At 46.6% G+C, this 71,291-nt stretch overlaps 4 protein-coding genes and 1 pseudogene across 4 annotated transcripts; 4 read left to right on the forward strand and 1 right to left on the reverse strand.

Annotated features, from left to right (window-relative positions):
* The first annotated feature begins 8,677 nt into the window (after positions 1-8,677).
* Positions 8,678-9,394, forward strand: LOC124648806. The gene is made up of 2 exons (XM_047188508.1): positions 8,678-9,028; positions 9,113-9,394. The coding sequence occupies exons 1-2, from the start codon at positions 8,678-8,680 to the stop codon at positions 9,392-9,394; spliced, it is 633 nt and encodes a 210-aa protein (XP_047044464.1).
* Positions 9,395-11,587: 2,193 nt separating this feature from the next.
* Positions 11,588-24,504, reverse strand: LOC124648808 (histone-lysine N-methyltransferase, H3 lysine-9 specific SUVH4-like). Its single transcript, XM_047188509.1, has 15 exons — positions 23,749-24,504; positions 23,546-23,611; positions 20,226-20,300; positions 20,090-20,144; positions 19,855-19,964; positions 16,308-16,487; positions 15,790-15,888; positions 15,232-15,330; positions 14,531-14,580; positions 14,311-14,399; positions 13,860-14,055; positions 13,570-13,675; positions 13,299-13,481; positions 12,568-12,798; positions 11,588-11,701 (listed from the first exon to the last, which is right to left on the reverse strand). The coding sequence occupies exons 1-15, from the start codon at positions 24,502-24,504 to the stop codon at positions 11,588-11,590; spliced, it is 2,409 nt and encodes an 802-aa protein (XP_047044465.1).
* A 32,490-nt stretch (positions 24,505-56,994) lies between these two features.
* Positions 56,995-60,611, forward strand: LOC124650640 (UDP-D-xylose:L-fucose alpha-1,3-D-xylosyltransferase MGP4-like). Its single transcript, XM_047190156.1, has 4 exons — positions 56,995-57,478; positions 57,568-57,729; positions 57,803-58,018; positions 59,952-60,611. The coding sequence occupies exons 1-4, from the start codon at positions 57,008-57,010 to the stop codon at positions 60,159-60,161; spliced, it is 1,059 nt and encodes a 352-aa protein (XP_047046112.1). The 5' UTR covers positions 56,995-57,007; the 3' UTR covers positions 60,162-60,611.
* Positions 60,612-61,147: 536 nt separating this feature from the next.
* On the forward strand, positions 61,148-63,122 carry LOC124650641. Its single transcript, XM_047190157.1, has 4 exons — positions 61,148-61,238; positions 61,515-61,677; positions 62,100-62,172; positions 62,620-63,122. Exons 1-4 carry the CDS (start codon positions 61,208-61,210, stop codon positions 62,872-62,874), a joined length of 522 nt encoding a protein of 173 aa, XP_047046113.1. The 5' UTR covers positions 61,148-61,207; the 3' UTR covers positions 62,875-63,122.
* Positions 63,123-63,843: 721 nt separating this feature from the next.
* On the forward strand, positions 63,844-64,866 carry LOC124648809 (annotated as a pseudogene).
* The last annotated feature ends 6,425 nt before the right edge of the window (positions 64,867-71,291 follow it).

Raw genomic sequence — 71,291 nt, forward strand, 5'->3', positions numbered from 1 at the left:
AGCCATCTTGGAGTCTTTCCTTTCGGAAGACCTCGAGGTGTCTTCTTCTCCGTGCCTCCGCTTCCCATTCCCAGCTCATGAGGAAAGGATTGGATGAACAGATGGGTCGCCATTGGACTCTGAAAGATGTCTTCATGTATAACCTTCCTTCTTGTGAACCAAATCGCCCACATAGTAACAACCAAGGTTGTAAATTCTTCTGACTTGAGGGATTGCATCATTGAAAATAGCCAATGACGCGCCACTGGTTCCGTAGTCATACTCATGTGCTCAACTATCTCTGGGTCAGCTAGTGCCCAAACGCACCTCGATAGAGTACACTCTACCAGAGAATGCCTCCACGAATCCTCCTGGCCACAAATCGTGCATAAGCTCGATGGTGCCATATGAAGATGGTGACGAATGTCTCCGGTAGGCAAGGAACACTTCGCTAGTATCCAAAGAAACACCCGAATTTTTGAAGGAACCTTGCATTTCCACAATTTGGTCCATTATTTTCCTTCATCCGCCGCCGCCGAAGATGCTTGCGTGCCTTCCAGCCAGTCCTCCCTCGCCCATTTAATCGCCACGAGGGTTCTGTAGGCGGATCGGACGGTGAACACCCCCGACTTCTCAAAATGGCAAGCCTAGAAATCACCATGATTACACATACACAAAGGAATCCCCCTGATCACCTCCACATCTATAGGCAGAAAAAACTCCTTGAGCTTCTCATGATCCTACGATGCCGTCGTCATATCAATAAAATCGCTCACCCTCCTGGGTGCACCTTGCTTGCGAGGTGCAATTGGTCTGAGGCGTTCATCCCTCGGAAGCCAATTATCAGTCCAAGCATAAGTATCCTTACAATCGCCTATTCTTTTGATGAGGCCAAGATCTAGCGCGCCACGGCCCTCCAGAATAGCTCGCCAAACCTGTGAAGGATGTGAGCCTAGCTCCGCATCCATAAGATCACACTCCGGGAAGTAACACGCTTTGAGAACCCGTGCACTTAATGATAGAGGTTCCTGCGGGAGGTGCCACGCTTGCCTCGCCAGCAAAGCGAGGTTGAAGAGCTCAATATCTCGAAAGCTCATTCCTCCTGCATGAAAGATCGAGATGTCGCCTAGAGGGGGGGGGGGTGAATAGGCAATTACAAACTCTTGCGGATTTGTCTTGTAAGAATGCGGAATTAAACTATCGATTAGTTTACAAGCACAAACCCTAAATATGCTAAGCTCAACTAAGTGTAACAATAGCAACTAGAGCTAAGCAAGATAGGCACAAGATATATGTAGCACAAGTGATAGCAAGATATATGTACTTCAAGCACGATGGCTATCACAAGGAAAGAGAGCTCGGGTATAGAAATAACCGAGGCACGCGGAGACGAGGATGTATTCCCGTGTTCCCTTGCTTTGCAACAAGGTACGTCACGTTTGGAGGAGTGGAGGTCCCACGAAGGATTCCCCGCGCCACGAAGGCTCACCCTATTCTCCGAACCACACCCACGAAGGATAATGGCCCTTTCCTTATGGTTAGCTTTTCCTCCGCTCCGGAGATGGCAAGCTCCACAACCACTTCACAAGCTCCACGAAGGAGAAGTCCGGGCCCCTTCAGAATCTTCCACGAAGAGATCACCGGGACACCAACCAAGCCAACTAGGAGGTCACCCTCCAAGAGTAACAAGCTCACGGTCTCTCACTCGAACAAATCGTGGTGGAGAGCTCAACACTATGCAATGATGCAAAGCAAGAACACCGGAGGTGTTCAAGTCATTCACACTCAAATCCCACCAAAGCAACGAATGCTAGGATGAGATTGGAGATGAAGAACAAGGGGAAAGTCAACCAAAGACTCCAAGATCTAGATCCCAAGAGATTCCCTCACTTAGAGAAGAAATGGTTTGGTGGAAGTGTAGATCTAGATCTCCTCTCTCAAATCCTCAAATATGAGCAAGAATGGTTGGAGGAATCAAGGGGGAGAGCAAGTTCTTCAAATAGCAACAATGGAGGTGAGAGAATAGGAAGAACTAGTTGCTCAAGGTGGAAGAAGGGCTATTTATAGTCTAGAGAGAAAAATAACCGTTGGGGAGAAAACCGGGTGAAAATCGCATTAAAAACGGCTAAAAAAGTGCCCGAGCCGGCCGACGAGGCCGGCCGAACCGGAGCCTGGGCCGGAGAGGCCGGTGGCCTGTCCGGTCGGACCGGCCCACCTACCGGGCGGGACAGAAGTGCCCTGGGCGGCGAAAATGCCACAGGCCGCGCGGGGGGGAGGAGCCTGGCCGCGAGGGCCACGGTGGCCCAGCAGCGCCGAGCGGCGCGGAGCGCAGGCCGCGCGGGGGCGCGAAGGGAGCGTGGGCCGGACGGGGTGGCGGCCCGGTTAAATGTCCGGTCGGATCGGAGGGCAAGCTGGGCTGCCCGGCTGGTGGGCCGGTGGCCGCCCGGTCGACCGGGTGGGCCGGCATGCGGTCCGGCAGGCCGGGCGGCAACCGGCCGCCTCCCCCTTTTTTTCTTTTCTTTTTCTTTTTCTCTTTTACCTTTTCTTTAATAACTATTGCTCCCGAACTCCGATTAACATGAAACCAATTTTGTTGGAAAGATAACGACGAATAGAACCCCAACAAAAACTGGAAATATGGAGACTCCTCATAGAACATTTTAGATGATTTTAGAGAGGGAGTCTCCCACCGTCAAGAAACGGTGAAGACGTCCAAACTCAAAAACGCAATAGAAGATGCATGCGGATTCCGTTTTCGATGAACTTGGGCTTGTTGTAAAGCTAGCAACAAGCTCAAGAACCTCACACAGAGAAACACCAAGAAGCAATAAGGATATGCAAAGTATGCAAAGGATTGAGCTCCCTAAGACGATGTGATCAAGTTACTTAACCGAAAGCCCCTCTTAATAGTGCGGCTATCTATCCTATAATCCGGTCTCCCAACATCCACCTTGAGACCGGTAAAAGGAAAACCTAGCAAGTCCATACCTTTGCCTTGCGCATCCCGCTTGATCTTGATGATATCTCTTCAAGCTTCACTCAAGCCGGAATGCCTCACTTGATCAATGTTGCTTCGTGAAGACTCACGAATACTCCCCATACACTATGATGGGAAAGCCCCATTGATGCACATCTTCACATGTCCATTATCACCAAATGGACGGCAAGCTTCAAGCATGTGATTCACTCAAGATGCTCATCTTGAACTTGCCCAACTCAACCTTGTATCTTCTCATACTCACATAAGATAGAGCATGGCTAATATTGAGTTCCACATAAGAACTCCATCTTCATTTCTTCTTATTGATCATATCACATATATATATATCTTCATACCGATGATCTTGATGCCAATACACAAGATATACCTTTATCTTCATGGCATCCATACTTGAATCCAACACATGGAGAGCAAGTAGTACCTATGGAATATTCCTTCATATAAACTCAATGAAAACATTAGTCCATAGGGGTTGTCATTAATTACCAAAACCACACATAGGGGCAATATACCCTTACACTGCATATTTAGGCTGTGTCATCTCCTCCCACGAGACCCAGCAGGTTCGCCTCTTGCCATCTTTGCTACCCCATCAGAACTGATGCAACATGGCATTGATATGATCACACAACCCTCTTGGTAATTTGAAACAAGACATAGAGAAAGTAGGAACAGCCTAAGCTACTGATTTGACCAAGATCTCCTTACCACCCACTGAAAGTAACTGCTCGAGCCATCCCAGAACCTTCTTCCAAACCTTATCTTTCAAGTACTTAAAGGCTCCACTCTTAGATCTGCCAACATCGGATGGCATACCAAGGTATTTATCATTAAGGGTCTCCCTATGCACTCCAAGCTCAGATTTGATCCCTTCCTTAATCACATTTGGACAACCTTTACTGAAGAAGATTGAAGACTTGTCCATATTTAGTTGTTGCCCTGATGCATTACAGTATTTCCTCAGAACCTCCTTCACCTCTGTCGCTCCTCCTATACTTGCTTCGAAAAACAGCAGCCCTGTCATCAGCAAAGAGGAGGTGGTTCACTGCCGGGGCTGTGGATGCCACCTTGACTCCATTAAGCGCTGACGACTCAACTTGGGATTTTAAAAGGCACGAAAGACCCTCTGCTGCCAACAAAAAACAATAGGGTGAGATAGGGTCTCCTTGGCGGATGCCCGGGTAGGTTTAAACTCCTCTTGCGTTACTCCATTGAAAAGCACCGAAAAGGATACTGTTGTGACTAGCCGCATGACTAGATCCACCCATGTTCTGCTAAAGCCTAGCTTCAACATAATCTCCTCCAGATATCGCCACTCAACACGATCATATGCTTTCTTCATGTCCAATTTCAGCGCACACGACCGGTGATTTTTTGCTTTTGTCCGCTTCATAAAATGTAGACATTCATATGCCGTAATATCCTTGATCAGCCGCCCAGGGACAAAAGCTGATTGCTCTTCCGAGATGATCTCAGGTAGGATAGACTTTAGCCTATTTGCCACTACCTTCGACGCGATCTTGTATATCACGTTACATAAACTGATAGGCCGAAACTGCCCCAACTCGCTCGGATTGGTGACCTTCGGTATAAGAACAATAAACGTCTTGTTGATGCTACCCGGATCATCCTGGCCCGTTAGCACCCGTAGGACTGCTGCAGTAACCTCCCCCCACACATATCCCAATTGCGCTGAAAGAATTGCACGGCAAAGCCGTCCGGCCCCAGCAGGACTTGGTAGGGTACTTCTCGAAGAGAGCCGTCTTCACCTCCTTAGCCTCAAAATCAGAGTTGAGCTTACGGTTCATCGCTGGGCAGACTCTAGTCGGTACACACCTGAGCACCTCATCCATCCATGACACTCCTTCTGATGAGTACATATTCTGGTAGAAAGAATTGGCAATACTCCCCATTTCTCCTTCATTAGTTGTAACCGTACCATCAGACTTTGAGAGTTCAGCCACTCTATTTTTCTTCTTACGTTGGCTGGCGCAAAGGTGGAAGAAGCGAGTGTTCTTATCTCCTTCTGCGAGCCACTGAATCCGTGAGCGTTGTCGCCACATAATCTCCTCCCGATGGAGTACTTCCTCCAAACGCTGAACCGTCTTGATTTCCTCATATGATGGCTCTGTGCGACCCTGTTGACTTCGCATCACACATAGCTCATTTTGCAGCGTACGGATTTGAAGTCGCACACTGCCAAACGTCTCCTTCCCCTAGCATGTCAACCTCGTCGACGCGCTGCCCAGCTTCCGACTTAACTCTTCCATGTTCTGGCTAATCCCCATGCTACTCCACGAAGTCGTCATGAGTTTCCCACATCACCTCGTACCTAAATAGGCGATCGCCCCGACGTTGCTGCCTAGGGGGGTCATACGTCAACAATATTGGGAGGTGGTCCGATGTTGCATAGCTCAGAAGGTGCTGCACTTCCGCAGCTGGAAAGCGGGAGCACCACGACGCCAAAGCTAGTGCCCGATCCAGTCGCACCCGACAGAAACATCCTCCCGCCACTTTCTTTTCAAAAGTCCAAGACACTCCTTTGAAACCAAGGTCACACAGGCCACAAACGTCAACAACATCTCGAAAGCCTGCTATTTGACTCCATCTCCATTCGTTTATGCCCACGTGCTCCTCGCACCGGAGAACCTCATTGAAGTCACCGATGCACAACCACGGTAGGTCATTGGACGACCGTATAAATTTGAGCATGTCCCACGTCTTGTGGCGCTCACTCACCTGGGCCTCACCATATATAATCGTGAGCGTCCAAGGATCTTTCCTTTGTTCTATCACCACTGCATCCAGATGGTACTGAGAATAAGGTAACAATTCGATCTTTATTGAATTATTCCAGAAAACACCAATTCCGCCGCTGCGGCCATCACTACTAATAGCAAAACTTCTATCAAAACCTAAGGAACTAGATAAATTTTCCACCCTACTCTTATGCAGCTGAGTCTCTACTACACAGAGAATGGATGGGGCATGCTTTTCCGTCAAAATACGGAGATCTCGAACTGACGCGACACCGCCTAAACCTCGACAGTTCGCACTCAAAACACTCATTGCGACAGGCGGCCCTCCGTGCCGGAGGCCGCCGAACCATTCATGGTCTTATTCTTTGGTGTTGTCTGTTTCTTCGGTCGCTTTTGTTCCCTTGCTGACGGAGGTGGTGGCGGAGTACCCTCCCGCGGGGCATAGTTCTTGCCACTCCCATCCCCAAAATCCAGTTTCTTCTTTGCTCCCTCTTCTTTCTCACATACAATCACCCCTGGTTCCTTCCACTGGAGTAGCAGAGGGCCCTCGGTAGTCGGCACATCTGTGTTTACCTTGACTGGACTCACTTCTGTCAGTCTTGCATCAGCCGATGTCCTCTTCCGATTATCCTGGACCACACCACCAGCTCCTCTTCCCCTACCTCCTTGGGTAGGTGCACCACCACCCCTGCTCATGCGGCCTGCTCCCCTGCCTCCATTCACCCCAGGGTCATGTCTTCCTCGTCCAGAAGGATGGTACCCGCGCTTCCATTGAGCTGAGCATGGTTCCATGGAGTATCAGCGAGGAGCCAAGCACCATAGGCCTCCTTTGTTGGCGAATGCTCTCCTGTCCCACATTCCTCCTTCCCATGCCCCATATATCCACACACATAGCAGAAATGAGGGATTTTTTCATACCTCACTCTCATGATCACCTGCGCTTCGCCCTCTGGTTTAAACGACACAAAACGAGTGAGTCTCTTCCGTGTGTCTAGCCAAACTCTGATGCGGACATAATCCCCTCTTTCGTATCCCGAGCTGTTCATATCCACCATTAGCACCTCACCGATGCTTGCACCCAGCTTGGTGATCAACGACTTCTTCCTGTACAACTCTGGGACATCATGAACACGCACCCACGCGTGTATGCGATGCAAATCAACCGCCGTCGCACTGCAGCTCCCATCAAATTTCTCCACTAGCAACCCCTGCTCCCTGAAGATCCACGGGCCTTGTTCAGTTATCTTCTTCCAATTGCCCAGGCAGTTTGCCTGTACCAGGAAACTTGATTCTCATCTACATCCTTGAAGGAGATTTCCTGCGCTGGAGCCCATGCAAACTGCATGGTCTTCTTCAAAGACGTCCCACTGAAAGGCTTCGATGTCAGCAACCTCGCCACCGCAAGCCACTTCATTCCTTCCTTCAGAGTTTCTACCTCGCTTTTAGCCACAACGAAACCATCGATGTCCTCCCCTTTGAGATTCAGACTGTGGAGCAGCTCCTCCAACGTCTGCTCAGGTGTCTGATCCATCTTTCTGCTCGCCTCTGATCTTCCTTTCTCACCCGCCATGCTTTGCGTCCCTAACCCTCGCAAACCCTACTGAAAACCAGCGAGAGCCACCAAGGCCGGGCAGTTACGCGAGGGCAACCCCTTGATCAGCCCGAGTGGATCACTCGTAACCTGGGAATTGAGAGGGCAGACAAACGGGAGACCCTGAACGCCGGAGACCCAAGATCGCCGGAGCAGGCAACAGAACCCTAGCCGCCTAGGTATAACTCAACTTTCGGTTGCTACTGTAGCACTTAAATCTCCAATATGATTTCAGTTCAAGAGGAATCCAGCCTCATCTTTCAAAGCGCTTTTAAAACTATTCTCGGTCGTGTCGAACAGAAATTGTCATCTAATGGCAGCCTCTAAATAAGTATTTGCTTCCGAGCGCGGCCCAATTTCCTGTACAGCGTCCCCAAGCCGTTCTAGCCCACATGGGACAGACTGGGGACACCATACACGAGCTTCAGGCGACTTGTCGCGAGGTGGACCACGCATGTCATAGAGAGACTCAAGGGAGTCGGCAGCTTTTCTTAATGACACGGCGGTTCCCGAGGCTTTTCTTAATGACCGCTAAAATATAGAGCGCTGTAAGTAGCGCTTTACCGTACGCTGTAAAATAAGACGTGTCAAACACTGTTTTTTATATACTTGCAGCAAACAGGTCTCTGGCTTTTATAAAGAAGACCCTACACAAATTTTAAGAAAAGCGATCGGGTCCCAAATTGACACAAGAGCTCGCCCGCTCCCGTTGCCGTCCCTCTCAAAGCTCGCCTACGCCGGCCCGATGGCCACCCGTCCCCGCCCTGTCGGGCTCGCCCACTCCCGCCCTCGTCCCTACCGTGCTCGCTTGCTCCGTCGCGAAGCTCTCTCTGGCCCGCCTGATGGTTGCCCACGCTAGCTAGAAAAGCTCAAGAACAGGACCATCTAGAGGAGGCGCGAGGCCATGGATGGAGAGGGTCATCTCCGATCGACATGGACGGCGCCAGAGGCGGTGGCGGCAAGCAAGATGGTACCACGGCACCGTGCAGGTGAAACTTTCGATGGCGGTTGATCCTTCACGCGTGGACAGATTTTTACAGCGCTAAGCCGCGCGCGGTAGATATAAAGCGTGTGCTGCAGCTTTATTGCGCGCTATATAATTTTTACAGCGCCCAACATCTGTTTGGAGCATCATTTTTGCTCCTCTCGCCAAAAAAAAAAAGCAGTTATTTTACACAGCGCGCAATACAGCTGATGCTCTAAGTCTAGTCGTAAGTCGCTGAGCCTAGGCGTGGCCCGGCCCACTCCAGCATCTTCCACCCATTGTCTCCCCTTCCCCATCACATTTGCGGAATTGCGGCGAAAGTCCGAAAGCCCTAGTTCTGCCAACCCATCGCGTCGCCGGCAATGCCGCCGCGGAAGCGGAAGGCCCCTGCCCCTCCGCGCCGCCCGCCGTCCCGCCTGGAGTACCAGGCGCGGCTAGACGGCGCGTGGTACAGCGTGCGCCTGGTGCTGCAGGGGGGCTCGCTGCGCGTCATGTACGAGGAGTTCCCCGAGGAGACGGACGAGTGGCACGACCCAGGCAGCGCCGACCTCGCCTCCCCGCGCGGCGTGGCCGCGCTCCGCGCCAGGTTCCGTCCCGTGAGCCGGCCCCTCGACGACGCCGGCTGCGCCGACCTCCGCCCCGGCCAGCGGCTCTGCGTCTTCTGCGACATCTCCGACCTCGAACGCAAGTACTACGACGCCGTCCTCGATTCCGTACGTCCTTCGCCTCGCGCCGCCCCTCCCCTTACTTGCGTTTCGTCGCGCGCTTTGGTATAATCGCCCGACCAAAATGTGCAGGTAAAAAGGGCGCCTCACGACACGGTGGACGGCGAGGAGCGGTGCGCGTGCCGTTTCAAGGTGCGATGGACGGAGGGGCCGCGCCGCGGTGGCTGGGCGGAGGTCGGCATCGCGGATGTCACCTGCGTGCAGGACTCCTCGCCGGTCCACGACCCGGTGCTGACCGAGTTCCTGGACTCTGTCACAAAGTCCTTCGGCAGCGGGGACGCGACGGCGGCGTCTCAGGGGACCGGGGTCACGTCGGCGCCGGGCGGCGGCGAGGGCAGACCTGCGCCGTTATAGGTAGCTCCTGTGCCGCATTTCTGTTTCGATGTAGGCATGTACTCTGCTCAAGAATCGGCGAATTTGGGGAATTTCAGTCTTTGTGTCGCTTCAGTTTTTCCCTGGCCTCGTCTTCTATGTTCAGTGTCTTGCTTTGATTCGGACCCGAAATGGACACAAGCATCGGTACAGTTCTGAAAATCTATGTTTGTTGTTGTGGTTGCTCATCAAGCGTGCCGCTCGATCTGAAATCTATGTTCCTGTTGCCAATCTTTCCCTGGAACGATCATGAACCGCACAACAGGAACCAAAATAGCATCCACTGACCTGACAAGAATCCCTTTTTGTGTTGTGCACATTTTTTCCCCAAGGACCCAAAGGTGATCGACAATATATCTGAGGTATGTGGTGTACTTCACTTGCCACCATGAAGATAACTAAAACATCAAATATCATAGGCTTCTCTTGCAGTTGCAGGACAAATGTAGTGAGCATCAGAACCATGCCACATACTGCTTCCGAAACATAGAAGAGTAGTACATCTATGAGTTTCAACAACTCCAAATTTACTAGTGAGGGCAAGTTTGGATGAATCAAAATACCCAGTCCGTTGGGATTGGAAGGAAACCTGATGTCTAAAGAATGAATTGTTCACCTATGCGGCACTGATATGGGTATGGGTATGGGTATCGGGACAAATGCGGCATTTTGAAAGAGCGCCGATACAGAGTATGTTTCAATACCCTAATGGTTTCAACAAATGGGCTTGCACTCTCGAGTAGCTAGAGGTGCCAACATGATCATAGAAACTGCATTTCCATTTGGTATTGCCCTCAATAGTAACATAATACCATAGTGAAGGTTCAAGGTTTGTAGGTTGGTGTGCCATTAGGTAGCAATCTACAAAAAAAATAGCTAGAGAGAGGAAGAGGGAGCTGCAACTAGATGTCAATCCAGAAAGATAGATAGGAGTGCACCGGAGAGGACGAACTGAGAAAGGACTGTATCTTGCTAGCCTACAGGTGAGGTGCTGCATGGGCTTTCACAGCCCACCACCCCCGGCTGCTTGATCTGGCTGGCCGCTCAAGAGGAAGCCAGCGGCTATGTTAGGGACGGTCTTGGGGTAAGTGAGAGCGGGAGGGAGGGGAAGTAGGGTAATGTATGCCTACCTGTGGTGGATGGTATTTTTTTTCTGCGAAAAAGGACCCCCTCCAGACCGTGTCGACAGCGCGCCACCGCTGCTGCTCATACCTTAGTCTGCCTGACGTCGAACGTGTCAAGAAGGCCGCATCTGTCCCAGAGACGAGGAAGAAGGAATAACCGCCGATGAAGCTCCATGACGATCCAAAGATCCTCCCAGCCAGAAGAGGTCCCCGAGAAACACACCACTCCCACAAGCTTCTCGATGTCGCCGCGGAGATGGGGGCTGAAGCTAGGAAACTTTATTGGAGAAGACGACACCGCCACCACCCGAGGGCCGCTCCACCAAACCTTCAACCTAAAACCAGAAAAACAGAGCCCTCCCGCCAACGATCCACCCTCCTCCATGGCCCGAAGGCCACATAATTGGGCAGATCTGGGGCACCGACGGAAGGCAGGTAGGGAACTACAAGCGCCTCGTCGCCGTGGTGGGTGTATTTGATAGGCGCCAATACGTATCAAAAAGGTATCGCTGATTGTTTTACATGGCCTATTTACCGATACATCGCCAATTCGTATCAAAGGGGTATCAGGGATGAATCGGTATCTGATACGGTATCCGACACGGACACAAGCTTCAGGTATCTGTGTTGCATGATATTGCTCCAAGTATACATGCTAATCGCCCCCAATCACATTTTTAAACGTGCCTAGCAATGAAAACTACATAAGAGGAAATACAAAGTATACAGTTTTCAAAAGTAATAAAAATCCATAGGAAAACGAAACTCTATACTGTATAAATTTAGTCATGCTATGGACTAAATGTCACTAAATATCTCAGCAAGAATGTCATCTACACAGAATTAAAATGTTTCACCAGGTTCACTTCCCTTATGCCACGACTAAATGTCAGCTAAATATCTCAGCAAGCATGTCATCTATGCTGTGAAGAGTATGTTAAGAGTTTCCTTAGAAACCCATGACAAGTCAAAAAACCTTATACAGCTGCTCTCAGAAGTCAGAGGTGCCACTTGGAGTTTCCAAAAAAGCACTATGGCATGGTCTAAGAACCTAATAGAGCCACTTTCGACAGTCAGAGGCACCACAGTGGCATGCTAACTTGACAACATTGCCATCTGCACCAATGATACTGTCCAGACAATACCCGTAGTCATATGAGAGTTCCTGCAACAAGTATAATCAAGTCAGCAATCCATAGGCAGGTGAAATAGCATGAGACGAAAACGTATTGTGCGGCCTCACTTGTACAATTGGTATACTAATAAATTGTGTTTCAGTACCTTCTAATATTCCACTTTTTTTTGACCGAGCCTTCTAATATTTCACTCAACGGGGGTTTGTGAAACTAGTTCATAAAAGTTTTTTGTAATATATATCGCCTTAGTATGTGTATGATCCAAATTTTCAACTTCGATCTCTAGTGATCTAAAAAATCTGGGTCTAAGTTATTCTCTCATCTAAACCGATGTCTACCCAATTCCTAGCAGCCACGCTGTCTGGCTATTTTAATCACTTATGGATCTGTCTTCACAACATATTCACCTTTTCATTGCTATTCCTAAAATGTATATCTTGTTAAACAGAGGTAACTGCTCGTTAGTACAATAAACTGCAAATACCAAATATGGGCAACAGAAGTACAGTTTTCTTATGATGATCGAGCAAAAATATGGTTGAGCAGTAAAATATAACATGGAAAATGAATGAAATACTAAATAACAAATAGGAGTATAACTATCAGAAATAACTGAATGTTAAAGCTTCAATGATTATGATTCAACTATCTCACTGGATTGGTGCCACTCTAAAACATCTAAATTTTTAACAGATATAGAAGTTCGTTAATAAAATGAGTTGCATCTATCGATTATGGGGAAGAGAACAAACTACAATTTTAACAGGTCAAATAAATGAACACTAAAGCTTCAACAGTTATGATTCAACTATCTCATCAAATATCATGGTTAACATTTACAGAGTTAACTTCTCCTTAAGAAAGAAAATTTCAATTTTTCACCACAAAGATTCACCTGAAGAGGGGGTATAGTATCAGCTGCAAAAAGCATGATTTTTGCTAGCTTGATATCTCTATGTGAGCTCAATACACACTGGATGAAAAGGTTAGGTTGGCAGCTATGATTTATGAACCTCGCAATGTTGCCAACTGAACCAGCATCAATGCAATACTCTGGGGCTTGAGAAGCCTCTGGGTCATGCTCGTCTTGAAGAGATGCCATGTGCAATTCCGAGCCAGACCTTTGCTGTAGAGAAACAAGTTAATATCACGCGATGTGTTAATAAAGCATATGTAACAATGTAGCAAGGGAAGAAAATGGCAGCTTCAGGTGGAGGACAATGTACTAGATCATTTTAAACAATATGCTGCTTCATTTGTCCCATTGAAATCTTGATTGGGTGCTGGCTTCTAGAACAATGAACAAATCAAAGCTTGGTTCATCTTTCTAGAAGCCAGTAGCAAATCTAGATATTGTTAGGACAAAGGAAAACTTCTTCTCTAGAAAAACAAATCAAATCACCAAGCAAGAAGGTAAATAACAAAATCAACATAGTAAAATGGATTTTACTAGACAAAGGTGTGTTTGTGTTTCTGCGTAGGAGAACAGCTCTTAGTCATGTCATCGATTTCACTTTGCCATTTTAACATAGAGCAATTGTCTTGCAATTGGAAGTAGTGTCTCACAGTAATACAGCAATCCAGCTCAAAAGTTGAACCAACAAACGAAATAGAAATGTCTAATACCTTCCTCCCATCCAGGCCTTTTATGGTCTGAAGACAGTCTATATCAAATATGTATTTGTTGTCCTGCAGACCTTCAGCTTCCGCATTCCTCCTCAATACCCCAGTGTATTCACAGACGAGTCCCCCAGGGAGAATAGTGTCCCACGTCCTTACTCCCCAACCTTTTAGTTCAGTCTTGAACACCTGAATTTACAGTGTGAGACCTTAATCTATATGGCAATGCAATATAAGATAGCACATAAAATAAGATAGGACAAAGCAAAGTACTAACCTCTAGGCGGTATTGCAATCCTTGCTGGGAGGTTCTGTTTACACATTTGCAGTGGCAGCTACAATTAGCACCACACTCAAACACAACTGCTTTGGGCTCCACTAACCTAAGGATTAAACAAGCGATTAAAGTATATCTGCAGCCCAAGAACAAAGAGTACAAATAGATTTTTTTTAATTCCCTGATAACTTAAAAGTACCACTGCCACCTCCCGTTTTAGGTTAAAATATTAGCATGAGCGGATTTTAAAGTATGTTAAAAAAACGATGGTCTTCAATACGAAGTGTTACCTTCCAACATTCTTATGTGTACCATGCTTAGCACTCACTTTCCTTTGTCTGGACACATAAGGTAGATCAGAACCATTGAGGTCAGCGCACAAGCAGTGTTTAGAGGTAGAACAATCTCCTTTGCAATTACAACCAATACTGTCAGTTGGCAGCTTGATATAATCTGGAACGAGCAGTGACTTAGAGTAGACAAAGCCTACAAAATGCGGAAGACATGAAGCAGATAGAATCAACCACTAAAGTGTAGGTACGAAATATTTTGTAAAAACGAAACATAAAGTAAGACGCAGAATAGACGGCAAAAAGATCAGCTAATGTGAAACATTAAAAGCAACAAGCAATCATCCGTCGTAAACAGCAGAATAGGAGTCAAAATCACATGTGATTAATACAGTTAAAACAATGGACAGGAGAGCTAATTAAAGTGGGTAAACAGAAGTTCATAGCATACCGGATGGAGGAGCAGGTGGATTATCAATTAAATTTGTAGCAGGAACTGGAAGGCTCTCCTGCCCATAAGAGATGTCCCGACAAACCAACCTATCGAGCAAACTCAAAGACCAACAGTAAGATTCAGGGAGAAATTTGGCAACCTAAACAGCTCAACACAAAAAGAGTATGTATATTGAGGATATTGAAACATATTATCGGTCAATGCTCGAGTAACACACCCAGGTAATTCAGATATTGGCATGTGAACATCTCCACGGCTAAATAGCACCTGCACATATATGTGTTTATAAGAACCTCAAAAGTAAAGAAATACTAAAGAAAAGCATCAGGGTAAAAGAAACTGATTGGAACACAGATCACTCTCTACACATACGCTTCAAAACATGAGTACAGCAAACAGTCAGCCAAGAGAGTTGATATTATGTAATTTATAGAGGGTAAGAAATTTCCTAGAGGGGGCTGTATCTTCTTATTAACAGACTCCAAACAGCATCAAGTACTAGGGAATTGGTGAATAGCTCAATTGAATGATACATGCACAGCAACAAATTCTTGCCTGAGAAAAAGAAAAAACAGTAGGGACACAAACCAAATGTGCAATCCACGATTCTGTGAACAATAGCAGTAGAAAAACAGGTATCCTCCTGAGTTCAAACTAGTTCAAAGTAGTTTCTAATCAACTCGGTTTCCCAGTTTCTTTACTTTTTTGCTTCATACGCATTTTATCAACTCTTTCAACCAAATATCTGAAAGGGGGTCAACAAAAATCCAGCCACAGCTGACATCTGATACAACCAGGATCTTGGAACCTAGTCCAGTCAATAGATAGTACTATGGTAGGTTTGTAAAAATACGGATACGGAGATAGTAAAAACTAGAAGATGAGGGGCTGGAATCAGCTTTCGGCTAGTAAAGTTACCTGGGAAGTTGTCAAAGGTGGTTGACCTTCAAGACGCTTCAATTTGAATTTGAAAACCAAATGCCCACGCACTCCTTTCTCTGACAAGCAATCCATTACCTATGCAACATCGGTAGTCATAAAACAAGTTACTCAAGATGCAACTATGAGCTGTGTTCAGTTTCAGAAGTAGTAAAGGTAAGACTTATGACAAGAGGCAAGGTCTACTTTGATTATTCGGCGATAAAATACTTCAACTTGATACAGTCTGGAGTCTACGAGTTAATGGAAGAAATCTGTCAATAGATATGCATGTACTCCTCCGTCCCATATTACTTGTCACAGATTTATCTAGATACGCATGTATCTAGACGCGTTTGTGTGTAGATAATCTAGACAAATCTGTGACAAGTAACATGAGACGAAGGGAGTACTTGATAACAAGACACTAAGCAGCGTTTTGGAAAAAAAAGTCGCACTAAGTGGCCAGTTTGGAGGGTTGTTAATTCAAAATCATCAGCCGAAATACACTTGGTGTTAGACAGAGATTCGATAGTAAGATAATTTAGGAGATAAAACCTTGTATAATCCATCATAGGTGTAAACTTTTCCAGTGTAGCTGTCCTTTTCTTTATGGCCCCGAATAACCCGTATAGGGTTGCCATTATCTTTGCTATTCTGCAGAGCATTAAACTATATTAATCGAGGGACAACAGAAAAGGTTAATCAATACGAAGATCAAAAAGTGAGAAGTAGGTTCACGAAGATAATTGGTAACTGCATTGGATGCTATAAAACCTTTAGTAGAGAGGATACAACTATCCAAATTAGGAGAACTAATTCTTGAGATGGAAAAGGAAGAAGATGAGCTACTTCTTAACAAAGTGATGCAGGAGTTCAGTAGACTTGAATAAGAAATTTCATATTCATGAGATTTAAAAGAAAAACATTTTACATGATAAAGAAAAAAAAGGATGAGAACATTGTAACTGAAGTGTGACTGTATAACAAACAAAAAACAAAGGAGAAAAGATCAAATCTGAAATAACAAAATCGGTTTGCACAAATAAAACATTAAGGGAACGACATGAGCTAACCTTCAGTGCCAAGTTTCCACGAAGCAATGTTTGATTAGTTTTCTGGTGACTGTTGCCAAGCAAATTGTTCCCTCCTTCTCCAGTGTAAATGATTTCGTCAGCTTTGTCAAAATCATCTTCGTATACACCCGACATTACAATGGAGGTGGCAAGAGGGAAAGTTAAACCCTGATGCCCTGCCTGCTTAGTCAAGTGATAACACTAACACGTAAACAAACTTTTCTTATGGAATGTATATAGAAACAAACATAACATCATTAAAGATTTATATATCACAAATGAAGCAGTGATACAAAAATAGAGCAAGATATTAACAGCTAGCCAAATTCTTGTGAAACTTAAATGAAACTTATCATTAACTTACTCAGTAAATAGAACATAATTCTAAGATCAAGACATTATTTATGTATTCTAAGCACTGCACGTTTACCACATACAAATCTAGTAAACTGCACATCTTTACTAGTCGACAGCGATGCAGGTGATAGTGATGTAGTTGGTAGTGATGCAGTTGTTTCTACTGCATTTCTTTAACTTGCCTTGTGTTTCAACTGCATTTTTTGCAGTGGTTGAACTGCATCGCGTGTTTTTAGATGCATTTTTTCAACTGTGTCACATGTTTCAACCGCATCATGTGTTTCAACTACATTGTTTCGAATGCATCGCATGTTTCTACAATTCTACTTCCCTTTTTCAATTATCACGTGTTTACTAGTCAAGAAAGTAGTTTACTGCAGAGTCATGCACACTTGTTTACTATAACCCAACATGATTACCCTCGTATGTGTATAGATATAAGCAAATCATGACAATAATATGAGTGGTCAAAATAACTACTCCCTCCGATCCATAATAAGTGTCGGAGCTTTAGTTCAATTTAGTCCAAATTTCCGTGGCTTTAGTTTAATTTAGTCCAAATTTGAACTAAATCCCTGACACTTATTATGGATAGGAGGGAGTACATATTTTTATACTTCATACTATCTACTCATAAACCGAAACTAGCAGCAACTAGTAAATACAAGAATGTTCAATTTTTGAGTAAATGAACCAAATTTACTATAATATGCAATAAGTATGGTATTTGATGGATAACAAGATTTCAGTTTTGAAAAGCCAATAATATGTCATTTGCCTCTAACAATCCAGGGGGAAATCACCAAGAAATCATGTCATTGCCTTGAAGTGCATCATAATTTTACTTACATGCCTTTTCAGATACAACTGTAACACTAGTGAGTAAATTTTATTTGTAGGTAACTTCGGTAATCCCTCCATATAACAAATATGTATTGGACATATCTTAAGTCAAACTTTTTTAACTTTTGCTATGAATATCGTTTAAAATGTTTATATTTAGAAATTGTATGTCTTATGCTTAGATTTGTCTCAAAAAGTATATTCATCATACAATAATTTCTTGTGCTTTATATATATTATAGTAAAGATTAGTGATCAAAGATAAATCTTGAAGACTGTGACGACGTCCAAAATGACATTTATTTGTGATATGGTGGGAGTACTTAACTTATTTCACTTCGGTGCTATATTAGTCATCTGCATGATAACGGCAGAAAAAATTTCGTGTTAATTTCAAATACGGGTATATTGGTACTCCCTCTGTTCCACGAAAGCTGTCTGAGATTTGTTAAAATTTGGATGTGTCTAGACACTATGTAGTATGTAGATACATCCAAATTTTGTCACATCTCAGACAAGTTTGATGAGACGGAGAGAGTACTGAATTTGACTTGGATTTCAGTTCTGGACGCAAAGTACTTCAAAACCACATTTTCGAATACCACGAGTTTTGCTCAAGACACAAAATACCACAATTTTACACACTATTATTTTGCATTATTATCAAAACTAGAGACGTGTTGGTAATCGTGGTGTTAGCATTTGGCTTTTGTATTCTAGTCTAGAAGATTTGATGCCATATAACAAGTGGATTAAAAAATTCCATGGAGCCGTTTCCACTGATAACTTATACATCCAAATGGTTGTAGTACTATTAGACCAAACACATCGAAGTATGTAGATCCGCAAAGTTGTTAAACACCACAATTTTTAAAGAATACTCAAAAATACCAAACACTTTACATCCAAATCTGTCCTGGTCTGAAAAAAGCATCTAAACAAGTCCTAATATATAGCAATGTTGAACCAAAGTTTCAATTTTCCATCTATATTCTGGAAACCATTGAAACAAACAGAAAAAAGTAACGATATGCATGGTGCTAGTTCGACTTAAATCCTAAACTATGAAACCATCTATATTCAACCTTGAAATTTCTAGAATCGTTCAACTTGTAACCTAGTCTAGCATTGCGTTTTGGAGTTCCCAAAAATTGTGAAAGATTTGGACAATGTAGGAAATGTTATAAAATCAAAGCCTTTTTCCCAAGTAAGTTGGGGTAGGCTAGATGTGAAACCCAGCAGAAATAAAAGGAAGTGAAAACAAGAACGAGATGGAAAAAGAGAGTAAATTAATATTCCGGCACATGGATCGCTGATCTCCATGCAGTCCTATCAAGAGACAAGGCTTTAGGTACGTTCCAATCCCTCAAGTCTCTTTTTACCGCCTCCGCCCAAGTCAACATTGGTCGCAAAAAATCATACAGAAACTTGACTATGTAAAAATTATAAGAGGTGGCATATTACTTGTATCTTTTTTGTATAGAACACACATTCATCGGCTACATTGGCACCGACTCCATCTTGCCCATCTTCGACGACTAGTCAGATTTGGGCGAGAGCTTTGATGGCCACTGCGCACCCACGGAGGTGCTCATGGTGAAGATCACCAGCAAGCCGGTCGACAAAGTCGCATGCACCATGGTAGCTGCAGGTCTAAGCCGACTGACCTGGCAGCACAGGAGGCGGAGGAGCAGTTTCTCCGTACTCCCATCGCGTCTAACCCGACCCTGCTCAAGCCGCCAAGTCCATGGACGAAACTCGCAAACTCATGCTGATTGAGGCAGACCACCTCGCCCGAGAGTGCGAAGAGCTCCAAGAACACATCTACTCGTATCTACTCACTAAACACATCTAAATACATGTGTATCTAGACAAAGTTAAGTCAATTAATTTGGAACGGATGAACTACGAGCAAAACTCCGTGTCTTACCCGCCATTGGGAGAAGCACGGCAGAGTTCCTCCACAAAACCTAGGCGACTCCTTCGGTGTCCCTATCCCAGACACGGCGGTTGCCAAACCCGGCGATCCCATCTTCCCCACTCCAATGGAGAACCTTTAGGCACCAACCAATAGAACCAAACTTCCAAACTGATGGAGAAGGGTGGACAATCAACGTATACTTGAACACCTCCTCTCCGTCGATTCTAATATTAAATGCCCGCCTTTAACAAATTCATCAGGTTGAATGTCGATTCTAATATTACGAACAAACCGAGGATATACTGAGGTGAATCTCAATTTGCATATTTAATGGACCAAGGTGAGATGGTCCATTATAGAACTATCCAATGTGCTACTGTATTATCAGATAACTTTAAGATTAAGTATCTGTTCCACTAGCCTTACCTTATCTTGATATTTCGGACCCATATAATCTATGCCCTTCATCCAATGGCCATGTATGCCTAGCACAACCATCTCAGCACGTGAGTAGAATTGATCCCCAATATCAACCCCTAAGAAAGAAAACAATTAGCAACTACATTCGTTAACTTCTATAAAAGTGAGTAAGAAAGTAAGCAAAGACTATTCGATAATTCAAGAACATTTTCTTCTCTTCGAGAGTTAATGAAAGACTAACCAGGAAGGTGCCCTATCCTCTTCTCTTGATAAAGTGCTGCATTAGTCGCTTGCATCTGTTTTATTTTTCAGGTTCACATAAATTTGCAATATTTTACAATATACAATTATAGTAAGTACCATTGACAAGAAGATACCTTTGTTAATGTTTTCAAATCAGGGCGCTTTGATGGCCGTTTGACTTCTGATCCCTCATCATCTTGGTTGTTAGCCTTCCATGTTCAGAATAGGCAAACAAATTTATGAAAAATGAACCGAGCATTCCATAGACAAGATGAATCAACTTGTAAACTAGAAAAGATTTCAAACATATGGTGGTTCCTTCTTATGTGGCATTTGGAGCTGGGTGGGGTGGGGGTGTGACTTCTAAATTTTTTCATGTCAACCTTCAATTTGTGGACCCTGGCATTTTTTTGCCTGATCTTGAGCTAATGCGCCCGTTAAGGCTTGGGTTTTCTCCTATTTACCCAGGATCTACTTACGTAAGTGATAAAATCAAACATATGTTTGAGGAAACAAACATAAATCATCAACAAAACTATTAAAAGTAATTCTACAAGTGAGAAAATAAACAATTCTAGCAATATCGTAATATAAACACAGTTTTAGCTTCTCAAGAAACAGAGCCAGCGTAACATATGGAAACCAAGTAACCAGCAAGCATTTTGAAGAACTATATTGGGATTTATTTTGGAAATATTATCTCTACTACTATAATGCACGAGTTTTGAACTACGTTTGAAGCATCAATTCTGACCGTTGATATCCTTATTCTAACGGATGAAATTGAAGGGATTCTTATGAACAGTATACTGCAGCTGCTTCTCATTCTGGAACTATCCTGTCCTTATTCCGTGGAAAAAAAGCCCACACATAATTCTTGGTGGGCCGTGTTGCACGGTTGTACCAGGAGTGGTAGAACCCACTGCCCCATGCCTACAGCCCTACACAGTCCACGGCGGCCGCATGCAAGCAAGTATCCCCGGGCGTGCGCCGTACAAACAAACGCTCTCCGCCGCCACGCTGAACCAAGCGCTTCTGCGCTGCTTCTCCATGCCCAGAAACGAAACAAAGCACCTGTTGTTTCCTCCCACAGGCGGGATGCAACTTGACGGATTAGCCAGAACAACGCCAAGCAGAGTGAGTATCAACTTTGATTGCTGAACCACGCACTAGCGTCTTTATTTCATTTGCAGTGTTTGGCATGCTACATGATGCAACGGTACCACATTTTATATAATCAGTATCTAATTCTCACACTCTTGACACAACGATATGAACGCCAAACTTACCGGTTCCAAATTACATCAGTTTTGAAATATTGAATCCTAAACCGTAGAAGCAATTTCAACGATTGAAGAGAGTCAGTCCTATGATCCAGATTCAAGGGATTCATGTCTACCATGCATAACGTCAGTTTATTCTGGAGAAGTCTAGACCCTCCCAAGTCTCTCCCTCTGTTTTTATTATTTAGTTTTAGTTCTAGGTTTAGTTAAAATCAAACTTTACAAAATTCAATCGAAAGTATAGGATAAAATATTAATATTATAATATCAACTAGATATAATATAAAAATAGTATATGATTATTTTACTATACTTCCTCCGTCCCGAAAAAAGGTGATCAATTTTATCTAAATACGAAGGTATATAGACACATTTCAGTTATAGATACATCCATATGTAGAAAAAGTTAAACAACTTTTTTTTCAGACGGAGAGAGTAAAAAATTTCATTTTAAATGTTAATATTTTTCCTAAGTGTATAATTAAAGTTTAGAAAATTTAACTTTAACAAAGTCCAAAACGCGAAGTACTTGTGAACAAAAAGGGTATTTTAGCCGAAGGGTGTTTGCACTTGCCCCGAAACTCCATTTCCTAAATCATGACCACACCACACCTGCTGGACATATCCATGGACATGACAACCTCACGCTCCTATTAAAGAATTATTTATGGTAGATAATTTTTTCTTACAATACACAGAAAAACAAGTGTGATTAGTTACGATAGCTTTACATAAACTCAAAAAGCTTTAAAACAAGAACAGTTGTTTTGTGTGATATTTTAAGGGAACATGTAATACTTTTTTTCCCCTCAGATTCATGAACAAATTTTCTATCCATGAAATTAACTTTAAAACGTGCTGCGCACGTGCCAGCGTACTAGTATCATATTTAGAATATCAAGAGTATGAAAGTAAATAGATGCATCTACAAAATCATTTTTGTGGAAAGACCTAGCAGCACGAATAACAGTACACAATTCGTTAAAATAGACATGGAACATTTCCGAATTAAGATATGATCAAGGTAAATAGAAAGAAGACAAGCAATTATAAGATCATTCCAAGTCCGAACATTAGGTTAGTTGGAGGGGGCCATATATGCAATTTCTATAAAATTTGAGGACCAATGTGCATACTATATTGGACGACTTTCAGAAAAAAAACCAGCATGGGGGGGGGGGGGCCATGGCCCCTACCTTGCCCCCTGCTAGCCCGTACCTGATCGCCTCATTAGATATGCATAAAGGCTACAGATTACCAATGGTGATTACGGGTTTTTATGTATAAAAATAAACGATGGTCCAAACCATTTCACCGCAAATTAGTATTGCCACTGGATGTGTGAATGGCATGTGGGTCAGTGTCCCAAACATGCAGTTGGGACACCGTGTGGAATTATTCGAGACTACAAATTTGCTGAGATTAAGCAGGCATACAATCATTCAGACAGAAAAATCTAGTAGCACAAACATTATTACAAAGTTTAGAATGAAGTATATATAAATAAGTAGAGGAAAAAAATAATCAGTAGAGCAATAAAATCAAAATGCACCCAATTGTTCCTCGCATGGACAACAGCTACTATTACTAATATATTTGGATTGAGGTGTACAAAATGTTCGAAACAAACTGAAATAGGAGTATATACAAAGACCACAACACAAACTAAAGACATATTTACATTAGATTAAGTGTGTTTCTAAATGAACAGAAGCCTGTCTAACACAGGTTAGGAAGAAACCAAATAAAAACCACAAGATCAACACAGCAATATGCTTTCAGGTGCACATGACTGCAAAATATTTCAAAGACCTTGTAGCGCAGACAACATAACACATTCAGTATGAAGGTATGCTCAATTAAAAAAGGAAACAAACAAGGAATTATAATTCCAATGACCTTGTATCCATGTATGTCCAAGAATTATGGAACGGAGGGAGTAGCTACTATGATCAGGCAACTGTAGGTGACTTAGATTTATGAAAAAATCAATCAACTGAAAATTCGGGAATGCTATGGTTGCAGGGGTTACTAACTGAATGAGGTGACAAAACTGAATGAAGTTCATATCGTGCTCCCTAACCAATACAAATCTTACATTAGCAAATAGACCTTAATTTCACAGCTCAAACTGTACACTGATCATAAAAGACACAGACAGAATGCCACACCTGACGCTTGAGAGCCCTGGACGCCTTCAGTTCTTTCTTTGCAGCCTGTTCTCTTTGTTGCTCTTCCTGCGACACATCAAACCATGTCAGGCCTTAAACACACTGGCTGGCTACAGGAACACACAGGGAACCGATCCTTTAATGAACTTCAATTCAGATAGTATATTTTCCCTACTAGTAGAAAGTAAAGGAAACAGGGCGACCTGCACAAAGTGGAGGTAGTAACTGCTGAACGTTCGCAGCGTCTCCTTGACACGCAGCCTAGCGCTCTTGCCGCCACCTTCACCGCCGCCATGCTCATCGGCCCCGCCATCCACGGGGACCACCTCCTCCTTGTCCATGGCCACGGGTACGGCGACCGTCGTGCGCCTCTTCCTCCCGTCCTGCGCCAGTGCCTCCCCGCCGCCCTGGAGAAACGGGGAAGCCGTGGTGACCGCCGTCTCCGTCGCACTGGCAGCAGCCCTACGCCTCCTCCTTTCGTAGTACAACACGGGCTTCTTCACCGGAGCGCCTCCTTCGTGCCCGCGGCGCGCGCCGGACTCTGCGTCGTCAGGCTGCCCCTTCTCGGCGCACGGTGCGCTCCGTGGGCTGCGCGGCGGCGCGGAGATGGCGCCGACGTCGGGCTCCGCGTAGTCGGGGTACCCCTTCACGGCGTACCGCGCGCTCCGCGGACGGCCCGGCGTGGAGGCGGCGGGCGGCCCTGCGTAGTTTGGGTACCCGGCCTTGTCGGTGCACGGCGCGCTCCATGGGCCGCACGGCGCCGCGGAGACGGCGCAGACGTCGGGCTCCGCGTCGTCGCGGCACGCCTTGTTCTCGGCATCCCGCGCGCTCCGCGGACGGGACGGCGTGGCGGGGCCGCGGAGGTCGGGCTCCTCCTCCGCGTAGTTCGGGTACCCCGTCTCCGCGTACCGCGCGCTCCTCGGGCGGCACGGAGAACCGGCGACGCGCAACACCTCCATGATGGCCGCCGCCCGGTCGATCGCGCGCGGCCCTCCGCTCTGCCTCCTTCGCGGTGGTGGCGGCGGCGGTGGGCGGTGGCGGCGTGGGACGAGACGGTGGAGTGGGGTTTGGGAGAGATTTTGGGTAGGCGGAGAGAAGCGAGGGGTCGTACACGACAAACACGGGACGAGAAAGGGAGGGACGGACAGCTCGACGAAGGGGCTATGGTCTTTTACCATTTCCGGCAAAGCCAGGGAGCGGGTGGGGATTTTACCGGACTACCCCTCGCGACGCTGTCTGTGCCGTTAAGCTCGCTGCGGATGTCTCAACAAAAAGGGTGACGTTCGGATCGGACGGCTGCCAGCGCTGCCGCTCGAACGGTACAGCCCTGCATCGCCGTCCAGCTCCAAATTAACAATAGTTGAGGTGTAAAATCTGTATCTTTTACAAAATGGTCCACTCATTTATTAATAATCATCAATAACAGTTTGGAGTATCTAAAAATAATAAAAGAAATCACAAATAGGTGCTTGAACCACCTAGCGACGAATAAATTATCAACATTATATACAATGGCGTACAGTGTGACAACTGACAAGATCCACTCTCAGTTGTCTCTTAGCCAACACTTGGCTAAGAGATAGACCTTTTTCGACGAGTAAGTTTTGTTCTTTATTAACATTAAATATGATGGTGTACAGCTGTAGCAGGATCCATTCTTAGTTGTCTCTCATCTAACACTTAGCTATGACTCTACCTTTTCCAATAGTAAGTTTTATTCTCTCTCATCTTCTATTTTTTCACATTCGGAATTATTCATAAAAGAGTAAGACATAAAGGGGAAATCACTATTTTGTGATTCTCTTTCCTTTGTATTAACTATTTCCTTCATTTAATGCTTAATCTTCGGATCGGATGGCCGCCAGCACTGTCGCTTGAACAGTACAACCCTGCATCGCCATCCAGCTCAAAATTACTATAGTTGAGGATATAATCTGTATTTTTACAAAATGGTCCACTGATTTATTAATAATCATCAAAAATAGTACAAAAAATCTATTAAGAAAATATAAATTGTAGATAGGTGCTTGAACCACCTATCGATGATAAATATCAACATTAAATACAATGGCCTACAGTTGTACCAAAATATACTCTTAGCTGTCTCTTAGGCGAGACTTGGCTAAGAGGTAGACCTTTTTGGATGAGTAAGGTTTGTTCCTTTTTAACATTAAATATGACGGTGTACAGCTGTAGCAAGATCTATTTTTAGTTGTATCTCAGCCAACACTTAGCTAAGACACAACCTTTTTCAACGAGTAAGTTTTATTCTCTCTCCTCTCCTATTTTTTCCACATTAGGAATTATTCAAACAAAAGTAAGACGAAATCACTCTTTCGTTATTTAAAAGACATACAAATGATAGTATGGAGGGTTGTTCTTTTTTTGTTGGAAAGTATTTTACCCTGATTTATTTTGAAGCGATGGGAGCAAGATGATATTCATAAGACATTAGTAATCGAGGAGTCACCCATCCCCAGCCGCACCTATATATTTATGGGTAAATGTAATTTAAAATGATAGATGTTTTCATTTTTTTTAAAATGATAACGTAACAAAGTAATAAAATAGTGGCATATGTCCATCAATGTACTAGAAAGTAACAAGTAGGGATCTGACAGTAATTGTAAACATGGGCACATGGGGCGTTGCATGGGTGAAACCATTCATATCCTGGTGATGAAATGAGTAAAAGTGGTCAAACATATTGGCGCTAGTTTGAAAAGAATTTGTTGGCATGTGTTCCTAAAATCACCGAGCCATCAAACAAGAGGCCAATAATCCTATTGTACCACTACTCATTCCCATAGGTTATAAAGGAATCAAGGGTGACAAAATATTTACTTTTGCAAACACATGGAGGAATGCATTAACACATTGTAAACACATTTGATCCACAAATCACAACTCTTCCCCACTTATATCCCAATCTGTCACCCTAGGGGTCGCCGATTTGGAACTATATTTTATCAAGTGATACAACAACCAGTATATAAGCCAAACTCAAATATATGACAAAACGTATGAGTTTAACATATGAGATCACTCAACACTAGTAATAAACATTCCAAATAGCAAAGTTGCATCAATAACACAATAAGAACATAATCAAACTAAATACCACAAACCCTAATGTAATTCATCATTACATGATTGAAATCATTTAACTACTCACGCATGATGGGGAAATATGAAGACATGGTTATAGAGGGTGGTTGGCAATGGCAATAATGGTAGTGAAAACGGTAGCCAAATCGCCCTCTTTGGCATGAAGAGAGGAACTAATATGGCTCCCAATTCAAGATCGGCAGAGGCCGCGACTCTTTGGTTCGTGAAAAACGGTCAAATACACGATGAAGCCTTTGTAAGGGTATATTGCCACTATGTGTGGTTTTGGTAATTAGTGACAACCCCTATGGACTAATGTTTTTCATTGAGTTTATATGAAGGAATATTCCATAGGTACTACTTGTATTCCATGTGTTGGATTCAAGTATGGATGCCATGAAGATAAAGATATACCCTGAGTATTGGCATCAAGATCATCGATTTGAAGACATATATGTGATATGATCAAGAATAAAAAAATTAAGATGGAGTTCTTATGTGGAACTCAATATTAGCCATGCTCTAGCTTATGTGATAAGCAATTAATGATCAAGATCTTGAGTGCTGGATTCCAAGTGAAGAATTCAAGTTATGGCTCTAAGTCGGTGTCATGATAGTCTCATAAGTTGAGCTATGGTTGACTAAGATTTAGAGCATGCAAACAAATGAAGAATTCTTTATACACCTCAAGATAGTATGATAGAGCATGAGAAGTGTAATGTCCCAGGTTTAGAAACGATCGAGGTGTAGATTTTAGAAAGGGATGTGCATTGCATCGTAAATTCTGGGGAAATTTCGCGCTTTTAAAAGAAAATTACATCGAAGGGGACAAGTTTCTCTCTCGACACCTTACAGGGTTAGGGTTTCGAGAGTGCGATAAACTTGCATCTCACTTAACTAAATTAGGGTTTTGAGAAGAGAGGAGAGTTAGTACATTACAACTTTAAGTTGCATGATCGAATTCAAACAAACTTGTGTTTGAATTTCAAATTCAAACATCATATGAATATCTCATAATTCAAAATTGAGGTAATTCATTAAACAAATATAATTAATCAAGAATATAAACATTACAACCATTATACAAAGCTCATTAAGGAAAATTGGAGCTTTATTGATAATCACACATGATACATTGTCATTTACAATATTCAGAAATGAATTAAGAAATATTACAACACATTACAAGAATTGAATAAATGGAAAAAGAAAAAGAAAATAAAATTACAATGAAATGAAATGATCTATCCTAAACTACATAAGATGACCATCATGGAAATCTTTCTCAAGATGGTCTTGATCTTCATCTTGATCATCTCAAAGTTCCCTGCACACAAACAAAGATCAAACAAAGGTTATGCCAAGTGGCAGGATATCATCAAACATGCCGAGCTGATCCACTCACTGGACCAAGTACCAACCAGCAAGCACACATGCTGCTCACACAGCCTTGGTGCATGCAGAACAGCAAGCCATGATGTGTGCATGCATAACAGCACACATACACGGCTAGGGAGTCACCAACATGGTGCCAGGCCTTGTTGTCGACCAGAGAAGCAGAGAGAGGTATATATAAACTTTTCACAGCCAAACCCTAGCCATTCCATCGACAAGGAGCACCAGGGTAAGAACACAACAAGAACAGCAAGAACAGGTGAACAGCAAGAGCTGCTCCACCTATTCTAGAAAACCACAGAAATTAACCAAGCAGCACCAGCTTGCAAGGAGGAGCAGGGCAAGCACAAGCACATCATAGAATCAATCCTCTACACCAACAACTAATTCTAGGAGCTGGAGTGAGGTATACCCAAATTCATGAGCAAACATCAGTTTTGCTCATAACACAAGCATGTGCATAACACACACACAAGTCAGAGGGTATGATTACCCTGTGTGCATCATCATTTGGTGTTAAACCATTTGATGCTGGCAAAATAGGGAATAAGCCAGAAGAGAATAACCCTAGGGAAGAATTGGTCAAGCCAAGTGTACCATCACTAAGGCAAACCAAAGAATCCAGCAAGGATTGATCCACAGCAAGCCTAGCCCAACTCACCTAGCACTAAATGGTTCACTGAACCATCAGACATTTAGACAAATTATTGTCTATATGAATTTCAACATCAAAAGCTAATGGCAATCCAAAAAGGGATCACCCAGAAAGCATCTAGCAACCCACAACAAGCCACAGAGAGGGGAGCTACCCAAAATCAGTATATGATTACTGCTAGGGTCACCTGAACCACAAAACCATCAAGCCAATCACTAGTATCATCACCCAGATGGGTTCAAAGAGGAGCTAGGGTCCCCAACAGCTGTTGGCATCCCTCTAGCTCAATCAAATTAACTGTAAGAGTCATCACTGCAAGCAGTTCATCTCATTTATCCAATAAACAATGACAAGCTATACAAATAAATGAAATACATAAGTCACCAGTAACTGGAACACTTGCACATGATCGAGAGGATCACTGCAAGCATCAACTGATGCTTGAGCAAGCACCAGCACACACAAGCACATGTCTGTGACACACACACATCACAGATTGAGCAGGAGAAGGGCACAGATAGAAGCACAGCAGTTAACCATCAAGCAACTGATGATCATATGATCATCAGAGTTTGTTAGAACTTGCTACAAGACTGCTAGAGCCAAGCATGGCATCAGTAATTAGCCAGTTACTGAAGAAATACACCCAAGCCATAACTGAATAAACAGAAATTGAATTAATGACTTTATAATTGTATCCAGAAGCACACCAAAGGCATGAGGTACCACTGGATCAAGTTGCACAAGAGATAGCACACCAGGAGCACTGGTTCTTGCAAATTGCAAGGATTACACACAGTAATCAAACCAGGGCAAGTAATTGAATACACTTGATCATCTAACAAGAGTAGTATCAAGCACAGAGGCACAGGGATAGTTTCAAGCACGAAATGCAAGCATAAGCAAGCACATAGCTTAGGAAAAATTGCACAGAATCATGCATAGCAAGGTAGAGCAGCACATCAGCAGTAACCAGGGCTGTAGCAAGGCAGAGCTACGCACAGCAGCAGCACAAGCACAAGCATGGCCACAGAAGCAATGGCCATGGCCAGCAGAGCGCATCCACAACAAGCACAACAGTAGAGCATATAGGGTAGCAGCAGCAGCACAGTCAGGTGGATGCCAGGGCATCCAGAGGAAGGAGAAGAGGTAGAACAGGTAGCAGAGGAGAAGGAGGAGCACATACCGGGGAGGGGTGGTCGACACGACCATGGCGGCCATGGCGGCGCACGCCGGGGCACACGGCGGCACCAGGCCTGGCCAAGCCAAGCCACGGCGACCACCCCAGCACCCCAGCGCAGCACCACGCGCCCAGGGGAGCACCTGGAGGAAGGTCCACGGCACCTCCGATGCGCGGCGGCGGACGCCAAAGGCCTGGCGCACGGGAGAGACGATGGCGAGCGAACGAGGACGCGAGCGTCAGATCGACGCGGACCACCATGTACGCCGTCGAGAGGCGGTCCAGATCCGCACCATCTCATCGCCGGCGATGGCCGGATTAAAGCGGCGACGGCGGAGGCGATTTCGGCGTCGCCAGAGCACGAGAGAGCTAGGGTTTCGCGAGAGAGAAGAGGAAGGGGCGACTGAGTCCGACCGAGCCGGTTGGTGCGGCTCGGGTTCGACCTAACCACTGGGCCACCCTGACAAGTGGGCCCAGGGGCATTTTAGACTTTTCACAAATTCATTTAACCCTGAAACTTTGAAAATGCATAGAAAATGATAAATAACTCTAAAAAAATAATTAAAAATATGAAAACTACTCAGGATAAAATTCTCTATCATAATAAAATATGAAAAGGAATTTTTGAAGACAAACAAGATTAAGTCCAAATTTGATGATTAAAATAATCATTTAAATCACACCTTATATTTTCAATAATGAAAATAAGTCCATAAATGCTTTTGGACTTTAAAAACACCTTGACAACATTTTAAGGTTGTATTTTACCCTAAACAGAGTATCCCTAAATCATTCTTAGTATTAACCTCTCACATGAAATGATAAAAACACCAGAAGGGGGGAGAACAACCCTAAAAGCTGAATCATGCATAATTGCTTCTTTAACCATTGCCCTTATCGGACAATGATGCTCTTTTTCAGCAACAGAGGACAAGGGTCAGTCCACACCATCCAAGCCGCAACACTTTGCGTTGTTCGAGCAAGTTCATCACTTGCTCATGTCATTTGAGTATTTTTACCAAATTACTTGTAAAGTACTATGTTTATCACTATTGCATAAAGAGCAAAACCACTATTTTCATAACTATGAATATGACTAAGTGGTGGGCAATGGAACCATGGATTGTGTTGATATGGTGGAGGTTCCATTGGAAGGGTTTATATCCATCTAGGATTAAACAACAAATGTCGTTCAGTGATTCTTGTGCCGTAATAACCGTGTTAACCATAAGATCTGGAGTGGGACGGAATAGTCAATTGTATTTCCACCTCTTGTACATCAACGGACGCGCTTTACCGTAGACACTTGTATTCCAAAGGTGCAAGCGGTGGCTGGGGAAGCCTAAAGTACCCACGGCATAGTCCGTAGACACTTGCAGCCCGAGGATCAAGCGGTGGCTGGGGAAGCCTAAAGTCCCCACGGTATTGCGGTCTATGAGGGGTTGCATCTACCGGCGAAGGAGTTTGGTTCGATCCCAGATTGTTGTCGTGGTCGGGGTCCATCCTTAATTGGTGTAAGAGGACCGGCGAGGACCCAGGGTCGGGGATGCAACAAAGGGTGGGTGTGCGAGGTAGCGGAGGAATATGATTGGCTATGACCTTATACCGGGCCTCACACCGTGTTGCGGTCAGAAACCCACCGGCGGGCAGCGACTGGCAACACCGTAGAGCCGGAAACAACTCAGGGCTGCGGCTGGCCCCAGTCCCTCAGAGCGACGGCCCGCAAAGCCTTCCGGTCACACGTCCGATGCTTGTCGCAAGGGCGTGCCACCCGACCTATACCCGGTCGGGAAGGTGTTGGATGATGCCTCGCTTAGTTTCCTGCATGGCATACACGTAAACATTAAATACGAGCCTCGATCGGCTCTCGAGCTGTCCGTGAATCGGCTCAAAGAGCCGATCCACCCATGATTCGTACGAGGTGTACGAATATATGGTGGTCCTGCTTGATCAAGATAAAGCTAAAGCGATCTACGACGATTTAGGGTTTTCACCGCATAATCGGATCATCCTACTCACGATTGGGCCTCGCGCTCGCGTACGGTGATCGTAAGCCGATCCTAGACGGGGCCTAAAAACCAACACGAGGTTGATCCCCGGAACATCCTGTCTAGGGCTAGCAAACTACACCCTACACGCCGCTGGATCCTCCAACCCTTTGTAAGGCCTAACTATTGCGGATATTAAACTAATCCTTGAAGAACAAGGAGCAACCGTAAAGGATCGGATCTACTAAACAATGATCAAGCGGGGTGCCGCCCTACACCTAAGATAGGTGTAAGGGCGGCTAGATGTATAAGGGTTGCACTACGACAGCATATGATACGAAGAACAATGCTAACCCTAACACATCTAAGATAACTACGTTGCTCGCCATCAAAAGGCTTCGACACGAGCAACGCATGAACAACGTAATAAGCTTGTGCTGCCTAGATCGCAAGATGCGATCTAGGCAGCATGGTGCTTACCGGAAGAAACCCTCGAGACGAAGGAGTTGGCGATGCGCCGAGATTGGTTTGTGTTGAACGTTGGTTGTTGTTTATTTCATAAACCCTAGATACATATTTATAGTCCGGGGGACTTTCTAATTCGAGCGTGCACCTAACCGTGCACGGGTAAAACTCTAACTTCTAAATTAAGATGCGATCTACTATAATACGGATACATGGGCAATTTAGCCCAACTTCTTCGTGTCGAGCCGCTTCGGAGATCCTCCACGCGTTTAACCTTCAAGCCCATCTCACCTACGGCCCATCTCCTGATTTAGCCAAAATCTGGTGATAACACATGCCCCCTCGGTTTTGGTAATGATAATTTCAAAACCACTCGTGTTTTTCCTCCGAGGGGTCATGTCGTGGCAGAGCGGAACCGTCGCAGTATTTTTCATCATGACGACTTGCCTTCCCAACTTCTCTGCACGATTTGACAGTTTTTTGGCACCACTTCCTCGAAAACTGTTCGAACATTAAATCCCCACTTCTTTTATTTAACCGCACCGAACAGTTCTCCTCCTCATCCTCCCCGCATTAGCACTCCAAAAGCCCTTCTGCGCACCATGTCTTCTTCTTCCTCCGCCTCATCGGGACTTTCCCTCGAGTCCTCTTCCTCCCACGAGCCGACGCCGAACTCGGACCCACAAGAGGTCCATGCGGCCAACACCCGCCGCGCCATAGAGGCCGGGGAGGAGCCCGGCCATGACTTCTCCATCCGGTCCGAGGACGACAAGTCCTCGACGGACGGGGAGAGCGACCTCCGCTTCCTCGCCGACGGGGAATCGGAGGAGGAGAGCGATGACGATCGCTTCTCCTGGGATGACTTCACCTCCTCCGAGGAGGTGAAGGAGGAGGAGGAGGAGGAGGAGGACGACGACAGCCCCTCCGACGAGCCGCCGGCCAAGCGCCACTGCCCCTGGCCGGGGAATCTCAGTGACTACGACAGCGACGACGACGACGACGAGGAGGAGGATGAGGACAACGAAGGTCCTGCCGGCGGCCGCTACGGCGGCCGACGACGAGCCCGCCGGGAGCAGCGCCGACAGCGGCGACGAGGGTGACGACGAGGGCAGCGACGGCCCGTAGATAGGACCCTTAGCATAGGATCAGTAGTAGTAGGCGGGGCAATGTACCCCCTTAGTACTCCCTTTTGAGAGCAATCAGCTCTTCTATGTAAGAAATCTCGTTTATCAATGAAGAAATTCCCCAATTTGATTTTGCCGATTTCCTTTATGCCAATTTAGCCGATTTCCCATCATACTGATCCCGCCGATCGTCACTTAGCCAATGCCCAATGAGCCGATGACAACGCATCGGTCTCTCATGATCCATTCTTCATCCCTTTGACGTCGGAGTGATCGTGAACTTGATCAATGCTCAAAAGCTGATGTTACCATATCAATCCTTGACGATCTATCTTTCACCTTTTTCGACCGATGACTTTGAGCTCTGGTGGACAACGAGGCAGACCAACGCCTTTAAGAGAGCCCCAGAACCGCTGCTGAAACGACTTTGATGCTGAAGCCGATACCTCTGGACATTCAGATATTCAGTGATACTCTTCAAACCTGCCCAATCCCCTTGAAAAAGGTTATGATGGAGGGCCATCCGATGAAATCTCAATCGGCTTCTTAAGAACAGAATATCTACGCAGTCAGTTGCCCCCCGAGCCTTCATCAAGGCGAGAACAGCAGTGGGCTAACCAAACGTGTCACCATCGGTTTCCAAGTCATGATGCAGAGCCAGCCGATTTCAACAAAATCGGCTCCCCGGAGCAGAGAACCTTCAGGGTGAGCTGCTGTAGGATAACGTTGCATAGAAAACAAAAAATTTCCTACCGCGAACACGCAATCCAAGCCAAGATGCAATCTAGAAGACGGTAGCAACGAGGGGGTATCGAGTCTCACCCTTGAAGAGATTCCAAAGCCTACAAGATGAGGCTCTTGTTGCTGCGGTAGACGTTCACTTGCCGCTTGCAAAAGCGCGTAGAAGATCTTGATCACGATCGGTTCCGGCGCCACGAACGGGCAGCACCTCCGTACTCGGTCACACGTTCGGTTGTTGATGAAGACGACGTCCACCTCCCCGTTCCGGCGGGCAGCGGAAGTAGTAGCTCCTCTTGAATCCGACAGCACGACGGCGTGGTGTCGGTGGTGGTGGAGAAGTCCGGCGGAGCTTCGCTAAGCGTGCGGGAAGTGGAGGAGCGGGGCGGCTAGGGTTTGGGGAGAGGGGGCGCCGGCCACTATAGGGTGCGGCCACCTTGGTGGTGTTTTAGGTGGCCGGCCCCCTCCCCTTGGCCCTCATTATATAGGTGGAACCCCAAGAGGTGGTGTCCAAGTCTTCGAATAAGACCCGAACCAAAAACCTTCCATAGGAGGGGGAAACCTAGCCAAGCTAGGACTCCCACCAAGGTGGGAGTTCCACCTCCCATGTGGGGGGTGGCCGGCCCCCTAAGGGGAGTCCACTTGGGACTCCTCCCCCACTAGGGTTGGCCGGCCATGGAGGTGGAGTCCCATGTGGACTCCACCTTCCTTGGAGGTTTCTTCCGGACTTTTCTAGAACCTTCTAGAACCTTCCATAGAACCTTCCGCGACATTTTTATTCACATAAAATGACATCCTATATATGAATCTTATTCTCCGGACCATTCCGGAACTCCTCGTGATGTCCGGGATCTCATCCGGGACTCCGAACAAATATTCGAACTCCATTCCATATTCAAGTACTACCATTTCAACATCCAACTTTAAGTGTGTCACCCTACGGTTCGAGAACTATGCGGACATGGTTGAGTACTCACTCCGACCAATAACCAATAGCGGGATCTGGAGATCCATAATGGCTCCCACAAATTCAACGATGACTTTAGTGATCGAATGAACCATTCACATATATTACCAATTCCCTTTGTCTCGCGATATTTTACTTGTCCGAGGTTTGATCTTCGGTATCACTCTATACCTTGTTCAACCTCGTCTCCCGACAAGTACTCTTTACTCGTACCGTGGTATGTGGTCTCTTATGAACTCATTCATATGCTTGCAAGACATTAGACGACATTCCACCGAGAGGGCCCGGAGTATATCTATCCGTCATCGGGATGGACAAATCCCACCGTTGATCCATATGCCTCAACTCATACTTTCCGGATACTTAATCCCACCTTTATAGCCACCCATTTACGCAGTGGTGTTTGGTGTAATCAAAGTACCTTTCCGGTATAAGTGATTTACATGATCTCATGGTCATAAGGACTAGGTAACTATGTATTGAAAGCTTATAGCAAATAACTTAATGACGAGATCTTATGCTACGCTTAATTGGGTGTGTCCATTATATCATTCATACAATGACATAACCTTGTTATTAATAACATCCAATGTTCATGATTATGAAACTAATCATCCATTAATCAACAAGCTAGTTTAAGAGGCATACTAGGGACTTCTTGTTTGTCTACATATCACACATGTACTAATGGTTCGGTTAATACAATTCTAGCATGATATATAAACATTTATCATAAACATAAAGATATAAATAATAACCACTTTATTATTGCCTCTAGGGCATATCTCCTTCGAGTCTCCCACTTGCACTAGAGTCAATAATCTAGATTACATTGTAATATACCTAACACCCATGGCATTCCGGTGTTGGTCATGCTTTGCCCTAGGGAGAGCTTTAGTCAACGGATCTGCTACATTCGGATCGGTGTGTACTTTGCAAATCTTTACTTCTCCATCTTCGATGTACTCGCGAATCGAGTGGTAACGCAGCTTGATATGCTTCAGCCTCTTGTGTGACCTTGGCTCTTGTGCATTGGCGATGGCACCCATGTTATCACAAGTAAATGATTAATGGGTCCAATGCACTAGGAACCACACCGAGCTCTACAATGAACCTCTTCATCCATACCGCTTCGATGAAGCCTCCGAAGCCGCTATGTACTCGATTCCGTTGAAGACTTCGCCACCGTGCACCGCTTTGAGCTTGCCCGAGCTTATCGCAGCACCATTCAATATAAACACGTACCCGCATTGTGACTTAGAGTCATCGGGATCGGTGTTCCAACTTGCATCGGTGTAACTTGTTACAACGAGCTCTTGGTCACCTCCATAACAAAGAAACATATCCTTAGTTCTTTTCAAGTACTTCAGGATATTCTTGACCGCTGTCCAGATGTTCCATTCCTGGATCACTTTGATATCTCGCTAGTCAAACTAACGAGCATGCGCTATATCCGGTCTTGTACATAGCATGGCATACATAATAGAGCCTCATCGCCGAAGCATAGGGGATCTGATTCATCCTTTCTCTTTCTTCTGCCGTAGCCGGTCCTTGAGTCTTACTCAAGACCTTGCCCGGTAACATAGGTAAAAACCCTTTCTTACTTTCGTCCATTCTAAACTTCTTTAGAATCTTGTCCAGGTATGTACTCTGTGATAGCCCTATTAGGCGTCTTGATCTATCTCTATAAATCTTGATGCCTAATATATACGATGCTTCACCAAGGTCTTTCATTGAAAAACTCGTTATTCAAATAACCTTTTACACTGCTTAATAGTTCTATATCATTCCCGATCAATAATATGTCATCTACATATAATATCGGGAATGCTACGGAGCTCCCACTCACTTTCTTGTAAATACAGGCCTCTCCATGACACTCGTATAAACCCGAAGTCTTTGATCACCTTATCAAAGCGTCGGTTCCAACTTCTCGATGCTTGCTTCAGTCCATAGATTGAACGCTGAAGTTTGCATACTTTGTCAGCATTTTTAGGATCAACAAAACCTTTGGGTTGTACCATATACAACTCTTCCTCAATGTCTCCATTAAGGAACGCCGTTTTGACATCCATCTGTCAAATCTCATAATCGAAAAATGCAGCTATTGCTAACAAAATCCTCACAGATTTTAGCTTCGCTACGGGTGAGAAAGTCTCATCGTAGTCAACTCCTTGAATTTGTCGGAAACCCTTTGCGACAAGTCGAGCTTTATAGACAGATGAATATTACCATCGAGCATCTGTTTTTCTCTTGAAGATCCATTTATTCTCGACAGCCTTTCGGCTATCAGGTAAGTCTACCAAAGTCCATACTTTGTTATCATACATGGATCCCATTTCGGATTTCATGGCTTCTTGCCATTTGTTGGAATCTGGGCTCATCATCGCTTCTTCATACGTCACAGGGTCCTCATCATTGTTATCCACAATCATGACATTTAGACAAGGATCATACCAATCAGGAGTGGCACGTTCCCTTGTCGATCTGCGAGGTTCAGTAGTTTCCTCGTTCGAAGTTTCATGATCATTATCATTAGCTTCCTCTCGTTGCCGGTGTAGGCGGTACGTGTACATCTTCCGGCATCGCGCTACTCGATCAACGAGTATAGATTCATTAATCTCATCGAGTTCTACTTTTCTTCCAGTCACTTCTTTAGTGAGAAATTCTTTCTCAAGAAAGGTTCCGTTCTTAGCAACAAAGATTTTGCCTTCGGATCCGTGATAGAAAGTGTACCCTATAGTTTCCTTAGGGTATCCTATGAAGACGCATTTCTCCGCTTTGGGTTCTAGCTTGTCCGGTTGTAACTTTTTTACATAGGCTTCGCAACCCCAAACTTTAAGGAACGACAGCTTAGGTTTCTTATTAAACCATAATTCATACGGTGTCGTTTCTACGGATTTTGATGGTGCTCTATTTAAAGTGAATGCGGTCTGTCTCTAATGCATAACTCCAAAATGATAACGGCAAATCAGTAAGAGACATCATACTACGAACCATATCTAAGAGAGTTCGATTACGACGTTCGGACACACCGTTTCGTTGTGGTGTTCCCGGCGGTGTCAATTGTGAAAGTATTCCGCATTTCTTTAAATGCATGCCAAACTCATAACTCAGATATTCACCTCCGCGATCGGATCGTAGAAATTTAATCTTCTTGTTACGTTGATTTTCTACTTCACTTTGGAATTCCTTAAACTTCTCAAAAGTTTCGGATTTATGTTTCATGAAATAGATATACCCATATCTACTCGGATCATCTCGTGAAGGTTAGAACATAACGATAACCACCGCGCGATGCCACACTCATTGGTCCGCACACATCGGTATGTATGATTTCCAATAAGTCAGTAGCTCGCTCCATCATACCAGAAAAATGGAGTCTTAGTCATTTTTCCCATTAGACATGCTTCGCATCTATCAAGTGACTCAAAGTCAAGTGATTCAAGTAATCCATCAGTATGGAGTTTCTTCATGCGTTTCACTCCAATATGACCAAGACGACAGTGCCACATATAAGTAGAATTATCATTTAATTTAATTCGCTTAGCATCAATGTTATGTATATGCGTATCACTACTATCGAGATCTAATAGAAATAAGCCATTCTTTTGTGGTGCTCGACCATAAAAGATATTATTCATAAAAATAGAACAACCATTATTCTCGGACTTGAATGAATAACCGTCTTGCATTAAACAAGATCCGGATATAATGTTCATGCTCAACGCAGTACATAATAACAATTATTTAGGCTTAAAACTAATCCCGAAGGTAGATGTAGAGGAAGTGTGCCGACTGCGATCACATTGACCTTGGATCCGTTTCCAACGCGCATCGTCACTTCATCTTTCAGCGAGTTGTCGTTTATTCTTTAGTTCCCGTTTCGAGTTACAAATATGAGCAACCGAACCAGTATCAAATACCCAGGTACTAGAACGAGAACTAGTGAGATAAACATCTATAACATGTATATCAGATATACCTTCTTTCTTCTTCTTGACAAGGCCGCTCTTCAGATCTGCCAAATACTTGGAGCAATTACGCTTCCAGTGTCCCTTCTCCTTGCAGTAATAGCACTCAACATCGTGCTTAGGGCCATTCTTAGGTTTCATAGGAGGCGTGGCAGCTTTCTTGCCACCCTTCTTGAATTTTCCCTTAGACTTGCCCTCGTTTCTTGAAACTGGTGGTCTTGTTGACCATCAACACTTGGTGCTCTTTCTTGATCTCAATCTCAGCAGCTTTTAGCATGCCAAAGAGTTCAGGTAACTCCTTGTTCATGTTCTGCATATTGTAGTTCATCACAAAGTTCTTATAACTTGGTGGCAGTGATTGAAGGACACGATTAATCCCCGATCCGTTAGGAATCACTATTCCCAAGTCATCGAGTTTCTTCGCATGCCCGGTCATGGCGAGCATGTGCTCACTAATGGAGCTGCCTTCTTCCATCATACAGCTGAAGAAATGTTTCGATGCTTCATAGCATTTCACGGCCGCATGAGTCTCAAAAATAGCTTTCAGCTCATTCATCAACTCATGAGGATCGTGGTGCTCAAAACGTTTTTGAAGATCGGATTCTAGACTGCACATGATGGCACACTGAACTTGAGAGTACCGAGTTTTCCGAGTCTCGTAAACAGCTTTTACTTCATCGGTTTCAGTTTCTGCAGGAGGGTCACCTAGCGGTGCATCAAGCACATATTGCAGATTTCCGCCGAGAGGAAGATCCTCACATGACGGAACCAGTCGGTGAAGTTGCTACCGTTGCTCTTAAGCTTTTCTTTCTCTAGGAACTGGTTAAAATTGATTGAGGACGCCATCTCTACAACATATATTTGCAATAGTTTAGACTAAGTTTATGACAAATTGAGTTCAAATTTTAATTCAACATAATTAAAAATCTAGGTGAACTCCCACTCAAAACAATATCCCTCGCATTGTCTTAGTGATCACACGAACCAAATCCACCACACCTCAAATCGATCATCACGAGAAAATGTGTAATTTCAATGGCGAACACTCAAAGTGTTCATCATATCAATCATATGATTCATGCTCTACCTTTCGGTATCACGTGTTCCGAGACCATGTCTGTACATGCTAGGCTCGTCAAGGCCACCTTAGTATCCGCATGTGCAAAACTGTCTTGCACCCGTTGTATGTACTTATCGAATCTATCACACCCGATCATCACGAGATGCTTCGAAACGATAAGACTTGATAACGGTGCTACTAAGGATGAACACTTTATTATCTTGAGATTTTAGTGAGGGATCATCTTATAATGCTACCGTCGCGATCTAAGCAAAATAAGATGCATAAAAGGATTAACATCACATGCAGTTCATATGTGATATGATATGGCCCTTTTGTCTTTGCGCCTTTGATCTTCATCTCCAAAGCACGGACATGATCTCCATCATCTTCGGGCATGATCTCCATCATCGTCGGCGAAGCACCAAGGTCAATGGCGCCGTCTTCATGATTGTCCTCCATGTAGCAACTATTACAACTACTTTGAAATACTACTCAACATGAAATTTAAAGACAACCATAAGGCTCCTGCCGGTTGCCACAATACAATAATGATCATCTCATACATATTCATCATCACATTATGGCCATATCACATCACCAAACCCTGCAAAAACAAGTTAGACGCTCTCTAATTTGGTTTGCATATTTTACGTGGTTTAGGGTTTTCGATATAGATCTAATCTACCTACGAACATGAACCACAACGTTGATACTAATGTTGTCAATAGAAGAGTAAATTGAATCTTTACTATAGTAGGAGAGACAGACACCCGCAAAGCCTCTTATGCAATACAAGTTGCATGTCGAACGAGGAACAAGTCTCATGAACGCGGTCATGTAAAGTTAGTCCGAGCCGCTTCATCCCACTATGCCATAAAGATGCAAAGTACTCAACTAAAGATAACAAGAGCATCAACGCCCACAAACCATTGTGTTCTACTCGTGCAACCATCTATGCATAGACACGGCTCGATACCACCGTAGGATAACGTTGCATAGAAAACAAAAATTTTCCTACCGCGAACACGCAATCCAAGCCAAGATGCAATCTAGAAGACGGTAGCAACGAGGGGTATCGAGTCTCACCCTTGAAGAGATTCCAAAGCCTACAAGATGAGGCTCTTGTTGCTGCGGTAGACGTTCACTTGCCGCTTGCAAAAGCGCGTAGAAGATCTTGATCACGATCGGTTCCGGCGCCACGAACGGGCAGCACCTCCGTACTCGGTCACACGTTCGGTTGTTGATGAAGACGACGTCCACCTCCCCGTTCCAGCGGGCAGCGGAAGTAGTAGCTCCTCTTGAATCCGACAGCGACGACGGCGTGGTGTCGGTGGTGGTGGAGAAGTCCGGCGGAGCTTCGCTAAGCGTGCGGGAAGTGGAGGAGCGGGGCGGCTAGGGTTTGGGGAGAGGGGGGCGCCGGCCACTATAGGGGTGCGGCCACCTTGGTGGTGTTTTAGGTGGCCGGCCCCCTCCCCTTGGTCCCTCATTATATAGGTGGAACCCCAAGAGGTGGTGTCCAAGTCTTCGAATAAGACCCGAACCAAAAACCTTCCATAGGAGGGGGGAAACCTAGCCAAGCTAGGACTCCCACCAAGGTGGGAGTTCCACCTCCCATGTGGGGGTGGCCGGCCCCCTAGGGGGAGTCCACTTGGGACTCCTCCCCCACTAGGGTTGGCCGGCCATGGAGGTGGAGTCCCATGTGGACTCCACCTTCCTTGGAGGTTTCTTCCGGACTTTTCTAGAACCTTCTAGAACCTTCCATAGAACCTTCCGCGACATTTTTATTCACATAAAATGACATCCTATATATGAATCTTATTCTCCGGACCATTCCGGAACTCCTCGTGATGTCCGGGATCTCATCCGGGACTCCGAACAAATATTCGAACTCCATTCCATATTCAAGTACTACCATTTCAACATCCAACTTTAAGTGTGTCACCCTACGGTTCGAGAACTATGCGGACATGGTTGAGTACTCACTCCGACCAATAACCAATAGCGGGATCCGGAGATCCATAATGGCTCCCACAAATTCAACGATGACTTTAGTGATCGAATGAACCATTCACATATATTACCAATTCCCTTTGTCTCGCGATATTTTACTTGTCCGAGGTTTGATCTTCGGTATCACTCTATACCTTGTTCAACCTCGTCTCCCGACAAGTACTCTTTACTCGTACCGTGGTATGTGGTCTCTTATGAACTCATTCATATGCTTGCAAGACATTAGACGACATTCCACCGAGAGGGCCCAGAGTATATCTATCCGTCATCGGGATGGACAAATCCCACCGTTGATCCATATGCCTCAACTCATACTTTCCGGATACTTAATCCCACCTTTATAGCCACCCATTTACGCAGTGGTGTTTGGTGTAATCAAAGTACCTTTCCGGTATAAGTGATTTACATGATCTCATGGTCATAAGGACTAGGTAACTATGTATCGAAAGCTTATAGCAAATAACTTAATGACGAGATCTTATGCTACGCTTAATTGGGTGTGTCCATTATATCATTCATACAATGACATAACCTTGTTATTAATAACATCCAATGTTCATGATTATGAAACTAATCATCCATTAATCAACAAGCTAGTTTAAGAGGCATACTAGGGACTTCTTGTTTGTCTACATATCACACATGTATTAATGTTTCGGTTAATACAATTCTAGCATGATATATAAACATTTATCATAAACATAAAGATATAAATAATAACCACTTTATTATTGCCTCTAGGGCATATCTCCTTCAGCTGCCCCCCGAGCTTCTTCAGTCCACTTCTCGCGCCTTGCAGGTCAGATCGGGTCCTTTCCTTTGGCGGATCTGATACAACCCATCCTTAACTTGATCTGCACGTCCAGGCTGCTCTTGGCATTGGCATTGGTCCATTGAGTCTCTGCTTATAACAGTTGTATCTCTTGAGTCGATGGCCATGCATCGGCTTTCTATCCTTAAGTCGATGTCTGCTGCATCGGCTGTGCTTAACAATTTTTTGAATTTTTTACGGCCGATTTATGTATCGGCCCCCATACTTCAATACCCATCATCAAAGAATATCTTGGGCTGCTGGGCATTTGAAAGATACTTCTACTTCATATCCTCGTGTTTTATCCACCTAGGTGCCCCCCGAGCCGATTCTTTCAAGGGACTTGATGGTATCGGCTCTTTATGTATTCCCTGCTGGATCAAATGTTGAACCCAGGCAGAATGGATGGTGAGGATAATTTTGGCCGATTGCTGGAATCGGCCTCCACGTTGCTTGCTCGATGAAGGTTTTTGCAATGTTCCTCCATAAATTTTTGGGGCCGATCACAAGGATCAGCCTCGCCACGTTTGCTCATTTATTTGCTCCAGCTACATGGTCAGGCCAGTGGATAAGACCAGCCTAACTTCATCCTTTGTCATGTCGATGCGCTCGCCGTCGTCCACCTTGAGTGCATCGTTTAATCCTCGAGCAGTAAACTCCGTTGGGAGGATGAGCACCATGTTCGTGCCAGCCGATGTTTCATCATCGGCTTTCCTTTGCTTGGGGCGCCACTCTTTTCTTTGTGGCCGACCTTCTTCGTCCAGGGTTCGCTGAATTTTGGCGGCCAGATCAGGCCGTGCCTTCCTCAACGTGTGTAGGTATAACCTTTCAGCTTCTTCCAACCCACGTAGACGCTGAACCCTTCGTTTTGGGAACGGCTGAGTCCTTCAGGGCACCACCTTGGCCGGTGGTACCTGTCTTCTTCTTCTTCTCCCTCGTCTTCCAAATCCTCAAGATCTTCCAACCGAGGGGACTCAGCGCGTTTGCTTCGAGGCGGGAGAGGCCCTAGGCGCTTGAACACGGACACGTTAGCTGCATCCTTCTTCTTTTGTTTGCATTCTGGGCAGTTGCCGATTGTTGGCAATCGGCTCATTCCTGAATCCCAGCGAGTTCTCGAAGAAGGGGCAGTCCCGAGTGCCTATCCACGTCGTCTTGCTCCCTCGACTTTTCCTTGGCGTGGCGCTCATATTGCTCCTCGTCGTGATCATGCCGACGACGTCTCCTGTCGTCCCTAGCCAGACGATCCTTTTCATCATCGTCGTTGTATCGTCGGCGTTGGTCATACTGACTCACATACTTGTTGAGGAGGTGATCAGAGAGAGGTCGCCGATATCCGATGTTCTTCACTTCTCCCTCCGTGACGTAGCGCTTGCCGTCGTGGCGGAGCCGATCGCGTGGAGCGGCTTCCTCTGTGTCTTTGCTATGAGAGCAGCTGCCCTCATCTCCGTCCTTACCGCAGTGGTGCCCAGGTCCTACCATGTTGATATTGCACGAGAAATCTGGCTGGCACCCTCCATGGTAAGTACACTCCACCATATTAACGGCGGGGAAGGGGTGTGTGTCGACCTTCATGGCGTACTGGTTGAAAATTAGCCGCCCTTTTTCTATCGCCATTTGGATCTGCTGACGCCACACCCTGCAGTCGTTAGTGGTGTGGGTGAACGTGTTATGCCACTTGCGGTATGGCTTTCCGTTCGGCTCCTCGCACCGTGGGGATCTTGTGGCCTTCGGGTACCTTTAGCTGCTTCTCCGTGAGTAAGAGGACGAAAATCTGCTCAGCTTTGGTCACGTTGAAGTCGAACCCTTTTGGAGGACCTTGTGGCTTAACCCACTTACAGGACACGGGGCTTGCCGCCCGAGCCCATTCAGCCACTGCTACCTCTTGATCTCCCGCAGCACCTTCATCCTCGTCTGCCTCAACCAGGACCACCGCGCGCTTGAATTTGTCCTGGTAAACATCTGGGTGGCGCTGTTCATATGCTGACAGCTTCTGCACCATGTGCGCCAATGAAGGGTAGTCTGCTTGGGAGGCCACGTCCTTGATCGATGATGAGAGACCCACCACCGCCAACTCGACTGCTTCTTTTTCACTTACGTGAACCGAATAGCATCGGTTCCTCACGGTCCTGAAGCGTTGGATGTATTCTGACACTGTTTCCCCGCGCTTCTGTCGTACTTGTGCTAGATCGGCAATGCCGGCCTCGGAAGACTCTCGAGTGATACTACTCGTGGAACTGCTCTTCCAACTCGCTTCCAAGTCCGGATTGAGTTCGGTGGCAGCGATGTGTACCACCCGAAAGCCGATCCTGTGAGGGACCGTGCGAAGAACCTCACACGCAGCTCGTCCGATGCTGAGATCGTGCCCAGCTGTGCCAAATATCGGCTCACATGCTCGATGGAGCTGGAACCATCTGACCCACTAAACTTTGTGAAGTCAGGGAGCCGATATTTGGGTGGTAGCGGGATCAATTCGTACTCGTTGGGGTACGGCTTGGTATAGCCGAATGCCTTCCTTTTCGGCATCATGCCGAACTGATCTTTCGAATTGTACAAATCTGATCCGCGGTGATGGCTGAAGGTGTCGAACCCCGAAGATTCGCCGGGGTGGCATACTTAGCCGGCCATGCTTGCTTTTCCGGTTCCGAGCCAAGCTGCGGGAGCTGAGCTCCGGAGGTTTGTCGGAGTGGCGTACTTAGCTAACCACGTTTGCTTCTCAAGATCTGCTCCCGACGTTCCTCCTGCTGTTCCGAGACCCCTGCCGTTGCGGCTCGGATCGAGAGTGCCCGAGTTCTGCCGATGCGGTACGTATGCGCACGTGTATCCGTGCGGGATCTCCTTAGGCGCCTCAAGTAGGAATTGGTAGTCACTAGGGTCACCACCAATCTTGTAGACGACGTATGCCGATGAGTTCGGCACTTCTGGTGCTGCCAACGCGAACGGCAGCGGTGGACGGGACTGGAGTGGCATCTCCCCTTTGTAAGTCCCCGAGCTGGTCCCGACGGAGAATACCGATGGCTCATGATTTCCTGGATCACACGCGGAGCGACACGCTCCAAGGTGTTCACCGGGCTCTCGAGTGGCGGTGCAGCGAATGAGCCACCATGAAGTTGATCTCCGACGCAGCGACCTGGTGCGTTCTTCGACGGGCGGACAGGTCCACTCCATCGAGCGCGCCTTCGGGTGAGAACCCCTTCCATCCGATGCCATGGGAGCGGGTTCGTGGAAAGAGCCGATGAGGTCGGCTTCGAGGACTGCCTTGATCTCGTCATGCTTCTTCTTGAGCTCGCCAGTCAGATCCTCGTACTTGACCGGAGTGCTTTCCGCCATCTCGGATGTAGATGGCGATGCGGTGGATGTCGAAGATGGTCCCACCGGGCGTGCCGAAATGTGTTGCGGTCGAAACCCACCGGCGGGCAGCGACCGGCAACACCGTAGAGCCGGGAACAACTCGGGGCTGCGGCTGGCCCCGGTCCCTCGGAGCGACGGCCCGCAAAGCCTTCCGGTCACACGTCCGATGCCTGTCGCAAGGGCGTGCCACCCGACCTATACCGGTCGGGAAGGTGTTGGATGATGCCTCGCTTAGTTTCCTGCATGGCATACACGTAAACATTAAATACGAGCCTCGATCGGCTCTCAGGCTGTCCTGTGAATTGGCTCAAAGAGCCGATCCACCCATGATTCGTACGAGGTGTACGAATATATGGTGGTCATGCTTGATCAAGATAAAGCTAAAGCGATCTACGACGATTTAGGGTTTTCACCGCATAATCGGATCATCCTACTCACGATTGGGCCTCGCGCTCGCGTACGGTGATCGTAAGCCGATCCTAGACAGGGCCTAAAAACCAACACGAGGTTGATCCCCGGAACATCCTGTCTAGGGCTAGCAAACTACACCCTACACGCCGCCTGGATCCTCCAACCCTTTGTAAGGCCTAACTATTGCGGATATTAAACTAATCCTTGAAGAACAAGGAGCAACCGTAACGGATCGGATCTACTAAACAATGATCAAGCGGGGTGCCGCCCCTACACCTAAGATAGGTGTAAGGGCGGCTAGATGTATAAGGGTTGCACTACGACGAGCATATGATACGAAGAACAATGCTAACCCTAACACATCTAAGATAACTACGTTGCTCGCCATCAAAAAGGCTTCAGCACGAGCAACACATGAACAACGTAATAAGCTTGTGCTGCCTAGATCGCAAGATGCGATCTAGGCAGCATGGTGCTTACCGGAAGAAACCCTCGAGACGAAGGAGTTGGCGATGCGCCGAGATTGGTTTGTGTTGAACGTTGGTTGTTGTTTATTTCATAAACCTAGATACATATTTATAGTCAGAGGGACTTTCTAATTCAGGCGTGCACCTAACCGTGCACGGGTAAAACTCTAACTTCTAAATTAAGATGCGATCTACTATAATACAGATACATGGGCAATTTAGCCCAACTTCTTCGTGTCAGGCCGCTTCAGAGATCCTCCACGCGTTTAACCTTCAAGCCCATCTCACCTACGGCCCATCTCCTGATTTAGCCAAAATCTGGTGATAACACACCGAAGGAAGTGTGGACGGGAAAGCTGCCCGGTTGGTACCAAGGATAAGATCTCTTATGGGTAAAGCAACACACCTCTGCAGAGTGTAATGAATCGTGACCTGTCACTCCCTGTTCCGGGATTTGGAACTGCGAACGCTGCCGGAAAGGAACTCCATGAAGTTCTAGTAAACCTGTGAAGACTGACGGACATAGTTCTTTTTAATAAAAGCAACCTATTGAAGAAATGTTTATCAAAACCTGCATTGGTATTAGACTTTCTGGTCTGATATCGTAGCTAGTGTATTAAACACCTCTTTTCTATAATGAACTTGTTGAGTACGCTCGTACTCATACCACTCTTAAATCCCCTGCTTAGATTGTCTAAATCGACTGGAGGAGGACAACGACGACCCTGAAGGAGCCGAAGTCATCGACTATGAAGAACCAGACCTCTCTGGAGGTATCGAAGGAGTAGACTACCTCATAGTCTACGGAACCGGGGAGGGTTCCGGAGGAGAGCAAGCTTAGACCTACCGAGTAGTAGTAGTATCCGAGCAGTACGAACTCTTAGTACTTAACTGCTCGAGAAGAAGCCTAGTAAGACTTTTATATTGTAAGTTAAGTTGGGTTCGCCTCGAACCCAGGAGTATCCCTCTTAGGACCCAAGAGGAGCTCCGAGATGATATGTACATGTTGCTTGTAATAATAAATGAATGAGTTATGGACCTGCTATGTTCTGTTGTACTACTCTGAGGGATGTAATATTTGCGGATTGGTACTTCGTGAATGTTATATCAACGACTGACATACTACAACATGCAGTGGTATGCAGGGTCACCACAAGAAGATACAAGGTTGACCAATACAAAGAGTGAAGAATAGATTCAAGTGTGGTCAACACATGAAGCATGAAGAATGTGCCACGTGAAGTTATGTGGTATGGTAAGCCTTGTCAATTATGCTTTATGAACTAACCCATCATATATGTGACCTTGTGTTGTCTATGTGGGTTAGGTATCTTTCCATGGGCATGCATCAGAAGTGAGATCTCATATATCCCATGAGAGGATGACATCAAGTGGTGATCGTCATCAAGGTTGAGTTGTGCAAGTACAAGTTGAGCATCTGTTATCACCAGAATTTGACTGAGTCAGGAGTTGGGCCGCGAACAAGATGGGCTTGGAAGATTACACGTGGAAGATCTGTGAAGCGGCCCTGTTCGGTGGAGTTGGGCCAGATTGCCCATGTATCTTTAATTATAGTAGATTGTATCTAGATTAAAAGTTAGAGTTTATCTCGTGCACGGTTTAGTGCACGCCCGCATTAGAAAGTCCGCTGGACTATAAATATGTACCTAGGGTTTATGGAATAAACAACAACAAACGTTCAACCACAAACAAATCTCGGCGCATCGCCAACCCCTTCGTCTCGAGGGTTTCTTCCGGTAAGCATCATGCTGCCTAGATCGCATCTTGCGATCTAGGCAGCACAAGCCCGCCTACGTTGTTCATGCGTTGCTCGTACTGAAGCCTTTTTGATGGCGAGCAACGTAGTTATCTTAGACATGTTAGGGTTAGCATTGTTCTTCATGTTACATGCTTTCGTAGTGCAACCCTTGCATGTCTAGCCGCCCTTACACCTATCTTAGGCGTTGGGGCGGCACCCCGCTTGATCATAGTTTAGTAGATCTGATCCGTTACGATTGCTCCTTGTTCTACAAGGATTAGTTTAATATCCGCAATAGTTAGGCCTTACGAAGGGGGAGGATCCAGCCGGCACGTAGGGTGTCGTTCGTTGGCCCTAAGCAGGATGTTCCGAGGATCAACCTCGTGTTGGTTTTTAGGCCTTGCTTAGGATCGGCTTACGATCACCGTGCGTGGCCGCGAGGCCCAACCTGGAGTAGGATGATCCGATTATGCGGTGAAAACCCCACATCGTCGTAGATCTCATTAGCTTTACCTTGATCAAGCGGGACCACCATATATTCGGACACCTCGTCCGAATCATGGGTGGATCGGCTCTTTGAGCCGATTCACGGGATAACCCGAGAGCCGATCGAGGCTCGTATTTAACGTTTACGTGTGTGCCCCGCAGAAACTAAGCGAGGCATCATCCACACCTTCCCGACCAGGTATAGGTCGGGTGGCACGCCCTTGTGATAAACATCGGTGCGTGCGACCAGGAGGCTTTGCGGGCCGTCGCTCGGAGGGACTAGGGCCAGCCGCAGCCCTAGTTGTTCCCGGCTCTACGGTGTTGCCCGTCTCCGCCCGCCGTGGGTTTCGACGTCAACACATTCTGGCACGCCCGGTGGGACAACCTTCAACATCCACCACATCGCCATCTACATCCGAGATGGCGGAAGACACTCCGGTCACATACGCGGATCTGCCTGATGAGCTCAAGAAGAAGCATGACGAGATCAAGGCAACCCTCGAAGCCGAACTCATCGGCTCCTTCCACCGAACCCGCTCCCATGGCGTCGGTGGAAGGGTTTCACACCCGAAGGCGCGCTCGATGGAGTGGACCTGTCCGCCCCGTCGAAGAACGCACCGGGTCGCCGCGGCAGGAGATCAACTACATGGTGGCTCATTCGCCGCACCGCCACTCGAGAGCCTCGGTGAACACCTTGGAGCGTGTCGCTCGCGCGTCGTTCGAGGAAATCATGAGTCACCGGTACTCCCGTCGGGACCGGCTCTGGGGACTTTCAAAGGAGAGATGCCGCTCCAGCCCCAGCCCGTTCGCATGGGTAGCACCGGAACTGCCGAACTCATCGGCATACGTCGTCTACAAGATTGGTGGTGATCCTAGTGACTACCAATTCCTGCCCGAGCCACCTAAGGAGGTCCCGCACGGATACGCGTGCGCATACGTGCCGAGACAGCAACGCCTTGGCACTCTCGAACCAGGCTGCAATAACAGCGACCTCCGGAACGGCGGGAGGAACGTCAGGAGCCGATCCTGAGAAGCAGTCGTGGCTGGCTAAGTACGCCGCCCCGACAAACCTCCAAAGCCCAGCTCCTGCAGTTGGCTTAGAACCAGAAAAACAAGCATGGCTGGTTAAGTATGCCACCCCGGCGAATCTTCATGGTTCGACACCTTCAGCCATCTCGGCGGATCAGATTTGTGCAATTCGAAAGATCGGTTCGGCATGATGCCGAAAAGGAAGGCATTCGGCTACACCAAGCCGTACCCCAACAGCTACGAACCGATCCCGCTGCCACCTAAATATCGGCTCCCGGACTTCACAAAGTTCGGTGGATCGGACGGGTCCAGCTCCATCGAGCATGTGAGCCGATATTTGGCACAGCCTGGGCACGATCTCGGCGTCAGATGAGTTGCGCGTGAGGTTCTTCTCGCAGTCCCTCACAGGATCGGCTTTCGGGTGGTACACATCGCTACCACCGAACTCCATCCGGACACGGAAGCAGCTTGGAAGAGCAGTTCCATGAGCGGTACCATTCGAAGCTTCCGAGTCTAGCATTGCCGATCTAGCACAACTACGTCGAAGCGCGGAGAACCGTGACGAGGAATACATCCAGCCGCTTCAGGAATCTTAGGAACCGATGCTTTTCGGTTCGCATAAATGAGAAGGAAGCGAGTCGAGTTGGCGTAGCGAGGCCTTGCAACACAGCTCAAGGACACGGCCTCCCAAGCGGATTATCCCTCGCCGGCGCACATGGTTCGAAACTTTCAGCATATGAACAGCGCCACCCGGACCTGTACCAAGACAAGTTCAAGCGTGCAAGTGGCCCCGGTCGATGCAGAGGAAGACGAAGTTCCCGCGGGAGACCAAGAAGTAGCAGTGGCCGAGTGGACTCGGGGAGGAACCCCCGTGTCCCGCAAGTGGGTAAAGCCACCGAGCCCGCCTGTGGGATTTGATTTTGACGTGACCAAGACCGAGCAAATCTTCGACCTCCTACTCAAGGAAAAGCAGTTGAAGATACCCGAAGGTCTCAAGTTCCCCACGGCGCAAGAGCTGAATGGAAAGCCATACTGCAAATGGCATAACTCGCTCTCCCATGCCACCAACGACTGCAGGGTGTGGCGTCAGCACATCCAAGCGGCGATAGAGAACAGGCGTCTAATTTTCAACCAGTACGCCATGAAGGTCGACACACACCCCTTCCCCACCGTAAACATGGTGGAGTATGCTTGCCATGCAGGGTGCCGGCCGGGTTTCTCGTGCAATATCAACATGGTAGATCTTGGACACCACGCCGGCAAGGATGGAGATGAGGGCAGCTGCTCTCATAGCAAAGATACAGAGGAAGCCGCTCCACGCGATCGGCTCCGCCAAGACGCGCAAGCGCTACGTCACAGAGGGAGAAGTGAAGAACATAAGATATCGGCGACCTCTCTCCGATCACCTCCTCAACAAGTATGTGGGTCGAGTACGACCAACGCCGGCGGTCCGAGCGATGATGATGAAAGAGTTCGTCCGGCCGGAGAAGCGAAGACATCGTCGGCGGAATCGCGATGAGGAGGAGCACGAGCGTTGTGCCAAGGGAAAGGCAAGGGAGCAAGGCGACGAGGACGGACACCGGAATTGTCCCTTCTTCGAGCACTCGCTGGGATTCAGGCATGAGCCGATTGCCAACAATCGGCAATTGCCCAGAATGCAACCGGAAGAAGAAGGAGGCAGCCAACGTGTCCGTGTTCGAGCGCTTAGGACCTCTCCCGCCACGGCAGCAAACGAGCTGAGTCCCCTCGGTTGGAAGATCTCGAAGATTCGAAGACGAGGGAGAAGAAGAAGACAGTACCACCGGCCAAGGTGGTGCCCCGACGGACTCGGCCGTTCCCGAAACGCAGTGGTTCAACGATTGCGCGGCCCGGAAGAAGCCGAGAGGTTATACTTGCATACATTGAGGAAGGCAAGGCCCGACTCGGCTGCAAAGGTTCAGCGAACCCCGGATGAAGAGGGTCGTCCACGGAAAATGGAGTGGCGCCCCAAGCAAAGGGAAGCCGATGATGAAGCATCGGCCGGCACAAACATGGTGCTCGTTCTTCCGGCGAGCTTAGCGCTCCACGATCACACGATGCATTCAAGGTGGGCGACAAGCAAGCGTGCCAACATGATGAAGTCAGAGATTGGGCTGGTCTTATCTACCGGCCTGAACGAGTAACAAGAACACGTCAATGAGCAATCATGGCGAGGCTGATCCTTGTGATCGGCCCCAAAAAATTTATGAAGGGACATCACAAAACCTTCGCCGAGCAAACAACGTGGAGGCCGATTCCAGCAATCGGCCAAAATTATCCTCACCCACCGTTCCGCTTGAGTTCAACATGTTATCCCACAGAGCCGATACCATCAATCCTCTTGACAGAATCGGCTCGGGGGGGCACCCAGGTGGATAAAATACGAGGATATGCAACTAGAAGCGTCTCATCCTTTGGTGATGAGTATTGGAATATGGGGGCCGATGCACTAGTCGGCCGTAAAAAAAAAAAAAAAAAACATCTGAAAATTCGAAAATTTTCGAGCACGACTAATGCAGCAGTACATCGACTTAAGGATATGGAAGCCGATGCGTGGCCATCGACTCAAGAGGAATAACCGTTACGATCGGAGGGTCAATGGAGCACAAAGGGAGATTTTTTATGAAGGAACTCCTCAATGGAGTAGTTTGGAAGCTCGGATCCTCTCTTCAAGAACAATGCCGGGAGCAGCCTAGACGTGCGGATCAGGTCAAGGATGGATTGCATGAAATCCGCCAAAAGAAAAGAGCCGATCTAGCCGGCAAGTTGCGGGAAGAACCGAAGAAGCTCGGGGGCAGCTCGCCTTGAAGGCTCTCGCTTTGAGAAGCCGATTTATGTTCAAATCGGTTGGCTCCGCATAGGGAACTTCCCACACACGATCAAGCCCAGGTCCATACAACTAATTCACGTATCCTCGTCTCCGTTTTGGCCGAGACTCGGGGGCAACAGGACCGATGGATGCCTTGTTCTTAAGAGCCGATTGGAGTTACCTCGGTTGTTATTGCATCATGATCGTCTCGGGGAGGAATTGGGAAGGAAAAGCCGTCGTCCGGGTACGAGGTTTGGACCGTGCTCGGTGCTCGCAAGAAAAGAGGAGATCGGTTCCTCAAATTAGCCGATGAATAGTCATCGGTCGCGGGGCTGCAAAACGCCACGATTGAGAAAATCAATGATAACCCGATTCGTCACTATCGGTCTTGGAGTGGCAAGCGGAGGGATGGAAATTGGATTAATGAAAGGAGAAATTGGAAGAACAAGTTCTCATTAATTCAAAGGAGCAGCTTTACAAGAAGAGCCGATGGCTCTCAAAAGAGGGATCTAGTGCCTAGTGCACTGCTACTGCTAGTCCTATTCGACTAGTCGTCGCTGTCCTCATCGTCGCCGTCATCGAGGTCGTCGGCGCTGCTCCCAGGAAGCTCCTCGCTGTTGCTGCCCCAGCCGTCCGCTGGAGCCTCCTCCTCCTCCTCGTCATCATCATCGTCCTCGCTATCCGCCCAGCCGCGGAAACGTTTCGTTGGAGGATACCCGATGGAGGCGGAGGAATCATCTTCCTCCTCCTCATCTTCTTCCTCGTCGTCATCGCCGTCCTCGCTGTCCGCCCACATGCGGGAGCGTTTCTTCGGCGGGAGCCTGGCAGAGGGGAAGGCCTTGGTCTTCTCCGCTTCTCCTCCCTTCTTCTCCTTGTCCGAGGAGATGGGGTGCTCCCCGGAGCGGAGATCGTCCTCTTCTTTGCTCTTCGGCAACGGTTGGAGAGAGGTGCCTGAAGCGGAGGAGGAAGAGGAAGACATGGCTGCAGGAGAGAAGGGTTTTTTGGTTTGGTGAACGAGAGCGTAGCAAGGCGATGGAGTGGTGAACCGTTTGGCACGTATAAATAAAGAGAGTGTAGTGGAGATTTAATGCCATACGGTTCTCGAGGGCGTGAGGCCGAAATTGACGATTCATACAGAGAAGCCCGGGAGGCGAGGCGTAATGATGGAAGATTCTCGCGGCAGCTCGCTTCTGCCACGACATGACCCGACGAAAGAAAGCGTAATGATTTTGGAAATGTCATTTCCAAAACCAGGGGGGCATGTGTTATCACCGGAATTTGACCGAGTCGGGAGTTGGGCCGCGAACAAGATGGGCTTGGAAGATTACACGTGGAAGATCCGTGAAGCGGCCCTGTTCGGTGGAGTTGGGCCGGATTGCCCATGTATCTTTAATTATAGTAGATTGTATCTAGATTAAAAGTTAGAGTTTATCTCGTGCACGGTTTAGTGCACGCCCGCATTAGAAAGTCCGCTGGACTATAAATATGTACCTAGGGTTTATGGAATAAACAACAACAAACGTTCAACCACAAACAAATCTCGGCGCATCGCCAACCCCTTCGTCTCGAGGGTTTCTTCCGGTAAGCATCATGCTGCCTAGATCGCATCTTGCGATCTAGGCAGCACAAGCCTGCCTACGTTGTTCATGTGTTGCTCGTACTGAAGCCTTTTTGATGGCGAGCAACGTAGTTATCTTAGACATGTTAGGGTTAGCATTGTTCTTCATGTTACATGCTTTCGTAGTGCAACCCTTGCATGTCTAGCCGCCCTTACACCTATCTTAGGCGTTGGGGCGACACCCCGCTTGATCATAGTTTAGTAGATCTGATCCGGTACGATTGCTCCTTGTTCTACAAGGATTAGTTTAATATCTGCAATAGTTAGGCCTTACGAAGGGGGGGAGGATCCAGCGGCACGTAGGGTGTCGTTCGTTGGCCCTAAGCAGGATGTTCCGAGGATCAACCTCGTGTTGGTTTTTAGGCCTTGCTTAGGATCGGCTTACGATCACCGTGCGTGGCCGCGAGGCCCAACTCGGAGTAGGATGATCCGATTATGCGGTGAAAACCCCACATCGTCGTAGATCTCATTAGCTTTACCTTGATCAAGCAGGACCACCATATATTCGGACACCTCGTCCGAATCATGGGTGGATCGGCTCTTTGAGCCGATTCACGGGATAACCCGAGAGCCGATCGAGGCTCGTATTTAACGTTTACGTGTGTGCCCCGCAGAAACTAAGCGAGGCATCATCCACACCTTCCCGACCGGGTATAGGTCGGGTGGCACGCCCTTGTGATAAACATCGGTGCGTGCGACCAGGAGGCTTTGCGGGCCGTCGCTCAGAGGGACTAGGGCCAGCCGCAGCCCTAGTTGTTCCCGGCTCTACGGTGTTGCCCGTCTCTGCCCGCCAGTGGGTTTCTGACGTCAACAGCATCTCAAGAGGATCATATGCTTGGAAGCTTGCCATCCATTTGGTAATAATGGACATGTGAAGGTATGCATCAATGGAGCTTTCCCATCATGGTGTATGGGGAACATTTCTGAGTTTTCACGAAGCAACAATGATCAAGTGAGGCATTCCGGCTTGTGTGGAGCTTGAAGAGTTATCATCAAGATCAAGCGGGATGCGCAAGGTAAAGGTATGGTCTTTCTAGGTTTTCCTTTTACCGGTCGCAAGGTGGTTGTTGGGAGACCGGGTTATAGGATACATAGCCGCACTATCAAGAGAGGCTTTTGGTTGGGTAACTTGATCACATCGTCTTAGGGAGCTCAACCCTTTGCATGCGTCTTGAGACGAGCTTGATGTTGTCCATGGTGTTGCTGCCACTAATAACGCGACCTGTAAGAACTAGAGGCATGAGTGTGCAGACGTTATGTGGGCTGACAGAAGCCATACCAGGATGTGAAGAAGATGAGAAGCATTTCTGTGATGTGTCATGTGTTATGAACTACTCTCAGTTGTGTGTATGACTCGACTAGTTGTGCGCTCTAAATTACCATTTGTGCTTAGTTAGGGCTTAACTTGTTGTGTTAAACCTATTTGAAATTAGCTAGGACCGAACGATGTTATAATAGTCATGCTTGTTAGTTTGATTTGATGTTATGGTGCCTCTTGGCTCGAATTGATGAGGGGTAATGTCACCACTTGGGAGAAGTGGTAGCTAGAACTACATCATGTAGATTACCAGTTAGGCCAACATGCGTAGTTCACACGCACATTGCAGCTTAGTTGGCAACCAAGACGCACAAACAAGCTGATTTTTTTTGTTAGGAATCAAACAAACTCCCATTTAGATATATAGACTTTGGCCCAGTTAAACATGACTCTACAGAGAAAATCTCGCCCGATGCACGAAAATGCTGCGACCAACCAATCAGGCCCCTTGCGTTTTCGCAATAGATCAATCCACGGAGGCCCGTTTTGTGACGAGGAATTTTATGCAGAAGGGCAAATCATCAAGTGCCAAAAGAAAACAGGGGCAAAAAATGAAACACAAAGTAAAAGAGGACAAATCATCAACTGCCAAAGAAAACAGACACAAAATGTAAAGCCACAAAGTAAAAGAAGGCAAAAAGATCAAGTTTTTGCAAAGTACAGAGGCGAGTCACACTCTCCTCCCAGTGTCCCACATCTCCAGAAACTCCGATCTCTGGCAATGTCGCTCCACCAGCGGCCGCACCAGAAGCCGCCGGGCGCCGACTCCCTCCCCATCTCCGCCGCCGCAGCCAACGCAGGCCTTCCATCCCGGCCGTTCCCCCTCCTCACGCTCCCCTATCTCTTCTCCCTTCTCGCGCTCCTCCTCCTCCTCGCCCTCCTCTTCCCCTGGGGGCCGCCCCGCCACGCCGCCCCGGCCTCCCCGTGGCGCTCCTACACGCTCCAGGACGCCGCAGCCTTCGCCGCGGCGGCCGGTAACGGCACCATCATCCTCGCCGCCGTCTCCGGGCCCTACCTCCCCTTCCTCTCCAACTGGCTCATCAGCGTCCGCCGCGCCGGCCGCGCCGACCAGGTGCTCGTCATCGCCGAGGACTACGACACCCTCGAGCGCATCAATGCCGCGTGGCCCGGCCACGCCGTCCTCGTGCCCCCCGCGCCCGACGCCCAGGCCGCTCATAAGTTCGGATCCCAGGTTAGCGGAAATTTCTGCTTGAACCGCGAGCTGTTCGATGAAATGTCCATGTGCGTGACCGCGCCTGCTCGGCGTATGAACATGTGCAGGGGTTCTTCAACTTCACCTCGCGGCGGCCGCGGCACCTGCTGCAGATTCTTGAGCTGGGGTACGCTGTCATGTACAACGACGTCGACATGGTCTGGCTTGCCGACCCGTTTCCATATATCGTCGGCACTCACGACGTGTACTTCATGGACGATATGACTGATGTATGTATAATCGCTGTGTTTGTAACTGGGACTGTTGGAATAGTATCTGATGATGTTGGGGTTGTCGGTGCAGGTGAAGCCACTAGATCATTCACATGCTCTGCCGCCGCCAGGTAAGAAGGGGCGGCCGTACATTTGTAGCTGTATGATCTACCTGCAGCCAACAGAAGGGGCAAAGCTGTTGCTGAGGAAGTGGATCGAGGAGCTCAAGGAGCAGCCCTGGTCAAAGAAAGTGAAATCAAATGATCAGCCAGCATTCAACTGGGCTTTGCTAAAGACTGTCGGCCAGGTTAGAGGCATCCAAGTATTTTATTTGAACTTCGTTTTGTTGCATTTGGCTGAACTGTTCGAATGCATTTTTGTTTGAACAAACTAGTGGCATTGAGTTAACTGATTAATTGGGTCAGGGAAGCTTAAAATGTAAATTTGTTTTAATATATTGCTTTGTGGTCTAAGTCAGTTGAAGAACCAAGGAACTCAAATCTTGAGATCACTTTTGACTAATGTACAGCTTGTTTACATATGAAATGTTTGAACACAATTGTGTTTTAGCACTGAATAGTTGTGAGTTAATCATTCATACATCATGAATTAGTACAACAAAAATGGTAACTACATCATGAAACAAACTTTATTTCTTGTGGCATGCAAGTGTTGAAATTTATTTGTTGCATTTGATTAAACTGAGTGTATGCATTTGTTTCTTTGCTTGAAAAAATGTGGCACAAGGTTGGCCAATGCGTTCAGGGCTGCTTAAAATTTAAATCGGTTTTGGTGTATGCTTTGTAGTTTAGGTCAGTTTATAACTCCCTAAGCCAGTCAAGATTGGTTTAAATTCTGTTTACTTTGCAAGGTCATCATACTAAAGTGTAAAGATAAGAGTTTGAGTCAGATGTCATGCATAGGATTCTGTACCAAATCTGCCGAGGCCGCACACAGGAAGTAGACAGTGATCAGGCTTGTGTCCTGGTGGGACATTGTTCAAAATGTCAGATATCACGCTCATATTGGTTTGGCCTGAAAAGAGTGATATGGCCAAAATATCCGTCGGTATTCAGTATCGGTAACCAACCGAAATCACAATATTGGCCGATATATCAGCATGTCGCACTCTGAACTCCCTAGGCTAGTAGGGAACGCTTTTTAAAATCGTATTGTGCAAGGTTAGGAGATTAGGATATAAGAGTTAATCATTCGTATATACAACAAAATTATAACTACATCATGAAACACACCAAATAGATTAATCTTTTGAACTTGGAAGCAGAGTGTAAATGCTTATCTCTGCATGGTAAAGTAGTTAACGTTTCTCTTTGACTTGATATTTGTTCTTCAAATTTATTCCACTTTGTTTGATCTCCGTCTTGATCAGCTCTTATCTCCATCTGAAACATTGTCTAAAATCCATTCATTCCTCGTGGTATGTATATTGCAGATTTTAGTAGCATTGTGGCCCCCAATCTCTAATATGCTGTTCTTGAATGCTACTTTGAGCTGTTGGTGTCATGTGCTTATGAAACAATACCGTATAATGTTGGACTGGAGTAACTGTTTGAGCATGATCTTGGTTTTAGCTTCTAAGCCACAGTTTGTAGTTGCTAAACTGTGTTGTGTACTTGTATTATATTGTATTGTGCTGTGCTGTGCTTATCTTATAATTTGCTGTTGAAATTTAGCCACAAAAGTTGGCAGAAGTGGATGAAACAAACACTAAATTGGGAAAAATCTGGTTGGTCGACAAACATGATTACCATAATCCACCGCAATGTCAAACGCGACTTAAGTTGTTGTCTTCAATGTGGACTTCAATAGACATGCATTGGTTGTCCTAAGCTTTGCAGTTTTTAATGTGTAATTGTTCAATAATAACCTTTCTAAGGGAGTAAGTAAAAGGAAGTTCATAACTGCTATGTCATATTGTCACGTATGATTACGAACTTTCTGTAAATATATCATATTTATTGGTAACTTCTATGTCATGTACGATTACGAACTTTCTGTAAATATATCATGTTTACTGGTTTTTTCTATCAATATCATTGCTGCATTTAAGTTTTTGATTTACGTTATGGGAATATCTTCTTCTGGAGGCCTTTCATGGACAGAAACAAGGCATGGTATACGGCAAAGTGTTTTATTCTGTTTTCCAGAATATTTTTGTGGATTGTTGTCTCCAAGCATATGTCCTTTCTAAAACTACTAATATAGGATAATGCTTGCAGGTGGATGTGTATCTACTACCCCAATCTGCTTTTCCAACTGGAGGTCTATATTTCAAGAATAAAACATGGGTCAAGGAGACGAAGGGCAAACATGTCATTATACATAACAACTACATAACCGGGTTTGAAAAGAAGATAAAGCGCTTCCGCGATCATAAGCTCTGGCTGGTGGATGAACACAGTGATGAGTCACCACTTGGTAAACTATGAACAAGCTGTAATGGCTAAAGTACATCTCTCCTTGCTACAGGGCCACAATTTTGTAGCTGGTAGCAGGGGCTGCTGAACCAGATTTTGGATGATCTTCCGTCCACCTAATGGAATGCAACAACTGAATGTGATATCTGAAAGCTGAAGACTCTGTTTGTACATTAAGACCCCCTCGGGAGTTACCTTTACTGGTGTAGTTTGTCTTTAGAAACACACTTGTAACGAAAATGGCTGGTTTGAGGAGATCAGTCAGACCTTAGGGCAGGAAGGAGGAGGTAGTGTAGCTACAATATTGTGCACATCCATTGATTCGTTCATTTTGTATATCATAGTAATTTTGTGAGGCTGTATAATTATTACTGGAAAGCAGTGTATCATTGTTTAGTCCAGGGTCCTTTTACGTTATTGCTTGTCATCAATTTCAAATAGATGTCCATTGAGTGTCGTGTATCTTCAATTTGCATTCGCAGTCCGATGATGATACCCGTTTCTGATCATTTTGTGGAATATGTCATTCATCATCTCTTTCGAAGATCTGGTTGAAACGCCAGGCTCCTATTCGAACACTGGAATATCTCTCCATCTGAGGGGCATTGAAATGTATTCTTTATGTAATTTGTATATTGTTTCCTGGTTCCAGAAGGGCACTGTGGAAAATCATTCGTCCACTTTCACAAGGAACGTGCCAAAATGAGGATGCGAGTTCCCTACCATTGAACATTCTTATCTTTTCTATAAATCGCACGCCTGAGAATCTGGTCTTCTTATCAGCAGAACGCCTGCAATTAGATTAGTGGAATCAAGCTAGCGTCGGCCGAAGCCAGAGTGGCTACTGTTGTAGGACCCTTTTCCTTGATGCCTCCCAGCTTTGCTTTCCGTAGGAGCAATGCCGTTGCCTTGGCCTCACACAAAGAACACCGGTGGAGCAACGGCTCACACATATATGCTACCCCTGCCCCCGTGCTTGCATGTGCACACAAATCCATCTTTCTTCTTTCTCGTCGCGACAGGAAAACCAACCCAGCCATCTGCGTCGACGAGGATCAATGGGTCAGGTCGTCGCCAAGGCGAAGCAAGGTATGATGAACACTACCGGCTCATGCCCAAGAAAATCTTGGGCAAATCATCTCTTCAAATGCATGCTAGTTTGGTTTGGTTTGGTTTATATCCATTGTTGCATTGCAAGATGGCACTATATTTTGTAATAACTCGTACGCCTAGATAGCTAGACTCTGTTTGTAACGCGGGAACCTCACTTGACTCCCCTGGAAATTCAACTACTGCCGTGAAATTCCTTCGAGTGAGGTCCAAGTTATTGAACGGAGATTTTAGCATGGATAATGTTTATGGCAGGTGCCGAGCAGGCGACGCAGAAGACCGATAAGGACGGCAAGGTTGTGCCTAAACCTAGTGAGGCCAAGGAGCTCATCAATTTTATGGCGAAAAACTACGAGACTAAAGTCCAGAGCGCAAAATCCTTCGACGAATTCTACCATGCCATTTATGAACTCATCGAGTAAGCTTTCATCTCACAACCTGGAGAACAACGTTGTGCAGTACCTCTTTATCAGCCTCAAAAATATTTATTTCAGAGAGTAGTACAGATTTGTATTATAGTTGAATTATTAGATACATTCATTAATTCTCATGTGATTCCTTAGGTTTTCCGGATAAAACGTCATGAGTATAAACAGGTAGATTAGCTGGGTCAGATTCGTAGCATACTTTAGTCAAAAAAAAAAAAAGATTCATAGCATACCGTTGATTCCTCATTGAAAAGTTTAAGTACTCATTGAGAAGTTTTAAGGTAAAGGTGGAGTATATAGAAACAACTCCACCTTTACCTTAAAAATACAGGATCTTCATGCTTCAGCAACGGTTGTTTCAAGAAAAAATACCTAATACTAACCTCTACCTGTTATTTTCATTCTTCTTCAGAATGTTCTGTGAAGAACGAGGGCAGCTGCAGTACAAGATGCCATCGAAAAAGAGACTTGAGGATGCGTACAAGGTCAGATATACCCTTTTTTTTTAGAACGAAGGAAGTTCCTCTGCTTTCTTTTGCATAGCTTCTAAACAGAGTTTGGCATCTTTCTTTCGTTTCAAATCTTTCGAAACTGCTACAAATTCGTACTGGATGCCATGACAACGAGGGCAAGCAATGCATCACATGTAACAAGTGCTCACCTTGATTAAGTCCATCTCTGCAGTAACATTTTCTCCCATTGCACAAGCATGTTGAAAGTTAAGGTCTTGGAGGGACATGCACCCATGCAGTTTGTAGAAATTCTTAATGAAATCATGCATTTCGAAAATCATATAAACACGCCAAGACGATAGGGAAGCACAAGCAGTAAGGCCAAGGAAGTTTATGGGCAATGGCCCGTGTACAACAGATATGGCCAGTGAAATGTCATAGGAATGAAGGAGAACTGATTTGGCTTTCCCTCTGGTGCAGGCCGTTCACCCCAACGGTACAGCAAACCTGAGCAAGACGGACTTCATGAAGATCACCGAGAATATCATCACGATGGACAGCTTCACCTTCGGCAAGGCCGCCCTCGACGTGCTGGTGGTCCTCTTCGGCGCCCCGGTGTGCGCGCTCCTCGCCAAGAGGATCATCCCGGGCCTCAAGTCCTTCTCCGACGACATGGTCATTCCTTTGGCCACCTCTGGCGCCGTTGTATACCTTGCCAAGACCAACAAGCTATGAGCAGGCACAATGACAAAATTGTTACTGTACTGCTAGCCACAGAACAATAATGTGTCGACTCTCGAATAGTAACGAACTAACTATACAATTATATGGTGGTTCAGTTGTGTTCAGATTGTAAAATCTGTAAAGATGTATAGTATATTAAAACTTGATGTGACATTCCTATGCTCTTCATGTAACACGCTCCAAGTATGATTATGCGACTGTAACTCAAATTCAGAAATATTCAGAAACCAATTCAGATTGGGGCTTTTAAAGCTACTTTTGAAGATGAGATCATTCCTAGCTGTCGAGATGGCCCATGAGACTAGCATCACAATGTTCATAGGCATGACATGTTGTTAACACGATCGATCCTTTTCGTATCAATGGCAGGACAGGACATGTTCATAGGGGGCACGGACACGATCTACAAGGCGATCGAATGGACGATGGCCGAGCTCGTCAAGAATCCAAGAGAAATGGAAAAGGTTCAAGCAGAGGTGAGACGAGTAGCTGGTGCGCAGGCATGCACGAAGGGCGTGCAACACGGAAGACACGCACCTACGTACGCCGCCATGCAGACGTAGAGTAGAGGGCAGCGGCGCCGGCCGGGAGCTGGTTGTCCGAGTCGATCGAGGACCTTGCAGATGTGCAAACAGAAACGCAGGCTGCACGGGAACGAAACGGCCTTGCAGTACTGAATCCGATCGCAAGATGGTCATGCAACCTGTCGAAACTCCAAACATTTGCCGCCTTCTGTTCCAACTTGAAATCCGACTCGAGGTCAGGGTTTCACTTCCATGTCGATCGCCAATTCGCCATTGCGTGTATATATAGGTGCCGCCGATCCACAGTGAGACGTGTACAGCTCTTCCAAAGATTGCCTGCTTTCCAATCCAAGCACGCCGCCGTCTCCCTCCACTCCGTCTCTAGATCGCGCGTGCTTTCCCTACCAACCAAGCCGCGCGTCGTCGACCGAGCGCCATGCCCGCTCGCAAGCGACCTGCCGCCGGCAACGCGACGACCGCCCCAGGATCGACGACCTGCCGCAAGAGGAGCCGCGCCGACGAGTACGAGTACGAAGATGTGGCCTGCCTCGGCGAGGGCGGCTTCGGCGCCGTCGTCATGGCGCGCAACCGCGCCACCGGCAAGACCGTCGCCATCAAGCGCCTAACCTCGCCGTCCGCGACCAGCGCCGCCGAGCTCCTGCGCGAGGCCGGGTTCCTCGGGGCCTGCAGCGGGAACCCTTACGTGGTCGGCTTCGAGGGCCTGGCGCCCGACCCGAGAACCACCGGCGGCCTCTCCCTCGTCATGGAGCACGTCGCCGGGCCGAGCCTCCACGCTTTCCTCTGGGACAGGCGCCACGGCCCGCCGCTGCCGGAGTCGACGGTGCGCGCATTCATGTGGAAGCTGCTGACCGGGGCCAAGCTGATGCACGCCCGCCACGTCGACATGAGCGCCGGAGATGCTGCTGCAGAAGCTGCTGCATGAGCGCCGGAGATGCTGCTGCAGAAGCCCGACTACGACGCGCTCGTCGACACCTGGTCGCTCGGCTGCGTCATGGCCGAGATGCTCGCCGGTGGCAAGGCTCTGTTCCTCGGTGAAGATGGCTGCGTAGACGAGATATCCCAGCTGTGGAGCATAATCCGAGTGCTCGGGATGCCGGACGAGAGGACGTGGCCGGGGTTCAACTCTCTGCCGCTCGCCATGGCGCTGCAGCTGCTACCGCTACCGGCGGGGCACGAGCACAACAGGCTGCGGGATCTGTTCCCCGAAGACAAGCTGTCAGAGGAAGGGTTCCAGGTGTTGCAAGGGCTTCTCATGTGCAACCCCGACAAGAGACTCACGGCGGCCAAGGCGCTCAAACACCCATGGTTCGCTGCTCCCGCCGCCGCCGTCGCGTTGCCGAGAAAGAAGGCGACTCCGCTCAGTTTCATCCCACCGACGGCACCAGAGAAGAACGTACTCAACATCCCAGTGGCGATGTGGAACGCACAACGAGTGTAAAACAGTTCAGTCGAACTCCTGCTTTCCTATCGTAGAAACGACGATGTAATTAAAACTGTTTAATGGCAGAGCTTGGATGATCGATCCATGTAAATCCTTGATCCAATTGTAAAGAAACACGATATAACTGTCGTATACAGAATTGAACTGCAGTCCTGTTTCCAGATTATATGTCATTGATTACTTTAATTATTGGTAGATATTAATAGATCCATTCTTTCGCTAAAAGAAATATAGATCCATTCTGTTCATATGACCTAAACGTTGTGCTAGCACTACAGTTCAAGTGTATGAAATTCAGAACGGCATGTTGAATTATATCCCACATTCTGCTGTAGTTGTGCATGTCCAGGTCGAACTGGTTGCCCAGATAGAGAGGTGAATCGGCACCAGTATCAATTAATACAATTTCGATACCAGACCACATGCCAAGGGATGGAAGTGCAGCCAAAGTGTTCTGAAGCTATTACACCTGGAGCAGGTAACACAAGCGACAGAGGTATCTATGTGATTTGAGAACAAAGTAACAAACTCAACACTGAACATTCAGAACTCTGCTAACACCTACATCTGGCCTATACAACTCACCCCCAATGCGTGTAAAATGTCTACAAGTCCGTATCTACGAAATGTAATCAACTTATAGCAACTTCAGTTTTTCAAGAATCTGTCCACCTCTCGGAGTGCCAGTAGATCGACACGCAGGACCAGAGCAGGAACATGACGCTGTAGTATGGACCCTCAACGGGCAACCCACCTACTGTCAGTGGCAGCCACACGTACCTCGAGTCTCTCAGCTCGGAATGGTTCTACCGGTCACCGGTCAGCCATGAAGATGAATGAACCTACGCTTTGAAGTGGGAGCATGAATGTGCTCTGGGAGAAGAGCACCGTGGATCAGGATGTCTTTCCCTCCAACGCAGGGATCCCCAGTGTCTGTTTCCCAGGGTCCCATGACCGATGTGGCGGGGTGAGCCGATGAGCCAGCAGGGTGTTCCATGCAGCCTGAGGTAAAAAAAAGAAGAAGGCTGACTTCTCTTAGCTAATACATCGTCTCTTAAAAAATTAAGAAAATGCTATTTTATGCGTTGTACTCCCTCTGTTCTTTTTTAATTGACTCAAATTTAGTACAAAGTTATACTAAATCCGAGTCAATTAAAAGAGACCGGAGGGAGTACCATATATCTTCCCTTAGCAAATCAATTTCTTACGGAGTATTAAAAATAGTTATATATCATTAATTGCTAGAGGTGACAATAAAAGATAATGCATTATATGACTTATTCTATCTAGATGATGTGAAAGTCTAAAAGAAGACATGCTTTCTCTACCATTGTGCATGCCCTTATCGTGCCCTAGGTGCCATCAAGCTAAAAGAGTGCATGAACTTAATTGTAGGTACTCCGTACTCCCTTATGAGAAACCTCCGCATCGCATAGGTCATAACAAGGTAGTCATCAGTTAAGTGGCCGATGTGGAGTTAGATGTTGTCCTCGTAATTAAGATTTTATGGATAAGCCTTCCCACTGTCATCCTTGAATATGGTCATGTCTATCCTTTCATAGCTAGTCATGTGGCCGCTTGACGTAGCCTGTAGAGTTACGAGAATGGGCCTGTAGCAGAGTCACTGACTGCCACGCCTACTGACACTTTGCTATAGTTAGTGTCATCTATGTGTATCCACATCACGTATTTTTTTTTCTATAAAGGGTGTTTTATTACTCAAAGTTTCAATTAATACATCCAGTTTCTGCATAATTAGGATGCACGCAGCTGTCTAAAACATCAAACTGACATGAAGTCACTACAAAGAGTGGAATAAAAAAAACATAGGTAGTCATCCTACATCACGTGTTTGGCAGTCTGATAATTGTAGATCACCTTTGAAAGGAACTGGATTTTTGGAGGTCATGTGTCACATTCTTTTCTTCGCAACGGAGCACAACTCTTTCGTTTTTCCATGCCCACAGATCCTTTAAAGAGTAGCTGCTCACTCCACCAATTTAAACTTGAAAAACAAGAAAAAATTGTATCGGTTACAATGACAATATGGACATACCGAGAATTCTACAGAAGAGATCGGAATACATATCTTGTGTATGTCCAAAGTTATGTATGACAATATGGACATATCAAGATGTAACAAATGGCAATATAGTCAGATTAAGAAGGACATGCCTCACGCAGATCTTCATCTTTGCACAAGAGAAATCGTACGACCGTCACCTTTATTAAAAAGCCACACCGGTAGCCCCCACGCCACCAGCCGACAACGGAGAAGACGACGAACTGTCGGGTCACTGAACAAGAAACTGGCGAAACCTCTCGCGACTGACAATTGAATAAGGGATATTATGGATTGAATGTGTCAAAGAAGCAGTATATTGATAAAGGGGATGTATTCCAAAGTCAAAAGAGCAATTGGCCTGCTAATTTTTTTTTGTGTTTTGTTCTCTTTTGTAATTTCGAACAAACATGAACTAATTGGATAGGAAAGGACCGTAAAAAGATCCGTGGATTAGACTACCTATCTTTCCAGGGTTTGTATTAAAAAAGGCTTGTGCTCCGGTGCTTTTTGGAAGTTTGTTTTTGCACGATTTTCAAAGCAAAGATTAAAGGCTGTGATTAGAAGAACTAAACCACCTGCTTTCATTAAAGAATAGGTAATCTGGTCAATGTCCATCCATAGCCGTTACTTGCGAGACATGAACTGTTGCACGTGCAACTACCCAGCACCAACGATCCATCCTCGCATGTGAGTGATGTTCGACCCCTTGCGGCCATGATGTCCGCGTCGCCATGAGAGAAGCCGGCCAGCGCGACCACCGCGGCACGCCGGCACGGCCGCCTCGAACCAACGTCGGCATGGCTTCTCCCGCGCTCAGTAACAACGTATTCCCGTTTGCATGAAGGACCAATTTATGAATGATGATCAGCCACTTGACCGTAACTACTGAGTCCATATCCTGCAGCCTGCAGGTCCGGCCATCGGCAGCGGCCTTGACTTAATTTGGCAGCCACAAGAACGAGTAGTGGGGGTCGTGGGACGTGGGTAGTTGCAAGCTGCGGTCTTCGTCCGGTAAGGCGTGGATTTAAACTGTTAAAACTTCGGTGGGATTTGCTCCCTTAATCACAGCCATCAGTTTGCTTTAGGAAGCGTGCAAAAAAGTGTCGGAGAGCACCGGAGCACTCCTCAAAAAAATGCAACACCCTGACCATATTGCACTATGTATCATCATTTGATAAATCAAGAAATGTTTTTTTTTTAAAATGGAAGCATCGCCCCAGCCTCTGCATCCAAAAGATGCACACAACTTGTTTTTATTAAATTATCGCAAAGCCTTACAAGAGAGATATAAAGATCAACTCGAAGCCACATTTCCAGCGACAACTCGCTATGCCTACAAGAGCGATGAAGGGGTGACCATGAAGGCCATTACCTTGACAGGAAGCGCCGTCATCATCAGATCAGGGAGACCCGGATCTAGGGTTTCCCCGGAGCAGCATGAGTGAGTAGACGCAGACTGCGACGATGATGCCTTCAAGAAGGAAGCGACGCTTAACGCCGGCATCACCCGCCAATCGTGGCACGGTTTTCACCGACAGCCGCGAGTCCCCAACTCAGTAAGAGCAAACGGAGAGGCCAACAAAGATGATGCCTTCGCAAGGGAATGGCGCCAATAGCCGCCGCCATCATCCAGCGCAAACAATGTCAAGGCGCGGTTTTCACCGGTGGCCCCTTCACCGCTAGCTCGTCGTCGACTAGATCTTCATCGCTGGAGTAGACGGATCTCGTGATCCGCCACCCCAGCAACCAGCCGACCTCTTCCGGCGAAGAAGGAAGCCACCACCACCAAACCTGGATCAGATCCCGGATGCCCTCTGTGACTCAGAGATAGCCAAGAGGAAACCCTGCAACCACCGAAGGTCGGCAGCGCCGCCACCCGCCGAGGCCCAAAGGGCTCGGGGCCAACGACCACCACGAACGTTGCTGATGCGTGATCTCCCCAGTCGCCGCCATCTCGGATCGCTGCCGCTTGAAAGGAGTGGAGGTACGCCGCCGCACCCCGATCGCCATGCTGAGGAAGGCTGCCACCGCCGTCGCGCCGCAGGGGCTTTGCCCGGCGACGCTCCGGGCGGCGTTGGCGGAGAGGAGACCACACAGAGAAGGGCTAGGGGAGGGAGGAAGGGGCGCGCCGGCGCGGCACGACAGCCGCCGCGCGAACGCGAGGGTGTTTTCTGGACGCGCCGCCGCGTGAACGCCCTCGCTATGAGGATAGCCTAACCAAGAAATGCTTATTCTCTCTGATTCAAGTAGAAATCGAAATGAAAAAATTCAAAGGATATTCAGAAAAACACAAATCTCATCAACAATACTTTGTCTACCCACTACTCCTTCAGGAGTATATTTATGCATTTGCCCATGATTATGGATTAAATGATTTCGAACCTGTGGAAGTTGTTAGTTCTAATAACAAGAAATTTAGTTTGCTACTTATGAAACGTTTAATTATATATGTGAATGTATCAGCAGAGTTTTTGGATGAGCTCAGTTAATCATCCTAACCAAGATCAATTGTTGGTTACAAAATGGGTTTTTATTCTGATTTTAATTATGATTCTATCTAAGGGTTTGCGATCGTTGTAGAAACTCCATTCTCGCTACGGGAATTACCTTGCCGAAAAAAAAAAGAGATACCTAAGTTTCAGAATTTATACTCTAGTAGCAAAAGTGCCCGTGCGTTGCATCGGGATAAATAAATACTAAAAACTTAAGTAAACCATCCGTGTTAATACTTCTCCATCACGCAGCAGAGCAGTGCCCTAGTGGTAATATGGTTACACACAACCAAAAAAATGAAGAAGTATTACAAAAAAAAATAGTCATGCTACATCATTTGTAGCAGCAAACCAAACACGTCAAAACGGCAGCAAAAATCCATCTTCTAGTCACCATCCATATTGACACTTCTCTACTTAGTCACCATCGTCGATGTTGATCAGATTTTCTTCTATTGATAACAAACATAATTAATTCTAAAAATATTAGATGCAAGGCCCTTGTTTGACCGACTTGTAAAACCGCAGACGTTAATGATGGTGGTCATCACCCTTTAATTTTATTTAGGTAAATCTAAACGAATTTATAGCTAGAACTGTTTTTTATTGGCTGGCAAATGGGCTAGGTTTGGTGAGTCAATATCAAAGGATGTCGCAAATTTACGACACTAAGCAGTCCCAAATATCCAACTGGCTAGCAAAGTCCAAGGCCTTTTGAACTCCAAAATTATTTTATTAAACTCTATTTTGTTGCTAAAATTATTCTCTCATTTTATCCCCAAACGAAAACTCTATTTTCTTATATAAAAGTTGCAAATGATTTTAAAACAAGCAGAAAAAATAACAGGGAGATGTTTTTTTAAGAGAAGACCCAGCAAGGCCCAGCCGGCCAAACCTAGCCCAGCCCAGAGAGAAACCCTAGCAACCCCAACCGGTGCCCCTGGCCTTTTTGCATTCCCACCCCCGCTGCCGGCTGTTTCCAGAAAACACATCTACTTATATGTTTTCGCGTTTAAGTCCTCCCACCTCTCCACTATTTCCCCCCACACGCATCCTGCCCTGACCCCGAGCCTCTCTCCCTCGACCTCCCTCGCTCGAGCCCGCGTTCGTGCCTGCTCCATAGCCTCCACATGCATCCCTGCCTGCTCCGCGCGACTGGTCCCGCCCCGCCGCCGGCTGGCGAGCCTCTGCCGGTCCTCTGCGCACTCTTCCTCGAGCTGGCGCTCGACGCGACCGTCTCCTTCGTTCTCGGTGCTCCTCCAGCAACCGCGTCCGCTCGGACTCGTTTTTCGCCAGCCGCTCCGGCAGGTACCCTCCCCTCCCTCGGCCTCGTTTTTCGCAGCAGGCCAGCCGCTCCGGCAGGGATCTCGATTTTCCCATCAGCAGCTAGCTGCCCTCATTTTTTCTGATGCGCCGAGGCGTCCTCTCCCAGTTTCCGTTAGTAGGTGCTCAACGACAGGATCGACTGCTTGTTTCCTTTCATCTGAGCATCGGTGATCTTTTCTCTCTCGCTCGCCGTCCTTCATCGGCTTGTTGACATCCAAATAATCTGCCTATATGTACCAGTGAGACTTCTTATAATAAAGCGGTGTGGGACTAATGAAGCCATACCTTTTACATAGCCATTGGCTTGTTATACGCTCAATTTGTCACGATTGTACTGATTCGTCGGCCGGCCACAACAATAGCCCAACAAAAAGCCCATTTTTACAGATCGATCAACGAAGAAGCGATCGTAGGAAAGGAAACGGACCATTTTTCAACTTAATAATAAGAAGCGAACAAACCGGTACGGTGGCACAGTGCGTAATATGAAATTTGGTGGGAGGGTAAAACCGTCCAATAAAAAATTGGACGAAAATTTT

The sequence above is a fragment of the Lolium rigidum genome, chromosome 4 (assembly GCF_022539505.1).
Source record: "Lolium rigidum isolate FL_2022 chromosome 4, APGP_CSIRO_Lrig_0.1, whole genome shotgun sequence".
NCBI classification, from domain to species: domain Eukaryota; kingdom Viridiplantae; phylum Streptophyta; class Magnoliopsida; order Poales; family Poaceae; genus Lolium; species Lolium rigidum.

What these genes read in the sequence shown, in the direction of transcription:
- LOC124648806 (XM_047188508.1), top strand. Translation starts at nt 8,678, where the DNA reads ATGCCGCCGCGGAAGCGGAAGGCCCCTGCCCCTCCGCGCCGCCCGCCG. An exon ending in ACGACGCCGTCCTCGATTCC is followed by an intron (nt 9,029 to 9,112) that starts GTACGTCCTTCG and finishes CAAAATGTGCAG; the next exon opens with GTAAAAAGGGCGCCTCACGA.
- LOC124648808 (XM_047188509.1), bottom strand. Translation starts at nt 24,504, where the DNA reads ATGGAGGTGTTGCGCGTCGCCGGTTCTCCGTGCCGCCCGAGGAGCGCG. An exon ending in CACCTTTGACAACTTCCCAG is followed by an intron (nt 14,581 to 15,231) that starts GTAACTTTACTA and finishes ATATATGTGCAG; the next exon opens with GTGCTATTTAGCCGTGGAGA. An exon ending in TCCACCTGCTCCTCCATCCG is followed by an intron (nt 14,056 to 14,310) that starts GTATGCTATGAA and finishes CGCATTTTGTAG; the next exon opens with GCTTTGTCTACTCTAAGTCA.
- LOC124650640 (XM_047190156.1), top strand. Translation starts at nt 57,008, where the DNA reads ATGTCGCTCCACCAGCGGCCGCACCAGAAGCCGCCGGGCGCCGACTCC. An exon ending in CTCATAAGTTCGGATCCCAG is followed by an intron (nt 57,479 to 57,567) that starts GTTAGCGGAAAT and finishes GAACATGTGCAG; the next exon opens with GGGTTCTTCAACTTCACCTC. An exon ending in TCATGGACGATATGACTGAT is followed by an intron (nt 57,730 to 57,802) that starts GTATGTATAATC and finishes TTGTCGGTGCAG; the next exon opens with GTGAAGCCACTAGATCATTC.
- LOC124650641 (XM_047190157.1), top strand. Translation starts at nt 61,208, where the DNA reads ATGGGTCAGGTCGTCGCCAAGGCGAAGCAAG. An exon ending in GCCATTTATGAACTCATCGA is followed by an intron (nt 61,678 to 62,099) that starts GTAAGCTTTCAT and finishes ATTCTTCTTCAG; the next exon opens with AATGTTCTGTGAAGAACGAG. An exon ending in GACTTGAGGATGCGTACAAG is followed by an intron (nt 62,173 to 62,619) that starts GTCAGATATACC and finishes CCTCTGGTGCAG; the next exon opens with GCCGTTCACCCCAACGGTAC.